Source organism: Physeter macrocephalus, chromosome 9 (assembly GCF_002837175.3).
Source record: "Physeter macrocephalus isolate SW-GA chromosome 9, ASM283717v5, whole genome shotgun sequence".
In the NCBI taxonomy this organism is placed as follows: Eukaryota; Metazoa; Chordata; class Mammalia; order Artiodactyla; family Physeteridae; genus Physeter; species Physeter macrocephalus.
This window is the reverse complement of record NC_041222.1, coordinates 76,322,039-76,379,470: the sequence shown is the minus strand read 5'-3', so window position 1 is coordinate 76,379,470 and position 57,432 is coordinate 76,322,039. Positions and strand designations below refer to the sequence as shown.

The following is a 57,432-nucleotide window of genomic DNA, read 5'->3' as shown; positions in this document are numbered from 1 at the left end:
TGCTGGGAAAACTGGACAGGTACATGTAAAAGTATGAAATTAGAACACTCCCTAACACCATACACAAAAATAAACTCAAAATGGATTAAAGACCTAAATGTAAGGCTAGACACTATCAAACTCTTAGAAGAAAACATAGGGAGAACACTCTATGACATAAATCACAGCAAGATCCTTTTTGACCCACCTCCTAGAGAAATGGAATTAAAAACAAAAATAAACAATGGGACCTAATGAAACGTAAAAGCTTTTGTACATCAAAGGAAACCATAAACAAGACCAAAAGACAACCCTCAGAATGGGAGAAAACATTTGCAAACCAAGCAACTGACAAAGGATTAATCTCCAAAACAAAATGGCCCCATGACCCAGTTCTGGCCAATAAGACGTAAGGGCATGGTGCTGCGTCTCAGTTTCTACTCTTGTAAGCTCAAATTGCTCAGTGGGCCAATTGCTTAAACAAAGAGAAGGGACTGGAAAATCAACCCCACTTAGAAATGCTCCATTATCTTCCTCCAAGTCTGGGCCATGGACCAGCAGCATCGGCTCCATCTAAGAGATCATCAGAAATGCAGAATCTCAGGCCCCGACCTGGACCTGCAGAATCAGCAAGATCCCCGGGTGATTCCTATACACACTGAAGCTTGAGAAGTGGAGGTCTGTAAGAGGCCGAGTTTTCTTCCTGGAGCAGCTTCGTAATGCCCCTGTCCCTTCTGCTGCCGTGGAAGACGGGCTTGCCACAGAGGGAAGGCCGCCAAGAGTCTAGGCACACTCATCACGTGAGAATTCAAACATCCATTTTCACACTGCAGTGTAACTGTTGTGACATGTTCTAGTGGAAGGTCGCTACCTAGATGCCATCATGTCGAGCCACTAGCTAGTTTTAGGTTTTCTGGACAGGCCAAAGATTCTGCTACCCAAATGACTCCAAAAAGCGTGAGGCTGATACGTTTTAGATTTTCTTGTAACCCCGGCTTTTCAAAAAATATCTTGGGGACGGGAATAAAGACGCAGACCTACTAGAGAATGGACTTGAGGACGCGGGGAGGGGGAAGGGTAAGCTGGGACAAAGTGAGAGAGTGGCATGGACATAGATACACTACCAAATGTGAAATAGATAGCTAGTGGGAAGCAGCCGCATAGTACAGGGGGATCAGCTAGGTGCTCTGTGACCACCTAGAGGGGTGGGATAGGGAGGGTGGGAGGGAGGGAGACGCAAGAGGGAAGAGATATCGGAACATATGTATATGTATAACTGATTCACTTTGTTATAAAGCAGAAACTACCACACCATTGTAAAGCAATTATACTCCAATAAAGATGTTAAAAAAAAAAAAAGATTGACAATCATTGAACTAGGAAAAGAACTGTTTTTTGATCAAAATTGTAGGTCAGTCATAGTCCAGGTTGAAGCAGGTTGTATTTGACCCATATTAGAAGCCTGAGTTGTTTGATTTCAAAGCTCTGATTCTCATAACACACAACTTTTAAACGAAATTAAGGCAGTAGATGGGAACCCAGCTGATTTCATGCAAGAGGTTGTTTTGCTGCCCAAACATATTCCCTGTGGGGTTTCTTCAAGTAGGCAGCTCAAAGCTTTGCATTGAAATCACAATTCCATTTAGCCTAAACATTTATAATACATGCAATCTCAGCAAACTATTATGTGAAGCTATTGGTACACCTTTCATTTGTGTAGCACGTTAAAAGAAAAATGGCTTGCTTTTGCAAATCACTCCCATATCTGAGTTGAGGACAATTTCACCACCCCAGGGATGGATTAAATTCATCCTGTCCAGCTGGCAAGACTAGAAGGCCAGCTGGGTAAGTAACTCAGCATCCCTAACACCAAGCACTAAACCAGCTAAAAGCGAGTGTGGTTAACACTTGCTATGACCAAATCCAATTCTTTTATCATGTGGACCATTGAAGTGCTGGGACACCTCCAAACAACTCCCTTAAACCTTTCCGAGTTGTTAGGGGAAATTCTGCTTGTTAGAAATACAGAATCTCAACCCTTACTCCCAACCTACTAAATTATGTGAGATGAACTAAAATTGTCAGTGGATGAAAAACAGAAATGGATACAAGACAAATTAAGGAGGTAGAATTCGCAAGATTTGCTTTTGATGGGATGTGGGAAAAGGTGACGTCAAAGATGATGCCTGGGTTTCTGGCTTGGATGACGAGGTAACGGTCACTAAGACTGAGGACACTAGAGGGGGAACAGAGCTTCTCAAGAGTTCCTCTTCTGTCTCCACCTACTTTTTCCATCCCTTAAATGCGTTGATCCCTGGAATTCCTTTTTGACCTGCATTGCTTCTCTTTTGACACACCTGCTCTCAAAGGCTTCATCCCTCCCCCACACACACATCAACAGCCTGCTCAAGGTCCCAAAGGCACATCAAACTCCGTTTATGATCTTTCTCTCAAAACCTACTCTACCTCAGTTTTCCAGTTAATAGAATCCAACTTATCTACCTGTTGACTAAGAGGAAAGACCTGGAGGTCACCAAAAAGTTTAGCCTCTCTCTTGAGACTCCACATGAAATCAATCACCAAGTCCTACTTTTCCACTGTCTAATATCTGCCCCCTTCTCCCACACCTCTCTGCTCCTATGTTAGTTCATTATTGCTCGCCTGAGCTGTCGACCTGAGTCCTTATGTTTTCCCCTATCACCACTCCTGTTAATCTACCTCTGACTGCCCCCACCATGCCCTACTACTACTACATTTAAAGAGCTATTTTTAAAACACAAATCTGGTCATGTCTTTCCCTGGTTTAATGTTCTTCAGTGGCTCCTTGGCATGCCAGGCAAGGCCTTCCATGGCGTCATCCCTGCCCACCTTTCCAACCTCACGTCCTGAGGTTTGCTCAACATATTTTGCATTCTTGTCACATGCCAACTTTGCCACTCTGAATAAGAATATGGACTAAACCGTAATGTCAGGCATCCTATAATGCTTTTAATTCATTAGGGAGTGAATTTGTCTACAAATTCAAAGTCTCTTTTTGGGTCCTCAATGTATTCACCATTGAAGGGATGAAATTCTTCATCAGCAAAGGTTTGTGGAGTGCCTTTTCTTTGCACAGTGTTCTCTAGATGCTCTGGGCAGTTTACAAAATAAGATAAAGTTTTCTTATTTGAAGGCCCAGGAAGCACCCTTAACTTCTTATTCCTTAAACTCTCCTAGTCCACAGGTAGAAAGGACCGTTGAATCCTATATTAGGAGCAATGTTTATCCATATGGTGTTAAGTAGTTCCTACTAAAGGCTCAGAAATAGCTACCATTTATTGAGTACCTGCCAGCTCGTTTCATCCTCACCTAATTCCCACAAGTTTGGTATTATTATCCCTTTTTTTTAACATCTTTATTGGAGTATAATTGCTTTACATTGTTGTGTTAGTTTCTGCTGTATAACAAAGTGAATCAGCTATATGTGTACTTATATCCCCATATCTCCTTCCTCTTGCATCTCCCTCCCACCCTCCCCATCCCACCCCTCTACGTGGTCACAAAACACCGAGCTGATCTCCCTGTGCTTTGCGACTGCTTCCCAATAGCTATCTATTTTACATTTGGTAGTGTATATATGTCAATGCCACTCTCTCACTTCTTCCCAGCTTACCCTTCCACCTCCCTGTGTCCTTAAGTCCATTCTCTACATCTGCGTCTATATTCCTGTCCTGCCCCTATGTTCTTCAGAGCCTTTTTTTTTTTTAGATTCCATATGTATGTGTTAGCATACAGTATTTGTTTTTCTCTTTCTGACTTAGTAGACATAACAGACTGAATATGTCAGCTATACCTCCTTTAAAAAAATCCTTATATATTACAAGACAAAAAGAAAACCCTCAGAATGGGAGAAAATATTTGCAAATGAAGCAACTGACAAAGGATTAATCTCCAAAATATACAAGCAGCTCATGCAGCTCAATATCAAAAAAACAAACAACCCAATCCAAAAATGGGCAGAAGACCTAAATAGACATTTCTCCAAAGAAGATATACAGATGGCCAACAAACACATGAAAGGATGCTCAACATCACTAATCATTAGAGAAATGCAAATCAAAACTACAATGAGGTATCACCTCACACCGGTGAGAATGGCCATCATCAAAAAATCTACAAACAGTAAATGCTGGAGAGGGTGTGGAGAAAAGGGAACCCTCCCACATTGTTGGTGGGAATGTAAATTGATACAACCACTATGGAGAACAGTATGGAGGTTCCTTATAAAACTAAAAATAGTATCCCTTTTGACAGATAAGGAACAAGGGTTGCATTCATTTGATTTACACCCACTAGGGGCAACTGTAGACTCCATGAGGTCAACAAACATTATGCATTTAGTTTATTCCTGGAACAAGGTGCTCAAACAAGTGTGTCTTAGATGAGCAAGTGAAGGAATGAAGCAAAGAGCTAGTGAGTGGTAGAACTGGTATCAAGACCCAGATGATCTGACCACAGAGGGGCTGCTCTATCCTTGTTACAGTAAACCCAGCACAGGAGAACATCCAGCTGATGAGAGGCCTGACCAAGCTCCTTTAGATCCACTCTTTCTGGCCTTTCTGTACGTGGTTTGAAAAGAGTAGGGGAAAAAATACCTGACCAATCTCATAATGGTTCTGAGAAGAGAATTTAAGAAACATTTTATGAAACCTTGTAACTAACACTATAAAATAATTAAGTAAATATGATTCCTAATATCAGCATTTAAGGTTCATTGTTTCTTTATGGATGTTGAATATACATTCTTTTCTAGGATTAAGGGAACAAATGAGTGAAATCCCTTCTTCATTTTGCATCATTCTTATTGTCTCATGTCGCCCTTACCATCAGGGTTGAAATGGAGATGTAAATGATTCTTTTTTTTTTTTTTTTTTTTGCAGTACGCGGGCCTCTCACTTGTTGTGGCCTCTCCCGTTGCGGAGCACAGGCTCCGGACGCGCAGGCTCAGTGGCCATGGCTCACGGGCCCAGCTGCTCCACGGCATGTGGGATCTTCCCAGACCGGGGCACGAACCCGTGTCCCCTGCATCAGCAGGCGGACTCTCAACCACTGTGCCACCAGGGAAGTCCTATGTAAATGATTCTTATGTAACCTCCAGAGGGGTTTTTATGAGGTCACACAAATCCATACGTGTCTGATAGATTTATATCAAACACTCCTTGTAGAAAAAATACATTAAAATGAGGTGTAGGGGCTTCCCTGGTGGCGCAGTGGTTGCGTGTCCTCCTGCCGATGCAGGGGAACCGGGGGTGTATTTGGTCCAGGTTTAGACATTGCCTGTTAAACACAATCTATTACACTGTCAAGGACACTAAATCGTTTAATTCAACATTTTAAATGTGAGAAGTTAATGTTGGTGGGAGAGTTAAGCACATTATATGTGTATCATCCTAAAGACAGAGACATGAAAACGTCTAAACCATTAGCCACATAAAGTTTCAAATGCTTTATTCTGGTAACCTTCAATCAGTTAAATTATGAGATGACAATTTAGAATAATTATCCCTTCAGTAGTCAAGTAGATGCAGAAACCCGAAGAAGTAGACAGCTTGACTCAGTAATATATCAGTTTACAGCCTGAGTCTGTCTGAACAGTGACGGACTCACCAGTTTTACATCCCTCTAATAACGTTTCATAAAATATCAAGGAAGACGGGACTTCCCTGGTGGCACAGTGGTTAAGAATCCACCTGCCAATGCAGGGGACACACGTCCGAGCCCTGGTCCAGGAAGGTCCCACATGCCGCAGGGCAACTAAGCCTGTGCACCACAACTACTGAGCCTGCGCTCTAGAGCCCGTGTGCCACAACTACTGAAGCCCACGCGCCTAGAGCCCGTGCCCCGCAACAAGAGAAGCCACAGCAATGAGAAGCCCGCGCACCGCAAGGAAGAGTAGCCCCTGCTCACGGAAACTAGAGAAAGCCCGCGCCCAGCAATGAAGACCCAACACAGACAAAAATAAATAAATAAAAATTAAAAATATATATGTCAAAGAAGAGTTTGTGGCAATGAGCAAAGAAAGATTTCAAGATCCTAATCCAAATCTATGCCCATCTAAAACAGGAAGTGAAAATACTCCAGAAATGATTTTTTCTTGTTTAAATTCACACAGACGACATTAAATTCTTCATTTATTAAGTCATCCATTTACAAAACTATTCTGTAAACCCTAGCTTTAAAAAGATTTTGCAACTATTAAATATAGAACGGATAAACAAGGTCCTACCAAGTGGAGAAAGTGGGGCAGTGGGGACGGTGGTGGTGGGATGAATTGGGGGATTGGGATTGACATGTATACACTAATATGTATAAAATAGATAGCTAATAAGAACCTGCTGTATAAAATATGAATTAAATTTAATTTAAAAATAAATAAATAAATAATAAATTTTTAAAAAATGAAAGATCATTGCCAAAAATATTTATCTTACAAATGATTGCAGATAAACCATTATGGATTTTTTCATTAATAAAAAAAAAAGGTCCTACTGACAGCACAGGGAACTATATTCAATATCCTGTGATAAACGATAACGGAAAAGAATATGAAAAAGAATGTGTATATATATATAAAACTGAATCACTTTTCTGTACAGCAGAAATTAACACAACATTGTAAATCAACTATATTTCAATAAAATAAATTTTAAAAATAGAAAAAGACCTTGCATCTGTCAATTTCAAAAAGATTTTTGAATTGTATTTTTAAGTATTTTTATGTTGATCAAAACTAGCTGATTCCTAATATATATGTCTTTGGATCATTACTTCCAAAGCTCTCCCTTCAAGGTCTGTCATGTTTATCCTTCTTTTTTTTCCATAATGACCACTCCAGGTCATATCCAAATAGTGACCACTCAGTAAATGTTTGTTGAATGAATGGATACATGAATGAACAAATGAAAGACTGGCAGGCCTCACAAAGATATGTGAACGAGATCTCAGCAGTTTTACCAACTTTCCAGTCTTCCTCTGTTCTTGTTCATCCCATAGACTTGCCAAGTTAACCTTGTCCCAAACATCATTTTCTATGCATCAGCTTCTTGCCCAAGGACTACCACCTCTATGGTAACTGGTTTAAGGATGAGACCCTGCCTCACTTAGTTCCAGCTGACTGGACTTGGCCCCTTTGCTCTCATTGGTCCCCTTCCTGGGAACGAGCTGTCTGCTCAGTTTCTGAGAGATCACAGGGCTTCCCAACATGTCAGAGAACAAATGCAGCCTTGGGGGCCCCCAATACACCAGGCCTCTCAGTCCAAAGGCCAACAGTGAGATGCTGAAACAAACAGCTAGAAACATGCTGACACTGGGTTAATGCAGCTGCGTTGAAGTGCTCTCAGGTTTTGTTAGTAATAAACCTGAATCCAAGTTCTCCAATTTTAATAGTCATAAGAATCACCTGGAGGTCTGAGAGCCTGCATTTCTAACAAACTCCCAGGTGACATTGATGCTGCTGGTCCGTGGACTACACTTTGAGTACCAGGGCTCCGGGGCAGGGGTTGTCAGACTTGGCAGCACACTGCAATTTTCTGGAGCGTCTTAACAAATGCTAATGCCTGAGCCAAGCCCAAAGTTTCTGATTTGAATCGTCTGGGGTGCAGCCTAGACATCAAGATTTTTAAAGCCTCTCCAATTATTCTAGTGTGCAACCAAGGTCGAGAACTTTAGACCTTTTTTCTCAAACCGTCTTTTGCATTATTTCCCCCTGAAGGAGACTTTTTAGACATTTTTTCCCTAAATCTCCCTCATGAAAGTTTAATATCACAGGTATGTCATATAGCAGTTTATGTATTCTCTGCATACCTGTGCTTTATACATAAGAAGAAGATTTTTCCATTCCCCAAGAAGCAATTTCATGCCTTTAGGGGTGAAATCACCCCCATCGAGAAGGCATGCTTTGGACTATGCCTAAAGACCTGGTTTTGTCCAAGCATCTGCATGTCACTCTCCAAGACAAATCTCTCCAAACGGAAGCTCTCCATCTCAGGCACAAAGGGCCAGGCTGGAGAGAGACGAGCAGAAGGCAATCAGATCAAGGTGCCCACACCCCTGCACCCTAAGCCATGGCGGGCTGCATGGCCTGAAATTCCCATGTGCTTTCTACCACCTCTTTATCCTGCAGCCACAAAGGACAATATATGTCCTGCCCAGTTAAAATAAGTAAGTTACAGTGCTTGCCTATGTCTCCCTACTCCTGTTCACAAGCCAAGCCTCCTTTTATATTGCCAAATAGCAACCAAAACATCTGCTTGGAAACAAACAGGCTCTCCATCACCATGTAAAGCAAAATGTCTTCAGGAGACTTTTTAATGCGTGTGCTAATTCCTACCACCAGGTCAAGTTACACCATAACTTGTGAAAATCACGTAGGAGGGGTGGGTCACAGCTATCAGGAAAACAGCAGTGCATTCTAAAGACAGAGGAAGCTAGACTCCAATTCAGGTGTAAAGCCCTGGCTGTAGGGAAGGCAGAAGGAAATGTGGTAACAGAAGGGGGAAGGGATGGATTAAAAGAAAGGGAAGGAAAAGAAACTAACATTATTTCATGCCTACTTTGTGCCAGGTGGTGGATAAACATTATTTCTTTGAATGTTCCCTCATGAGCCTAGGAGGTGGGTATCATCCTCCCATTCTACCTACAGACAAGAGTCCAGGGATTGTGAAACTGCCCAAGGTCTACTGCTAGTAATTGGGGGAGCCAGCATTCAAATCCTTATCTGTCTGGCTCCAAATCCAGTGTTCTTTCTAGTCTACCATGCTGCTCTCCCAGCCCCATGACAATAACACGAAAATGAACCACTGTCATCACTAAAGACAGCCCTCCCTATTTTAAACCAGGAAGATCAGGAGGACCTTGACATGACAGCAGGGACTCTTGAGTCCTGCAGCAGCTTCAGAGTATAAAGTCCAAGGCTAAAATGGATATTCAAAATTGGCAAGGGTGCATCTGCAATCAGGACCCTCACAAAGCATGGGTTCAAGGGTCTGAACCCCACTGAGGCACCTGAGGTCCTGAAGACCAAGCATAGAAGGAAGGGAGAAGCAGTGATGGGACAGAGCCAGTCTACAGCTAACCTTAAGTAGGGCGGAAAATGAGGGTCTTGCGTTTCCTAAGGACACAAAGACACCAGAAACTATGGGGGAAAGAGGGGAGGGGTGGTGATGGTGGTAAGAATTCCAGGAAGTGGGGAAAGGACTAGAATATGGATGGCCCCAGAGCAGAACCAACTTACTTGCCCTGCAAAGACGGGGCCCTGAGCCAACAGCCCTCTGCTCTACCTGGGCCGCTCCAACCTCAATGCAGAGAAGACAGGAAGGAAAACAGAGTTGAGCAAACCCTCAGCAGTCTAAAAATGAGATCTGCTCCTCCAAGAAAGAAGAGTGATCTTCCCCATTCTCCACCCAGACCCAAATCATGGCCTCACATGCACACAAGGACACAGAACCAGTGATAAAGCTGACCATTAACATCTGCTTTCATCCAGGAGAGAATCTCTTGTCCGCTCATTGGTTCCCTCTCTCTGTCTACACGGTGCAGCCTGAAACCCATGCAGCGCCATGACAGGCCACCCCTGAATTACAGGGCTGGCCTGCACATCTCTCCACTGGAGTTGCAGAGGAAATCCTGGGGGTGAACCATCTGTCTTACCACCACCAACTGTGCTACTGACCACAGCCCTCTCCCTTCCCAGCAACACCGAAGTATAAGGTCCGCTGTGAGGGAGACCACTTCCTGTGGACATCCACATCATGTGTTATACTTTTCAGAATAACACATTTGTGGAAAAAGGGACAACTCCTGAATAATATAATACATTGAAAGCCAAAAGTCCCCCCAAAATTTCCACTCATAACCACCCAGAGCTGGAAATCACCAGGGATGTAAGAGCTGCTTCAGGAAGGGAAGAGACACAGGCATCCACGTCTCACAGCCATTACAATCTTAACATGCCTGAAAGGCTAAGAATGCTTAGGAGGCCTATTGGAGGCCCTCACCATGGGAGGAAAACTAAAGAACCACCACATAAAAGTTACGTCCTCCAAGGAACTTGTTCAGATTATTGTCACAATATTTTTAAATGGCCGGACAGACTAAGAGCAGATTTATCTCCAATGCCCCCCAGAGTCAGGGGTCTGGCACGTTCATATCAGGTGAAACCTGTCCGTAGGGCAGAGAGAAGGGATCTAGTCCCCATTTACAGGAACGAGGGAGACATCTTGTGCCCCCTTCCTCATCTTGTTACATGTTCCTAAATGTGTTTAGTTCCACAGACTAACCAGTTGGTTTCTACTCAACATGTTTATTAAAATATTGACTAAGAATTGGCAGTGCTGGGTAATGCTGGCCTGGCAGGAGAATCCCCACATGGTGTTTTGACAAGAGCAGTTCAAAGGGCCCCTCTGAACTGGCATCACAAAGCTTTGCATTCCCAGGAGTAGTGAAGCAGAAATAGTTTGTTTAACTCCCAGAGGCATACTTTACTTTGAATCTCTCACTAAAGCTGACAAGAGGGTATCTGAACATTCTGATGGAAGACAACCTGCCAGCAGAGACCCGTCTCTGTTTGGCATAAGCAGTGTTGTGCAGTGAGATCAAATTTGGGGGAGTTGCTCAGTGAGAGCCTTATGTCTTAGCAACAAAGGTCAAGATCAACAACGTCTGGGCAGACCAAGAGAGTAGCAAATACCTGGAGTATGTACCGACGCCGAAATAAAAAAAAAAACAGGGAGGGAGGGAGAGAGAAAGAAGGAAAATGGAAGGAAAGGAGGGAGGAAGGGAGAGAAAGAGGAAAAAAATAAAAGAAAGAAGAAAGAAGTCCAATACATTCTTACTAGTCTGAACTCGTAGGGATTCCTCAGATTCACTGCTCAGTAAATTCACTGAGTAATTGTGCAAATTCCCTGGATAGCTGTCAAATACTCTTCTTCTCCTCCTCCCATCCCCCATAGAAAGGTTCATTAAGTTAAAAGTGCAGTATTGGACACCATCATTTTTTGTAAAACAGCTGGACATAAGAATTTATAGTGTTTGCTTGTATTTTTATGGACACCGCCCCCCTTGCACCCAACCTGGAAATACAAACAAGTAACTGCAACAGTGGTTACCCTAGGGTGGGATGCAGGGCAACTGGGGGTGGGGTGGCGGTGAGACAAGGGTGGAAGGGAGATTCTTCCGTGGATACCTTTTTACGCTTTTTGATATTTGAACCATGTGAACGTGTTGCCCATATAAAAATTAAATGAAAGGATGGGAATATTAAAAAAACAAATTATTTCAATAGCAGCCAGCAGAAGCCCCATGATAACATCAGATTAGGAAGAGGAGGAAAAGGGAAATACTCAACTAGCATTCCCTCTTTCCCTTCACTCCCACCCTCTGCCTTTCCCCATTCCTCCCAGTCACACCTGGGGTTTGATCCTGCAAGTCACTGGGACATCTCAGGGCTCAGCAGAAGCTGAGACTGTGACAGCTGCCTGGTGCTTGGAGCAATAATAGGAAAGCCCCAAACTTGCCCTGAAACCTAAAGCAAGCAAAGAAAGTCTAACTCAATCAAGACTAGGGATAGAAGCACGTGGCAGGGAGAGGTGCCCGAGGATCTGTGAAGAGCAGCAGTTAGGAGCATGTGCTCTGTGGTCAGAAACTTCAGGGCGATGCTTATCCTCGAGCCTCGGTTTCCTCTTCTGTGAAGCTGGCGTGGTGAAGATCCAAAGACAGGATGCGTGCGCAGCCCCGCAGCCTTGGGCCCGGAGGAGCGCGGAGCTCAGGGTGTAGCAGTCACTGTTCCGCTTAACCACACCCTGAGAGCGCTGCTCGTAGCAGCCTTCAGTCCTGAGCGTGGAGCAAAAGAGTGTTCGGCACAAGATCAGCAAACTCTCTAAGTGCTCACTGGACAATCAGAGATGATGAGTTTCTGCTCTTCAGAAGGAGCACAGTGGAGAGGCTTTGAAACCAGAAAGAAAGGCTTCACTCCCAACCGCTTCTACATAGTAACCATGAGCCTTCACACAAATTGCTTATCCCTCCCCTCCCCAGTTTCTTCATCCGCTAAATAGGATGACCCCAGGATCTACCTTACGAGGATTGTACGTGTGTGATACAGCGCCTAGCACAGACTTGGCACCCTCAAAAAGGGAACTGTTCATTGAAGCGGGAAGGCGGGGGTGACAGGGACAGACCAGGATCCAAATGAATGAGTAACTTCTTCCACCCAAAATCTTGTTAGTGTTACTGTTATTAATTTTGCATTTAGTTCTCCGCCTTAACACAGAAGCTATGATTTCTTGTTTTCGTTGCTTGTACTTTTTGTTGTTCATTTGTTTGTTTTAGACATAATATTTGGAATAATGCTGAAAAGAATGCCACAGGGCCAATGTTGAAGGAATCTTACTCACTTCGCCACGGCAAAAACACCATTAACCATCAGCATTATTACTCCAAATCTGCAGGGACCTTGAGACACCTCTTCCAGAGGGCCTATTATATTTGACACTTGGAGCAGACCACTTTTTTAACACCTGCTTCTCCTCAACCAAATTATTTTCGGTTATACTCATGTCATATGAGTAATAACCATTAGGTTTTGATGTGTTTGTTCTTTAGCTATAAAACAATTACAATTTTAAAAGAAGAAATTTCTATTTTAAGGATGTTATTCAAAATTTAGTAAAGTATTTCATTTATGAACTAATATTTGCACTTACCAAATAAAGATGTTACACTTTGCAATTACTGTTTTAAATTTTAAACACAAAATCTCCAGGTGGTCACACAGGTGACAGAAAGAAAATAACTCAGGCCCTGGTCTTTGTCTTTATATTCACTGGGATATCATGGTTTATTTCAAATCTGCTATTTAAACACAGAATCTGCAGTATCATGGGGTTTGGAGGAGTGTACTCTGCCCAAAGCAAGCTTGAACAATTCTAGACCATTACACATTTTCTCTCAAAACTCAGAGGTCTGCTATATAACAGGGAGTTCACCGAGTTAACCTGCATGTAGAATACAGTCTTTATTAAAGAATAAGGAAATTTAATTTGAGGCTGACATATGTATTATTAGGTTCTCAACAGCAATTTTAATAATTGTTTAGAATATAGGCAACAAAAAGATTTTTGGGCGTAGGAGTATCTTATCACTGACATGGTTTAGAATTGCCCACACATGGTGATAATAAAAAGCAAACCAACTTTTAGTCGGTTTTATTGTTTTTAATCTGTTTACAGACATTGCTTCCACCCAGGGCAGACACTTCCACCCATAAGCAGACATTGCTTCCACCCAGGGCAGGCCCCCCTGCATGGGGGCCTCTCATCAATCCAGCTGCCATGGTTCCAACTCCCAACCTTAGCACATTTAAAGTGGAGGTTCATGGTAATCAAAAACACATCCGTTGACATAGCTACTCCTGTAGTCCTCTTTTCATAATTCTTTTGTATGTCAGGCCATTTGGCCTTGAGATGGATTCATCTGTGGTCTAAGACATTTTTGTTGAAATTTGAAAACAAGAGGGTGTTGCCAGGGGAAAGCTGGCTGGTTGGCTGGCAGCTGATGCATTAGGAGGCAGGAGGCATTAGGTTGGTGAGTTTACCATGACTCAAGTTTGTTCCACAGCCTTGCTGGTCTGGAAACTGGGCTTTTCCACTATTCCCAGATGCTCCAGGCTTGAAACCAATGAATAATACAGACTAGTTAGTGTATTCATTGACAATGGGGAACACAGCATTCCCATGACTAGGGGCCTAATTCCTCCATCTGGCTCATCCCTGTGGTGGACCTCTGTCACTGTTTCTGTTTTGGGGGACCTTTCCCCACATGAGTGGTGTCTCCCAAGGAAGAGTCAGAGAGCATGATTTCCTGACTCCCTTGAAGCTAAGGGAAGCCATGTGACCTAGATTTTTCCAATCAGACAAACCCACCTGAGATTTTGACCTAGCATTGTGCAAAATCAGAATTTTTTGAGGATGGTGTTGGAGGTGCTTTTAAGGCAGCAGTGGCCAATGAGTGGGTATCGGCTTTCCAACACATCTTTGACCAGTGGTGGTGGCAGCAGTGAGATTGTCCCTGGAGCCATCCCACTGTGAGGTCTGCTTTAGGCCACAGAGCATCCAAGCATAACCCTCCAGCCCTCCCAGAGAGGATGTGAGCTGTCCAAAATCCTGTAATAAACTTCATTCCTGCTTCATTTAGATGGAATGGGTTTTGTTATTTCCAGTATCCCAGGAAGCCACATTAGTAATTAGAAAGTTATATGGAGACCATGTAGTGTAGATAGATATAACAAGGGATTTTTTTATGCAAGCCAATAACATTATAGGAGAGCACATTTCCAGTATTTCACCCTGTCCCCCTAATAGGTATCCTACCCCTATAGTGATGGGCATGCATTGGCAGAATTTGCTTCTCTTAAATCCACTTTGTATGCTATAATAAATATGTTCTTTCTTGTACTGTATTAACATCACTGGTTAAATTACAAGTCTGAGAGCTATTCCCACAGGCTGACACAGCCCATTTCATTTTATTTAAGTGGTCTAATTTATTTCTACTTAATTTGGCAAGCTTATTTCTAGACTCCCATGAGCCAGCTCCTCGCATTTAATTATATTTAATTAGTCTAACTTATTTCCATTTAATTAATCCACCTTATTTCTAGGTTATTGGTGGGCATCTCACTGATACCCTCATATCTACCTACAGTTGACATAGTTCTTAGAGTTTTTTTTTTCTCAAGATTGCTAAAGATAAACTCATTGCAGTGTGAATTAAGGACCCCACTCAAAGCAATCAAGTTCTTCATACTCACTTTCTACTGAACTTCACCACAAGCTGTTCAGTATTATAGAAATTTCACTTTAAAGGCTGCCATTGTGTTTCAAAATAGCAGAACAAACCACAGATCAAATGTAAGGCTCAGTGACACCAGGTAAAAATTACTCATCCATTTCCAAAGTTGATGTGACATATACCTAAACATTAACTGATGAGAGGTTCTGCTGAGAAAGAAAAGCTCACAACTGGTCAATCAGCTCCTATAACTCCTGGGTGATTTTCAGGCAGCCCCAGCAAAGGCAAGGGATGAACATTTGCCCCTTGATTTCCACAGATTCTAAAATTCTAGAATTCTATAAGATCAGACTACTACGGGACCTCTAGAAGCCTGGATGTATTTAAATCATGTTTGCTATCTTATGACAAGTTATTGCCAGGTAAGGTAACTGTTGGCACTGTAGAATACTGATTTTCCAATATAGCTTTTCTGCCAATATTGTTTTGTTTGTTGTATTGTCTTTGTTCTATTTTAGCTTCAGAAGGTGAACTAAAGTTTACCTAGAAAGATGCTTTTGATAAGTTCACTGAATTTAGAAGATTTGTCAGCTGTCAAAAGTTTTCCCTGGTCTTTCAAACATCCTGCTTTACTTATTTTTTTTTTAGCTGATATGTGTATTTTACTTCAGGGTTTACAAGGTGCAAAGTGTTTTCACATTCTTTTTTTTTTTTAACATCATTATTGGAGTATAATTGCTTTACTTGCATCTCCCTCCCACCCTCCCTACCCCACCCCTCTAGGTGGTCACAAAGCACCGAGCTGATCTCCCTGTGCTATGCGGCTACTTCCCACTAGCTATCTATTTTATATTTGGTAGTATATATAAGTCCTGCTTTACTTTTGACAAGAAAATGTTCACTAAGCCGTTTAAATCATACACCAAAAGTAAGCCAGAAGTTTTAAAGGGAATATTCTATACTGGGCCAGGATGAAACTTCCTTTAAAAAGAGAAAAATAATATACTTAGGCTGGAAATGAGGGTTTTTTTACTCACTCCCAAGAAGGAAATTTTGAATGAAAATTAAATGTTCATTCAGTTGTGACATGGCAGAATGTTAAAAAATGAAGTCCTCTAGACGTTATTTTTTCCTATCCCAGATCTCAAAAGATACTGATTTAAAATTTCAAACTCTTGAAATTGCAAACTAATGGCCCAGGAACCTTGCAGAAGATGGTGGTGTCCATCAGTTGATATCCTCATAGAAGCATATTGTAGCCAAAAATGTCCCCAGGGCCGTTATCTTGTTCAGTGTCACACAAACTTCAGTTCTTCAGCTACCACTTCAGGACTTCTGGCATAGCGCACACCATCTGCGTTAGTATTTACTTTTTCTTTTACAATATCTTTCTTTAAACCAACACTTTGTATATTAATGTAAACTTAACTTTGCTTTAAGCATTAATATCCATGAAGTAAAGGATTTGATGTGTGTGATAAAGTCTAGTTAGATGCTCACCAAGTTAATTTTCTCTTCTGGGTGACACAGGAAGACAACCCTTCCCAGCTGCCCTGCATTAGGTTGGCACCATGTAACTGGAGTCTGGCCAATGCAATCAGGGCGGAAGTAATACAAGTCTGGTCTCTAAAACATCCTGCAATTCTTCCTTGCCCTCATTCTGCCATCTGAATGACTAGAAACAATGAACTCTGAAACGGCAACAACCAGTTGCCTAACTACTCAGAGGAGTGTTAGTCAGAAAATCATCCAGCTCTCCACCAGACTTTACATGAATAGCAAAAAAACTTTTGTTAAGCTGTCAAGATTTTGTAGTTGCGTTGAAGGGTCCTCAAGATCACCCTTGGATTCAGTGATCCTCTAGGACTCACAAAAGCTATTACACTCACAATTACCATTTGTTACAGTGAAGGATAGAGATTTAAATCAGCAAGGGAAAAGGCAAATAGGGCAAGGTCCAGGAGAGACCAGGCACCAGCATCCACTTGTCCTCTCCCAGTGGAATCCTGTGAACAGTACTTAATTCTCCTGCAATGACATGTGACAACATGCATGAAGTATTGCCATCCAAGGAGTTCACCCAAATCTGGTATCCAGGGTTTTTATTAGGGGGAGAGGGGTCAATCACATAGGCATGGCTGAACTTAATTCCACCCCCTGCAGAAATCAAACTGGTACTATGTGGCCCAAGACCCCCACCGTGAATCACACTGTTAAACTTTCTGAAGTGACCCAAGGCCTCAGGTAAATAAAGACACTCTTAACAGGCAGATTGTTCCAAGGGCTTAGAGGTTATCTCCCAGGAGCTGGGCAAGGGCCAAACTTTTTTTGGAATGTTTAGGGTTTGGACCTCTCAGACTTGCTAAGTCAGTCTTTTACTGTGCAATATCCTATTTGTTACACAGCATGGCCTAACCTATCCTGACTAATAGAATGTATAAATTACAGATTTGTCTAATACATGTGAAAATACCCAAATGACAAAGAAATGTTTATCTATGTACTTTCTACATGTACTACACATACTATACTTTGAGAAACATTGATCTGGTCCAACCTCTCACTTTAAAATGTGTGAAGAACCCCACTCTGCTGTTGCACTTTCTTCAGAGGGAGGGACATTGGTTGGGAGAGAGCATCGTTGGACAGAGTGGGGTCTGAGGCAGCAACTGTGTAAGGTAAGTTCTGTAGCAGTTTCTCTAGGCAGGACATCCAAAGACTACGATAGGATGTTTCCAGGAACTGTCCACTCCTTGCTCCCACCAATCCCTGGTCTCCAGATTGTTTAGATAAACTTGACTCACCCTTTCCTGAAAGATTTATTACAAGGGTTGTGATGGTTAATTTTATGTGTCAACTTGACTAGGCCTCGGGTGCCCAGATATTTGGCTAAACATTACTTATGGGTGTGTCTGGGAAGGTGTTTCTGAGATGAGATTAACATTTGAATCTGTAGGCTGAGTGACGCAGACTGCCCTCCCCAGTGTGCATAGGCCTCATCCAATCTATTGAAGGCCTGAAGAGAATGAAAAGCTGAGTAAGAAAGTATTCTTTTTCTCCATGTAACTGTATTTGAGCTGAGGCAGCCACCTTCTCCTGCCTTTGGACTCATCCTCCAAATGTAACTTACACCATCAGCTCTCTTAGTTCACAGGCCTTTGGACTCAGACTAGAGCTACAGCATTGGCTCTCCTGGGTGTCCAGCTCTCCAGTTTACTGACTGCAGATCTTGGACATTTCAGCCTCCATAATTACATGAGCCAATTCCTTCCAGTTCATATATATATTATATTACATATTAAATATATATCTATCTCCTGTTGGTTCTTTTTCCTGGAGAACCCAGACTAACAGAAGGATATCAGTAAACCAAGTCCTGACCAGGCCTCAACACTCAATCTTTCTCTCTTTTCCTCTATTTCTCTCACCCTCTCTCTTCCTCTCTCTCTCCCTCTCCACTTGTTTCTAGAATCTATTAATACTTCATTACGATCTCTTCTATGAGGACCAGCTCACAGCATGACAGGGTGCAGAGAATGCGAGGGCAGGGTCCTGAGGCCATGACTCTGGCCAAACTCAAAGTGAGCTTGCAAACACAGACTCCTTAACCTCCCGATTTATTCCATTTCTGTGTCTTATAATTAAAATCCAAGAGAGAGGGCTTCCCTGCTGGCACAGTGGTTAAGAATCCACCTGCCAATGCAGGGGACATGGGTTCGAGCCCTGGTCCGGGAAGATCCCACATGCCGCGGAGCAACTAAGCCCATGTGCCACAACTACTGAGCCTGCGCTCTAGAGCCTGCGAGCCACAACTTCTGAAGCCCGCGCGCCTAGAGTCCGTGCTCCGCAACAAGAGAAGACACCGCAATGAGAAGCCCGCACTCCCTGCAACTAGAGAAAGCCCACGTGCAGCAACAAAAACCCAGGCAGCCAAAAAAAAATAAAATAAATTTTTAAAAAATAAAATAAATCCAAGAGAGTTTGGTCCAGCTTGACCCAACTGGCTGTGACTACAGGATTGGCAGGGAAGGTGGTCAAATGACACGAACAAAGAGATGCTGCTCCTGGGAGAGGGGCGATGTGGAAAAGTGAATCCAGTACAATAGAGAACCATGAAATAATAGAACCAGTGATAAAACCCACCTTCCAAGAAAACTACAGATGTTCCTGGATGAGAATCTGGCCCTGCACTTGGAAACATCATTTTATCTGAACTAAGCTTTTCTTCAAAGTGTCAATCCAATTACTTGGGACAAATACCAGTAGCTCTCTGATACACCCATCAATCCTTGGAGGAGATATCTGAAAGGGGGTCCAGGGTCTGAAAAGAGAAGCAGAGTCTGTCTCATGGGAGGTTGAGATGGCTGTTCTGCGTGGATCGCAGTTTAGAATTATAGTTCAATGGCTCCTGGATGATAATAGTTCAAAAAGACCAGTGGGAGATCCCTGGTCTTCCCACTTTTCTGTATTTGAGAGGCCTGTGAAGGACTATTATGGTTCTGCTACCAATTTTCCTTAAAGCCATTTTCATTTCTTAAATGCCAAGTGTGTATAAATTTAGCAAGGACCAATAGCATCAGGTATTCTTTTTGTTTTATAACTCTAACTTGTTCCATTTCAAAGTTCCCTGAGAAAGAGAACAAATTTGTGCAAACTCTCTCCCGGAAGCCAGTATGATACAGGTCCACAATTCCTTATCCAAAATTATGAAATCCCAAAGCTCTGTAAATCAGAAATTTCATAAGATAGCTACAAAATCATTTGGCAGCCAAAAAATGAGGCTATTTGTACTTTTATGTATCCTATTTCGTTTCAATGTTGATATGTTTCACTGCTAAAATATTAATGGGTTTGATGGGGCGCTACTCTAGACCCCACTGGGAGTATTAAGTGCTATATGGGATATGCATCTTATCCCCATTCTCTACCCTACTGAATTTCAAAACACATCTGGCTCCAAACATTTTCGATAAGGAATGGTGGACTTGTTCAATAGAAAAATCAAGACTTTTGGCTCAGACAGACAGACCTGAATCTGAATCCCCTCTCTAGTTGTGTAGCTAGTGACTGAACTTCTCTGAACATCAGTTTCTTCCTCTGTAGAGTACAGGTAACAATGGGAACTACCTCATGGAGGGTTGGGATGGGGGATAGTTAGGATTCAATGAGACAAGTTGCATAAGGAGTTTGACACCGTCCCTGGTACTGGTCCTTGCACAAAAGGTTCTTTTCTTCTCCTCATAAAACCCCCTACCTTTCCATAGAATCCAGGCACAGTGTTATGAAAATCAAAACACAGAAAGTAGAGAAAAGAAAAAAAATCACTCTCAATACAAGGAGGACACAAAAGCAAAGACTGACAGGATAATTTGTCAGAAATGTCATCCTGCTAATAAAAAGTCAGGTGCTCAAATGGCGCTGTGAATGAAGACCAATAATAACAAAGATCTACCCTCGTATGAAGCTCTTTATGCTTCTCTGAGATTGATTTTTTTATGGCCTGTTAACTGATTCTAGCAATTGGTGCAATTATGTGGGCAGGTGGGTAATTTCCTTTCTCCATTCCTTCTGTCATCCTGGTAAGTGATTGGTTGTAAACAATGCCAGCGTTATTGACCATATCGACTTCCAGATCCCACACTTTATTATTTGCTCCCCTTTTGAGATGTATTCTTTATTTAAAGACTTCACCACTCTGCAATCAACTGCAAAGACCATAAGGCATCAAGATATATTTTTCTTCATGTGAATGCAATGCACATGAAAAGCACAGGAACATGTATATGGGTTCAAAGAACTTTGCTTAAACCTTAGAAGAAAGTCAGGAAGCAGTAGTATACAAAATTTTGACTTCTATTTTAACAATATTTTTAATAAACTGAAGTTGCAAGAAAGAGTATTTATGCTTTTAGTCCTCTCGAGTACAAACTATGATTGATTGCTACTTTCTATTTGTAGTTCAAACACAGTATGAGGGAGCCTCTCCAGCCCCAGAAAGAGAGATAGGATCTGTTAGCCACACCTTCCATGGGCCCAGAATTGGGAAATGGCAGCACATATGCCCCAGTTTTGCAAATCCCACTTCATATTTTCCAAGGTTTTCTCTCCATCCATCCACCCATGCCTTTTCTCTGTCAAGCAGTGAACTAACCTGCAGTTACACAGCTGAATAAGACAATCCCCAGTGGGTGAGACTGATGTGTTTATCCTTTAAGAGTTCGTAATTAACTAAAATAATGTTTTCTTTTTATATTAAAAACCTCATCAGCATCACAGGAGCTCAAACCCTATCCTCTGAGCAGGGTGAGATCTGGTCCCTGGAGGTCCTTTTTTTACTGAGAGAGTTAAGATAGGTGTGGTCTGCAGGGTTAGATGTAGAAGGTGGGACACAATGAACTCTCTGTAATAAAGAGATGGAAAGCATGAGGCTTCCCAGAGAAACTGGAGAATATGGAGACCAGCAAAACTGAGCTCTGAATGGAGGGAAATGCTGAGAACTGGAATAGCTAATGGCTGTGTGGGAAAGAGGAGTTTCCAGGGAGGGAGTCATGGCATCGAGAGTCAGAAAATGTCTCATGGGGAAAGTGGGCCTTTGACAATGGTTTAAAGAGGCTCCAGTTACTATTGTTGCATAATAAGGCATCCTAAAACTGAGTTGCTTAAAGCAACAATTGTTTTATTATTGCACACAGTTTGTGTGTGTCAGAAGTTCAGGAAGAACTTGGACAGAGGTTTTGGCTCAGGATCAGATGATGGTTGGAGCTGGAAGAGTGCAGGTTGGGGGTGGGGGAGGGGCTGGGAGCAGCTGGAAAATGGCCCAGCATCTCTCTCTCTCTCTTCAGGTAGTCTTGGGGCTTCTGCATGTGGTCTCTCCACGTGGGCTAGTTTGAGCTTCCTCACAACGTGGCAGCTACAGGGCAGTTGGACTACTTATAAGGAAGGTAGCTCCAGGCTCCAGAGCAAGTCCACTGTTCCAGTGCACGATATGTAAGCAGCATTGCTTTTCATTACCTAACCTTGAAGTCATGCCACATCACTTTCACCACATTCCATTGTCATAAGCTTGCCTGGATTCAAGGGGAGTGGAATTAGACCTCACTGTGTGATGGGGGAGTAGCAGAGATCCAAAGAGCAAAAGGGATGGGAGCTATAGTTGTGGCCACCTTTGAAAAGCAATCTGTTCACAGTGATAGAGGTAGGGGGCTGAGAAATCTGTCCCCACCTGAATCCCTAAGGGCTAACTGCTCCTACAACCAGCCAAAAAGTCCTCCTCTAATCCTACTAAATGAGAAATCGGAGAGAACCAATTAGCCACCACTTTCATTGGGTACCTGGTGCCACCTCAACACACTGTCTCACCTTCCAGCACCTCTGAGTCTTCACTGCCCACCTGTAGTCCAAGTTCTGCTCACCTTCCCCCTCTGCCCTGAGGCTAAAGTTGATGGCTCTTTGCTTACTGTCCTAGTTTCCTAGGCTGCCATACCAAAACTGCAAATTGAGTGGCTTATAGCAATAAAAATTTATTCTCTCACATTCCTGGAGGCCAGAGGTCTGAAATCCAGGTGGTAGGGAGGACCATACGCCCCCTGAAGCTTCCAGGGAAGAATCCCTCCGTGCCTCTTCCTAGTTTCTGGTGGTTGTTGGAAATCCTTGACATTCTTGGCTTGTAGCAGCCTCATTCCAGTCTCTGCCTCCGTCACTACATGTTCCTCTTCGCTTTTTTGTGTAAGGACATGAGTCACTAAATTAGAGGCCACATTTATCCAGTATGATCTCATCTTTACTTGATTCAACTGCAAAGACCCTATTTCTAAATAAGGTCACATTCACAGGTACCGAGGGTTAGGACTTGCACATAGCTTTTGGAGGGGACACCATTCGATCTACAACACGCCACTAGGCCGTTAAAGTTCTCCAGTCACCTCAAGGCTTCAGGACTGTTTCTCCTTCCCAGCCTCAGCCCCCCTCATGCCTTTGAAGCAAAGCCACCATGTCCCCTCCCAGAGCACATCTTTTAGTCTTTTTAATGGAACTCTTAGTCACACAGTTTGGCAGGAATTCATCGATCTCTCTGCCGCTATCTCTACTCTCTTCCAACCCCCTCTTGCAGCACTAGTGTGTGGCTTCACCCACGGACACACACACGCAACAAAGCCGCATGACTCCTGACTGCAGAGAAGGGTGTTCACACACGGGATTATTGATTGTCTCTTCTCTCGGCTTTTCATTAGTGCCCACAATTTCTTTTGTCCTCACAGCTTCCTTTACCTCACTTTCTTTAGAATGAGATTTGTTAGCAGAATGATCTCACTGTCTTTCTTTGGCGCTCATGGAATAAAACAGAGCCCTCTGGAACCCCAGATCATCTTACATCTTCTTTAGGACTATCAGTCCAGAGGGCCTTTAAGAGTCCAGAAATGTGCTATACAGACCTCTTCCCAACAGGCTTCTTCAATTTCAATAAGAGGTAGAACTCTGCAGCTGAAAGACTTAACCCGCATTTTGCAGGTTCCACCTGAGAAGGAAATGGGAACCCAGTGTGTAAGTTCTTGTGTGAATGAACGTGCGGTTCACTACATTGTGAGAGACTAGGCTTTAAAGAGCCACATTCTGACCCTTTTATCTGGGGGACTCTGCCTGTCCCTTATCCTCTTCCCCTCTGAGACATGGATAAAATTAAAAAATCATCCACGTGTCAACTTGTTCCCAATCATGATCAAACCACATGGCTCCATCAGAAGGGACTCAGCAATTCTTCTTACACATGTAGTGTGTTTTGTGTGTATGTGTGTGTGTTTATATTCATACACACATTATGGCTGATATCTTGAAATAAATCCATTACAGCACATTTTTTCTGCAGATGAAATGACTATATCATCCAAAATAGGTAAAAAGTAGTCTTCTTTGTGTGTGGAGAATTTTCTGCTTGCCTAGATACTCCTACATGGAGTAAAGAGTAAGGAGCCCTCCTTCCCTAACTTGGAAATTGAATTCAAATCATAATTGATCTAAATAGAAGTATATTTTTTTTAAAAAACCACTGTCAGAACAGAACACAGTCATAACAACAGGCCCCAACACCTCGGATGAAAAGAAAAGAGTGAGGCAGGAGGGGGTAGGAGGGTTGGTCAGTAATGAAATCTTAGAAATAGGAGTGGTACTGTAACCTCACCCACCCCAGTTCAGTTCTGTGCTGCGTTTTAGTTTATAGGTGGGCTTATCGCTATTACGGGCTCTGAAGCCTGAAGCCACATGCCTCTGAGGCGTATTCCTGCAGAACTTTGCCCTAGTCCATGTCCTCCCACGACCTTCAGAGAGTCTGGCTTCTAAATTCACACAGAGGGAGAGAATACATGGGGCCTGCTAAAATAGATTTATCAGGCTTTTTTTTGGGGGGGGGTCTGTCTATTTTGTTTTTAGGCAAAGCCACTGGGGCTTTCGAAGCTCCTAAATGGAGATAATAAATATAATCCTACCCAAGTGGGAACTATTTCAAGCCCCCTTTCAAAGTCATCAAACCCAAATTACCTTCAAATGTGTTTTAATATTTAATTCATTGTATATGCTGTCAAGGAAAACAAGAGACCTACAATTCTGATCAGCTTCTCTCTAGGTTGCTGATATGTCACCTGATTTTTAAAAGGATTTCAATGGTTCTCCAGTTTTGAATGAGGCTCTTGAAGGTCTTATGAGCATGTTTTTGCCCATATGGACTGTAACATACGTATTCAATTACATACTGAGAAGTTGGACAAGCTTATGTTTAAGAGCTCAAGCCATGGAATCAGCCAGAATTGAATTCGAATTTCCATTCTGCCTCTTCATAGCTGTGTGACTTTTGGTGAATTTAACCTCTGTAAGATCAATTTCCTCAGTGGTAAGCAGGAATAAAAATGACTGCCTCCTATGGACAGTGTAAAAATTGAATGAGGTAAAGTGTGTCACTCATATTAGTCAGCTGTGTAACAAGCAACTCTAAAATATTAGTGACCTACAGCCCCGAAGGTGGAGTCCTGCCTCGTGCCCCATACCCAGCTCAGCTTGGAGGGAGGGTGCCAGTCCATGCCGTCCTCACCCAAGTACCACGCTGACCAAGCTGCCATCGCCTGGAGCCTCACTCCTCAGCCCCGCTGGGAGAAGGGAGTCGTAAAATAGCACACTAGCTCTGAGAATCTTCCAGGAAGAAGTGACACACACAGCCCTCTGCTCACATTTCACTGGCCAAGCCCAGGTCTGTGGCCACACCTATCTTCAGGGGAGGGAGGAAGTACAATCCCACCACGTTCAGGGAAGGAAAAAAATCAGAGAGGCACTGATGTCAGCCACACACAGAGTGCGTGTACTGGTGATGCAGGATGTTTGCATCTTGTTGCTTTTCTCCGACAATTTTGACTCATCAGGTATCCTGACCCTGGAATCTGATCCAGGGAAAATGTTGGCTGGTGTTAATGGCCGCAAACATGTTAATGCAGAATTTGTCTAAACCAATATTAGGTGAGCCTTCTGCATGCCAAGCTCTCTTGGAAATACTGCAGACAAAGCCGTGAACCAAAGCCTTTGGAGCTGACATTCTGTTCAAGGAAGTAGGCAAATAAATAGATATAATAATGTCAGGAAATAATAATTACTATGAGAAAACAGAAAGCAATGTAAAGAGGTGGAGAATGAGTGGAGTGACATTAGAGTAGCAGCCATCATGAAGTGACAGAGTGAGCTAGGTGATATCTGTGGGAAGAACATTTCAGGCAGAGGAAATAACAAGGCCCAAGGCCCGAGGAGCACATGCTTGGCACGTGGGAGGAACGACAAGGCCATTGTGGCTGGAACACAGGGTGCTGGAGCTGGGTGGAGGAGATGAGGGCAGAAGGGCCAAGGGCCAGGCCACAGGGGTCAAGGCCAAGGCAAGGACTGGGGACTCAAGCTGATGCCAGACACCACTGGAACCTGCTGTACAGCAGGGAGGCCTGAATCACACCAACATTCATACCTTTTCATAAAGAGGTAGTTTCAGGAGTAAATTCCACTAAGTCAATTTAATTCCTTAATTAGTTAAATGATACCCAATCATTTTTTTTTCCATTTTCATTTCTGTTTTAATATATTTTCCAGGACTTCCCTGGTGGCACAGTGGTTAAGAATCCACCTGCCAATGCAGGGGACACAGGTCCAAGCCCTGGTCTGGGAAGATCCCACATGCCACGGAGCAGCTAAGCCCGCGAGCCACAACTACTGAGCCCGTGTGTCATAACTACTGAAGCCCACGCGCCTAGAGCCAATGCTCCACAACAAGGGAAGCCAGCGCAATGACAGGCCTGCTGACTGCAACAAAGAGTAGCCCCCACTCGCCGCAACTAGAGAAAGCCCACGCGCAGCAACAAAGACCCAATGCAGCCAAAAATAAATAAATAAGTAAATAAACATATTTTCCAGAAACAGACTCACAGACATAGAAAACAAAATTATGGTTACCAAAGGGAAGAGGCCTGGGGAGGGACAAATTAGGAGTATAAGATTAACAGGTACAAAAGACTACACACAAAATAGATAAGCAACAAGTATTTACTGTATAGCACAGAGAATTATACCCAATATCTTGTAATAAGCTATAATGATATATAATCCACAAAAACAACTGAATTACTATGCTATACCCCTGAAACTAACACAATATTTTAAATCAACCACACTTCAATTTTTACAGATAAATAAATAAATAAACTTGTCGCCATTGGGATTAATTCTTTTCCTTGTAAAATTTATAGCATAAATTGTTCATTGATTCGTTTTATGGCCATATCAAATTTTACAAAATCTAGCACCTGCCACTGCCAGGTGTTTGTCATTGTTTTTTCTTATCTTTCTGAGACCAACATTTTTGCCAAATACAATTTTTCTAGCCCAGGCTTTTCAGATCTAAATTTTTTTCACAAATATTTGATTTTTCCATCATAAATTTCAATCAAAAAATTCTGTGCAATTTTAACTATTGCCTTGTTTATTTTGTGTTTATTATTTCTAATTTCTATCCAGGCAAATTTTCCCCAGGTCCCTTTTTTGCAGTTTTTTTTGTTTTTTTTGTGGTACGTGGGCCTCTCACTGCTGTGGCCTCTCCCGTTGCGGAGCACAGGCTCCGGTTGCGCAGGCTCAGCAGCCATGGCTCACGGGCCCAGCTGCTCCGCGGCATGTGGGATCCTCCCGGACTGGGGCACGAACCCGTGTCCCCTGCATCGGCAGGCGGACTCTCAACCACTGCGCCACCAGGGAAGCCCTACAGTTTTCTATGTATCTACCATGATGTAATTCTTCAGTCAGGGTTTTGTTAGGTGATTTGTTTTGTTTTGTTTTGTTTTGCATTGCTTATATCTACCAGTAATATTATAAATTGGATAAAAAAGAAAGAAAAAAAAAACAGTTTGTACTGGTTTCTGTTTAAATCTTCTCAGGCTGCTATGACAAAATACCACAGACAGGGTGTTTTATAAACAACAGAAATTTATACCTCACAGCTCTGGCTGGACTTCTGGCTGGAAGTCCAAGATCAGGGTGGCAGCATGGTCAGGTTCTGGTGAGAGCCCTCTCCTGGGTTGCAGACTGCCAACTTCTCACTATGCCCTCACATGGTGGAAGGGGCTAGGGAGCCCTCTGGAGCCTCTTTCATAAGGGCACCAATCCTATTCATGAGGGCTCCACCATCATGACCTAATCACCTTCCAAACCTACCTCCAAATACCTTTGGGGGTTAGGATTTCAACATATGAATTTTAGAGGAAACAAACATTCGGATCATAGCAGTTTCTTAGAGCAGAGAGTGAAGTGTAAAATCTGGGTGCACCAAAAGATCAAAACAACAGAGCCAAAGCTTCCTGCTCTTACCACATACAAACTTCTCAGAAAGCAGTAGTCCTTATGTCCCCTGTTACAGATGAAGACTACATACCTGAATTCCCATTTATGCACTCCCAAGTGAAGATTTATATTTATATTTTTATTGCAAAAGACAGGCATTATTAGCTCAAGTAGGATTCCATGCCTTCATTTTATACATCAATACAAAAAAAAGTATCTCTGAAAAGCAAGATTTAAATAACAAATTTACCTGTAGAACTTATTTGTACTCACAGATACAAATTATTTCACTTTGGGTTGATAGAAAACAGATAGCCTTATCAACCATAGCCCTAATTAAATTGCCCAGCATTCTTTCTTGATACAAGGTACAAGATTCTATCTCTATCCTGTGACCATCACACGGCTCTTCAAAGATGCCAAGAGATTTCTGAATCTATAGAGCTAGAAGCTGACTGACTGTGCTTCTTTTCCAGAAGTACAGGGGAGGAAAAACTAAAATTATTTAGCATTTGTCCAGGTGCTTTGTGTGTGTCAAATCTTCTACTCTTCAAAACATCCTTATGAGGCAAGAATTTCCTCCCCATTTTAAAGACAAAAAAACTGATGTTCTGAGAGATTAAATAACTTGCCCAAGGTCACACGACTGGTACATAAATGGCAGAGCCAAAAATAAAATCCAGAGGTCAACCTGCCTCTAGATTTTAATCCCATATAGCCCAGCTTCATGAAGATCTGTATTCCACAGCACTGGTGTTTTCAAGCACCAGAGGGTACCTTTTCCTCAGAGACTCTATAAGCATTTCCTCTTGCACACTTTCGACCCCTACATCTCTCTCCCAACGTCAGGAAGAATTATTATGAAGAGACAATGCCCAGTTTTGAGCTAATGCAGGATACTCATGATCAACGATAGAAATTTGAGGTATGTCTCTCACAGTACTGTCCCCAGGCAATGTAACATTTACAAGAGTGTTCCAGACACACTATGGTACTTTGCAGTGTGCAACTCTGAGTGTTGTATCCTGAGCCACCCTATTCCGCATTTGCATTTCAGAAAAATAAATCCTAATTTCTCTGGCTCTGTGACATATGTACCACATCACACAAAGCCTCCTGTATCATCTGGCCTGTTATATACGTTACAACTCAAGTACACTCGCTTTGTCAAAGTAAGTCATTCCTTGGAAATGAAAAGCAATAATTTTTAAAGTATATATAACAGGGAACCATTTTTTTTCATGACTCCTTATCCAACCAAAGATATCTATTTTAAATAGCCACTCAAAAACGTATTAATAATAAAGGCCAACAAATGTGCTTTCTCTGGCTCTATGATCTGAAGAGCCCCCAGTTAATGGCAGTCACTGCTTTTCAGCCTTCCTCTCTGGTAGACAGTGCAACTGACCATAAAGGGCTGGACCTGACCCGTCTGATTTATTGTTACCATTGTATGCTGTCAGTTACTCATAAACACTGCAAATGCTGAAACATTATGTGAATGGGAGCACTATACTAAATTATAGATGGCCAGTGTGAATAAGTGTAATACATGAGGTCCCATCAGCACAACGTAGAGAGCAACACTTCAAATAAAAGTCTCTGCTTTAATGAGCACCAAAGGCCCATCCACATTAAGCATATGAACTCGAGAAAAATAAATCAGAGGATCACCATTTATAATCCAAAAGGGGTGCATCAAGTTCGGGAAGAGACTAATTGCTGAGTTAAGGAAGCAAAGCAGTTCAGCAAGTTAATAGCACAAAACACCATGTAATACCTATCTAAACATCCTCAAGAAGGCTTTAGACCCATCTAAAAGCCCAATTCCAAGGGTATACTAGGAATGAGTAAGCTAAAGAATAGTGTCTTGGGTGGATTCCCTAAGGCACAAAGCTAAATTATTTCTCCAACCTGGAGTGGAATGAGTGAGGGGTGGGAAAGTGAAACGATTGGGAAAGCAATTCTGGGACCTCTTTGCACTGTGTGTATAAATCATTAAACAGCAGACAAATTATTTAACACTAACCCAAACAAGGGTTGCCAGAGAATTAAATTTCCCTTCCCACAAATGAGTCAGAATAAAAGTGAATTGGACACATCATCCTCTTACCAAATGCCAGGAAATATGGTGCCAGTATAAAATACACCTTGTGGGGATTGATATGATTGTATTTGAAACCATCCATGGTCCCGTGAATTCCTCCATCCATGCAGGATCTATCCTAAGCAAATGAATGAAGTCAGTTCTCATCTAACACACACATGGAGTCCCCAAAGGCCAGTCCCACAACCTGGGGCTCACCATGAAGCTATTTAAAACATAGCAGAAGCAAAGGTGGAAGATACCAACTGAGCTTTCTTAGGAAGGAGTGTTCTTTATTCTGAGATCATGCCCTTCCCGATAACTGGCATAAAAATTCTTTTTCTTGGGGCTTCCCTGGTGGCGCAGTGGTTGCGCGTCCGCCTGCCGATGCAGGGGAACCGGGTTCGCGCCCCGGTCCGGGAGGATCCCACATGCCGCAGAGCGGCTGGGCCCGTGAGCCATGGCCGCTGGGCCTGCGCGTCCGGAGCCTGTGCTCCGCAACGGGAGAGGCCGCAGCAGAGGGAGGCCTGCATACCACAAAAAAAAATTCTTTTTCTTTTTAAAAAGATGACAATCATTTTGTAGTTATCAAGGTCCTTTTAGTCTAATGTCCTTAATCTGGCAAAGAGAAAAATTTTAAACTCTATGTTGAACCCAGTTTCTTTTATTTACCAGTCCATAAAATCTAAAAATCATCATCTTATATTCTCAGGTAGCCCAACTTTATAAATCAACATATCCAGATAAAAGTCAAGGAATTCCTGGGACTTCCCTGGCAGTCCAGTGATTAAGACTCTGCACTTCCACTGCAGGGGAAAGGGTTCGATCCCTGGTCAGGGAACTAAGATGCCACATGCTGCATGGTGCAGCCAAAAAACAAAAGTCAAGGAATTCCTATTCTGCTTGTCTTGCTGCTTGAATGTGATTGGAGGGGAGAACCATAGAGTATAACCTAACTCAAGGGGCTGGTCCTGGCTTCCAGAACAATGAATCATGTAAATGATCGTCTCTCAAGTGTTCACACTAAACCAAAGTTTGATCATCTGGAATTCTGTGGTGGCGTATGCTCGGTTTCCACATGGCCTTGATGTCTCATACAGCTGAGGATTCTTCCCAAACTCTGGACTGACAGTTTCTTGACCTTCTTAAATTAAATTCTCTTCCACATCAGCTACCAATAATCAATGAACCTCATTTTCTCTTGTATGATGGAATTGCCCTTTCCTTTGATCTTACAGCAGGGTGAGGGAAACCCAATAACTGAGAAGTGATGATTGAGCATGGCACCTCCCAAGGCTTGGTCAACAGAAGAGGCTTTGAAGTGAACCTCACATTCCAGAAGAATTTCTGATGGGTTTCTTGCATAATGTGGAGCCGGGGTTATGCTAGTAGGGGACATGAGTCTCTCAAGCTCAGATCTACTGCATGGTGAGATAGCTGATTATTTTTAGAAACTTAAGGACGATCAAAGGAAAAAATTAAAAACAAACACAAAGATGAAAAAAAAGTAATCTTCAAAACAGGAGCACAACCCATGCTAGGGGTCAAGGGGGCTTCAAAGTCACAAGAAGAGCCTGCCATTGAGAATGTACCTGTCTTTACTCAGGTCATTCCTCTGCCTGGATGCCCTCCCTCCCCCACCCCATTCTCTAAGTTCAAACCCTCTCCATTCTCTAACACTCAAGTCAGGAATCTAACTGAGTTTCTTACAATAAGCCTTGCTGCCCCTTGGTGATAAATTCTCTCTCCTTTCTCAGTGCGACCACAGCACTGAACTAGACCCCTCTTGTGAGAGTCATGCCTATCATTTCCTACTTTGTATTATTGCTTTTAAGCTAAGAGCACTATTTCTCTGACTATTTTGAAAGAATCTGAAGAGCAAATCCATGTTTGATTCATCTTTATATACAGTTGATATTTAATAATTACTTGCTGTACAGAAAAACAAACCAATGAATGAACATAAAATGGCATTTATTCACTTTAGACTTCCCGCAATTCCACAGAGGGCTCTCTGCCACCCTAGATCAAATAAGTCAGTAAGACCTCAGGGAGAAGGGAAGCAGTCTCTAGACACGGTGAGGTGTTTGGCCATGACTTTCAGTATTTTTAATTCTCTGCTGCTTTGTATTTCCTTACTTGGCACCGGTGGGTATCTGTGCCATGGCAGGGAAGACAAACACAACTCTCCAAGTTGTTGATGATGCTGGTAAGTGACAGTCACAAGAATTCTACTTTTGGTTCCTATAGTTACTTCTGAGTTTTCGAAAAAAAATCATCTCATTTGATTCTTACTAAGACCCTGTCGTGGGAGAAACAGAAGCAACACAGGAATATCTTCCTCATGGAGTTGCTGGAAAAACTGAGATTCTCAGAGACGTGGCAACTCATCCAAAGTCACAGAGCTGCCCAGTGCCAAAGCAAGTTTCAAATTTGGTTCAGTCCTTTGCCAGAAAAAACACACCTGGAGACACTCACCTGGTGGGGTCCACAAGATGAAGGAAGCAAAGTTGGAAAATGACCTTTGAGAGAAGAAGTTAATCCACATGAAATAAACAAGAGCGGATAGTGTACATTCTCCCAAGGAAACACCAAACCTCGCTAACAGGCCGGTCACTGTAAGGAACCCAGGTGGTGCTTTTGAAGACTGTCAGCATGTCCTTACAGGTATTGATCCATAGGCTCAAGGCACTCGAAGTAGATGAAGCCAAACTTCAGTGTTATGGTTCATTCATTTATTCAACAAGCATGATTTGAGGGCTTATTCTACAAGGGGTTGAGATAAGTTTTGTTTCTGATTTCAAGGACTGCAAACTCTGGTAGAGAGACTTTAGCGACTTATAAGAGAAGGAAACAGAGGTTTCGAAAATCAAACCTCTCAAGTCTACATAGTGGAGCCAGGATTGGAATATACATTTTCTGACCCTTAAGTCCTTGGTTTGCTCTCTGCTCTTACAGGAAGGGGGGGAACTGAATCACGGTGAGGTTGACTTAAATCTCACTTTGGGTCACTGGAAGAGAAGAGCTAAGATTTATGAGAGCTAAATCCCACATTTATGTTTTAGCCATTAGACAAGTCTCCCTCCGAGTGAAAGTGACAGCATTACTTCCCTTCCCTTTCCACCAAAAAGGCCAAAAGTTCAAAGTCTCGGCCTCTGGAGCGCCCTGTAACGGAGCAGCCCCCCTCGGCTGTCAGCAGGGCTCTCCTGGGGCTGGCCTATGCATCTGCATAGCAGATCTCTCCAAACCAGAATCATACAAGTTCTTACCAACAGAGAGTTGCTTATTTACCTCAAATTCAAATGACTAATTGTCTTTGATCACATGTTTTATGGTAGGAAAATGAATTTTGCCAAAGGTATGGTCATTAGAAAATAGCAAGACAACAGGTGCCCAGTTCACAAATAATAACCTGTTTTTCACTCTGGATCTGAAAGCTCTCCACCTGACTCTAGCTTGTAATGTACAATTTTTCTGCTCTCTGTGTTTCCCTGTAAGGGGGTGAGAATGGCATGTGTCTTGCTCACCATTGCATCCCTCACATAGTGGCTGGCATGTAGCAGAAGTCCAATCAGTATTTGTTGGATATTTTATGTGCACACATGTGCATGAAAAAAAGGCTGCTATGTAACCTGCCACCCTTGCAATACTTACTCCTCATGGAACGATTCATCTGATTTCCAGGGAGATCCCCTAGGCTTGGGGTTGGGGGGGTGCAGAAGGTGGAGGCTGCTGGCTTCTCCATTCTCCCAGCAGTTCCAGTGATGATGCACCTGGACGTTAAATACCTACGAGGACCTAAATATGCCCACCCACACGGAGGAGCACGTTTGTATGCAACTGCTGCCTTTAAGAGGCATTTGGGCAATTGAGTCAATTGTAGCAGCCACACACAGGCTGATCTTGGGATACCTGGACACTGGGCAGCTTGCAGAAATCTGCTGCTTCAAGTCACCATGCTGGAAAAGTAGCAAATGGTTCTGCAAAGCCACCAAGACTGTCTGGCCCAGTGCTGTGACAGGGAACAGTGACAGGGAAGAAGGGGCACAGAGTCACCAACTACTGAGCATGTCACTGATTGTTTTACATACATTGTCTCATTGTTATTCTCACATCCGAACTGTGAAAACAGCCTTCCAAGGTCAGGTAGCTTGCCCAAGCTTACTCAGCTCTCAAGGAGCAAACCTGGGAGGCAAACTCAGGTTTGTTTGAAGACAAACCCCATGTTCTCTCCACCCCTCCACTTGGTTTGCTGAAGGGCCAGTAGATTCCATGTACAATTCTGTTCTTCCGTTTCTGAGAGCAGCATTTTGCCCATACTTGAGCATGTGCACTCCTGTTCCAAATGACAGCTCATTCGTCAGGTGAGTTTCGAGTAAAATAGGTCCCACGGAAGGCAGGCTCTCCCTTCAGTGTGAACATTTGCTCTCCCACTTTTCCCCTTCTTAATCTCTTTATCTTCCCTCTGACTTCCTGTCCTTTCTGCCTATATCTTGGGCTTGCAATGACAGCCCTGTGACCCTCAAAGCTAAAACATATGCCAAGCCCTGGCGCTAAATAGTTTAATTTAATTAGGTCCTGGGATGGCCAAGTTCACTGCTGACATCATTTCTCAGAATCCAGCAGGGCATAGCCCTTTTGCCTAAGGACACAGTGTCAGGGTCCAGAACCAGGAGCTGACCTTGCCCTCTAGAGAGCGAGGCTCCAGTGGGGCGGGCCCTCCACAGGTGCTAGAAGTCTTCTCCAGAAAGCTAAGTGTGCTATCTGGGTGCAAAGCTTCAGAGATGTGATAAAGCAGGAGGCATCATGTAGTTCTAACCAAGGGAAAAGGTGTCCTATTGATGTGAACAGAGGACAATGGTTGGTTAGTGGGCAGAACTTAAAGAGCAACCGGGAGGGGACTTCCCTGGTGGCGCAGTGGTTAAGAATCCGCCTGCTAGAGTCCTGCCTCTCTTCCTAGAGCTGCTGCTGCTTCCAGACCACTCCAGATAATGGCGACAGCCAAGGTACTGAAGATTGGTAAAAAACTCTATGAGGGTAAAACAAAAGAAGTCTATGAACTGCTGGATAGTCCAGGAAAAGTCCTCCTGCAGTCCAAGGACCAGATTACAGCAGGAAATGCAGCCAGAAAGAATCACCTTGAAGGAAAAGCTGCAATCTCAAATAAAATTACCAGTTGTATTTTTCAGCTGTTACAGGAAGCAGGTATCAAAACTGCTTTCACCAGAAAATGTGAAGAGACAGCTTTCATTGCACCTAAGTGTGAAATGATTCCAATTGAATGGGTTTGTAGAAGAATAGCAACTGGTTCTTTTCTCAAAAGAAATCCTGGTGTCAAGGAAGGATATAAGTTCTACCCACCTAAAGTAGAGATGTTTTTCAAGGATGATGCTAATATTGATCCACAGTGGTCTGAGGAACAGCTAATTGCTGCAAATTTTTGCTTTGCTGGACTTGTTATAGGCCAAACTGAAGTGGATATCATGAGTCATGCTACACAGGCTATTTTTGAAATACTGGAGAAATCCTGGTTGCCCCAGAACTGTACACTGGTTGATATGAAGATTGAATTTGGTGTTAGGTAACCACCAAAGAAATTGTTCTTGCTGATGTTATTGATAATGATTGCTGGAGACTCTGGCCATCAGGAGATCGAAGCCAACAAAAAGACAAAACAGTCGTATCGTGACCTCAAGGAAGTAACTCCTGAAGGACTGCAGATGGTAAAGAAAAATTTTGAGTGGCTGCAGAAAGAGTAGAGTTGCTTCTGAAACCAGAAAGTCAGTGCAGGGTTGTAGTACTGATGGGCTCAACCTCTGATCTTAGTCACTGTGAAAAAATTAAGAAGGCTTGTGGAAATTTTGGCATTCCCTGTGATCTTAGGGTAACACCCGCCCATAAAGGACCAGATGAAACTCTGAGGATTAAAGCTGAGTATGAAGGGGATGGCATTCCTACTGTATTTGTGGCAGTGGCAGGCAGAAGCAATGGTTTAGGACCAGTGATGTCTGGTAACACAGCATATCCAGTTATCAGCTGTCCTCCCCTCACTCCAGACTGGGGAGCTCAGGATGTGTGGTCTTCCATTCAATTACCCAGTGGTCTTGGCTGTTCAACCATACTTTCTCCAGAAGGATCAGCTCAGTTTGTGGCTCAGATATTTGGATTAAACAACCATATGATTTGGGCCAAACTGCGAGCAAGTATATTGAACACCTGGATTTCCTTGAAGTATGCTGACAAGAAAATCAGAGAGGGCAATTTATAAGAAGGAACATCATTGCATTTTTTAGGAGAAAAACTATAAATTTCTAGCTTAGCTGCAGAAAAAAAAATCAAGCAAGATGAAAAGATTTTAAATCAATCAAAGAAAACAAAATTTATAAGTGAATAAATGCCTCTCTAGATTCATGAATTAGTAGAATAAATGTACATATTTATTAGTAAAAAAAAAAAAAAAAAAAAAAAAGAATCCGCCTGCCAACGCAGGGGACACGGGTTCGAGCCCTGGTCCCGGAAGATCCCACATGCCACGGAGCAACTAAGCCCACGTGCCACAACTACCAAGCCTGTGTTCTAGAGCCCATGAGCCACAACTACTGAAGCCTGTGCGCTGCAACTACAGGAGCCCGCGTGCTGCAACAAGAGCTCTAGCCCATGCGCAGCAAGAGAAGGCACTGAAATGAGAAGCCTGCGCGCCTCAATGAAGAGTAGCCCCCGCTCGCCACAACTAGAGAAAGCCCGCGCGCGGCAACGAAGACCCAACACAGCCAAAAATTAATTAATTAATTAATTTTTTTTTAAAAAAAGAGACCAACCAGGAAGCTGCCTCAGGGACATCTGTCATTAGGCAGCAGGGACCCAGCCACTGGCCTGATGGTGAAAGCCAAGATCCCAGGTCCAAAAGGCTTGGCAGGAGCAAAGCAGAAGCCCAGGTGTGCAAGGGTTGGCATCTGGGCAAGTTAACAAAACCTGGACTTGGGCAAGAGGTTCAGGCATCAGAACTAGAGCTCAGGGTGGAGACCACATCTAGGGATAGAAGCTGATTGGGACACATCAACTAATTCTCCAATTCCCTGACACCAACTCAGTGTCCTACAATTCAATTCAATTGGAGTCAGAGTCAAACTCCACAGGTTAAGGTTTCAGTCCCAAAAAACTGCCCTCGCATTGAAAACCAGTCACAAGTATTGGGTCCCCAAGTAACCTGCACTTCTGTCTGACTTAGGTACAAAGTCAGGGGCTCCCACTATCTCCTCCCCCTCAGTTCTGATAATTTACTAGATGACTCACAGAACTCAAGAAAATGCTGTACTTACTATTACAGTTTATTACAAAAGTACAAATGAACAGCCAGATAAAGAGGTACTAGGGTGAGGTCCAGAAGAGTCCGGAGCACAGGAGCCTCTGTCCCTGTGGAGGTGGGTGCGCCACCCTCCCAGCAGATGGATATGTTCACCAACTCCAAAGTTCCTTGAACCCTATCATTAAAGGGTTTCTTGGAGGTTTCATTAGACAGCAGTGCTGCTGCTGGTGACTAACTCAATCCCGGAGGCTGGGAAGCAGCGCTGAAAGTTTGAAGCTTCTAATCGCGGCTGGCTTCTCTGGCAATCAGCCCCCATACTGAAGTGAGCTGCCCCTCAACCAAGAGTCATCTCGTTATCACTCTTATCACTCAAGAATATTCCAAGGACTTTAGGAGTGGTGTGTCAGAAACAGGGAACAAAGACCAAATTTTTTAACAATACCACAGAAGCAAGTGTCCAGCTATCAGAATACAGGCCAGAGCCACACCGTTGGCAAGGATGACTTACAGCGAACCCCGCATATTGAGCAGAGCCTCAGAAATCCCTCCTGCTGAGAGTCAGAACCAGCTCTACGGAAAAGGACAGAGGTGAGCCTATAAACGTGAGACTCCAGACGATGTGGAAAAGAAAGATGCAGGAGTTTGACCAGAGATGAGAGACGAGGAAGATGAATCTGGAAAAGTCCTCTGCTGCTTATATTACATTCTGAGCTCCTGCAAAGGCTTGATAATCACCAAGGCTTCTCTGCTTTCCCCAGATACATCTTAAATATCAACTGAAGAAAAAAGATTAACTCATAGAAACAGAGAGTAGAAAAGTGTTTGGCAAGGGCTGAGAGGGTGGGGAAAATAGAGAGAGGTTAGTAAAAGGGTACAAACATTCAGCTATAAGATGAATTAGGTCTGAGGATCTAATGTATAACATAGTGACTATATTGATAACATGGTATTGTGTAATTGAAATTTACAAGAGAGTAGAACTTAAATGTTCCCACCAGGAGAGAAGGAAAGAGAGAGAGAGAGAGAAGGAAGGAAGGAAGGAAGGAAGGGAGGAGGGAAGGAAGGAGGGAGGGAGGAAAGAGAGAGAGAGAAAGAAAAAGGTAAATATGTGAAGTGATAAATGTGTTAAGTAGACGGGAGGAATCTTTTCACAATGTATATGTATAACAAATCAACACGTACACTTTAAATATCTTACAATTATATTTGTCAATTACACCTCTGTAAAGCTGGAAAAAAGTCAACAATAATTACTGAGCTCCTTTAACTATGCACTGGAGTCATAGAGGATTAACAAGTAGTCCTTGCCTTTGAAGTTTTTTATTCTAGTGAAAGACAGGAAACTAACATACATGAAGTAAAGAATCTTAGCATTTGTATGTTTCCTCTTGCGGCAGTAATAAATTGCCACAAAGTGGCTAAGACAACGCAAATGTATTATCTTGCAGTTCTGGAGGTCAGAAGTCTGAAATGGTTCTTAATGGGCTAAAACCAAGGTGTCGGCACAGCTGCCTTTCTTCTGGAGGCTCTAGAGGGGAATCCATTTCTTGGCCTTTTCCAGCTCCAAGAAGCCACCTGCCTTCTTTGGCTCGAAGCTTCTTTCTCCATTTTCAAAGGGCATCACTTGGACTTCTGCTTCCACAATCACATCTCCTACTTTTGACGTTGATCCTCCTGCTTCCTCTTGTAAGAGCACTGTGATGACACTGGGCCCACCCACATAATCCAGGGCAATGTCTTCGCAGGATTCTTTTTTTTTTTTTTTTTTTTTTTTTTTGCGGTATGCGGGCCTCTCACTGTTGTGGCCTCTCCCGCTGCGGAGCACAGGCTCCGGACGTGCAGGCTCAGCGGCCATGGCTCACGGGCCCAGCCGCTCCGCAGCACACGGGATCCTCCCGGACCAGGGCACGAACCCACGTCCCCTGCATTGGCGGGCGGGCTCTCAACCACTGCGCCACCAGGGAAGCCCTGGACTCAGACTTTTATAAATACTATAAAAAATAAATTCCTCCCCCCCAAAATTTTAAAAAGGCACAAATCCAAACAAAATGAAAGGTCAACTATTTTATTACTAGATTCAACAAACATAAGATTGTTCTGTCAAATTATCAGAGTCTCTAAACACTCATTCTCAATTTCAGTGCTTGTGCCATCAGGGACTAGTAATAAACAACTCACCAACTGGCATAAGTCTGTGAACCACACTAAGGGTAGTGCTGAGCTAGACAGCTGTCAGCTTTTGTTTGATGATATAAAAACAAGAGCTGCCAGGCTTGGAGCAACTACTGTCCTCTAAGCTCTGCAGTCAGCACTTCACTTCTGCTACCTTCATTCTTTTGAAGTTATTCTCCCCATAAGGGAACCAAAGCCAGTGAGGCTACAGACTTGCTCTAGACTACAAAGAAAGTGTCAGTGACCAAGGTGGGCTTTTGTTGATGGCCTGGTCCGTAGGGCTTGAATAAAGGTGGCTAAGGATATAAGCATATACAGTATTCTCCACTGTCTAAGACTCAAATAAGGGTAGGAGGTGCCAGGAAGGCTTCCGAAATACCTGAGTATGAATTGCCTTTGACATTGGCTCCTCTTTGTAGCTGCCATTTTTTCCTCCCTCTAAATGCATAGACTTGGAGTTTTGCCAGATTCATTACAATAATCATCTCGGCTCAGAAGCCATTCTGCTCTTTCTGTTTAACGTGGTTTTGCCCCACAAATGCACGCAAATCCCTCTGGTGCCCTCGAGTCTTAGGTCTTCTGGCTGGAATTGACTTTGAACCAGGTGGGGTTAGACATAAAGCCATCATATTAGGGCTTCATCCCAGCTGTGACAGGCTCCTGACACTGAGCTTTAAGTTTAGTGGAGGTATTTTTGCTGTGTTGGTTGTGTTTTCATTTGTCTCCTCAGCTGAATATGAGTGAGTTGGGCCTGATCAATTGCCTCACCCCGTCTACAGACTCGAGCTCTAGGATGCAGGGGAAGCATGCAGGCGTGGGCTGGGCCTTGGACTTCCCCAACCAGAACTGAGGACAGCAGAGCCCTCCCTGTCAGTCTGCCCTCTGGAGCGATCACAGCAGAAGGGGCTCTTGGCACCAAGCCACAGAGGATAGTTTCCAGGGCTAGAGCCCAACACAAGATGAAGAAAAGGGAGGTTGGAATCACAGTTGGTGATTATATGGGTTGAGATGGACAAGAGAAGAGATGAGGCCATATCCTCTATGAGGCTTTCCATGACCCTCCATGCCAAGTGGACCCTCCCTCCTTTGTGTTACTACCACAGCCTCAGAGTACATCGCATATTCTTCTCATAGTGCAAGGCAATTATGTGTTTACATATTCAGCTCCCACATGAGGCTTTCATGTCCAGGCACTCTCACTCATTTGTGTATCTAGTACGATGCCTGGCAAGCTATTGGCGTTCAATAAGCGGGCCAAGGCAAACCAGTGCCAGTTGAGTCTTACAAACATTAACCAGGGAAGTCCTCTGGGCAAGATGAGCAAGAGTGCTGTGAAAATCCAAATTCCCTTTTAAGACCTGAAAGTAGAAATTAAGAGTTTAGAAAGCCTCTAAACTCTACACGTCAAAACAATCTTGTCCCAGGAGTTCTTTTACAAGTTCAACAAAATAAACCAAAATCATGAATTAAAAAAAAAAAGAGCCCCTGTCAATGTCATTGTCAAGGATCAAGCTTTCTTCCAAATGAAAAATGGGAGCTGGAAATTCCCAGGAGCACCAAGCCAGCCGGTCTAAATACAAATCAGGCTGCTTTCAAGAGCCATGTCATCCCTTCATTCAATTTAAAACACTTTTTTAAATTCTTGGCCCACAAAGACTGAATTCAGATATAAACACAAAATCTCACCACTCCTGGCAAGATTTAAAATTTAAGGAAGGAAAATTATTTTCAGATAAAGATATCCACATAGGCAAGGAAAAACAAATGCTTTCAAAAATCTTAAGGGGTTTCAGTCTGGGATGGGCCATCCACTTAGCCTGTGACTTTCTGCCCAGTAACTCCACCATGCCTGAGCCAGAGCCTAGAGCTTCTGTGATGAAGAAACAAAGGAGAAATCTGGAAGCCCCAGCACCATCAGGAGCTGTGCCCAATGTCACTTCAACCACATGTAAAATAGATAGCTAGTGGGAAGCAGCTGCATAGCACAGGGAGATCAGCTCGGTGCTTTGTGACCACCTAGAGGGGTGGGATAGGGAGGGTGGGAGGGAGACACAAAAGGGAGGGGATATGTGGATATATGTATATGTATAGCTGATTCACTTTGTTATAAAGCAGAAACTAACACACCACTGTAAAGCAATTATACTCCAATAAAGATGTTAAAAACAAAAAAAAAAAGAAGAAGCAATAGGCCAATAGATACACTGGTCAGCTTTATACTTGCTGTAGTGGGAGGGTGGATTGAGTGCATGGACAGCTCTTGTGAACCAGCGTGAACAACTCTGGGGGTATCTACTCAGCACTAGCCTATCTCTGCCCTGCTGAGAATTAACCCTCTTGCGAGTGGACCCCATGACCATGTTAGGACTGTGTGTCTCTACAACCCAGCCACAGTGAATGGGCTCAGGGCTGGGTACCTGGTCCAAGCTGGGTCTCTCCCAGGAATCTGGACCTGGAATCCAGTGCCGGTCAGTAAACCCCTTTTTCTGCTTAAGTTGATTTGAAGGGGGTCTCTGTTACTTTCAACCAAAGGAAACTTGACCCAGTTCATCAACATATCTGCGGGGGTGTTCAATGGGCAAAAAGCAAAAAGGCTCTCTGTAAGTGGAAGTGACTTCAAATTGTTTTGGCGAAGGAAGTGATCCTAACATCTGGAATTTTTAGCAGAGACTTCTTTCCCCATTACTCCAAAAGGACTGAGTTAACAGAATTACAAAGACAACTCCCTCCAACAAGAGTCTTACAAAAGCAATTAGTCTAGAAAAGTATAGGTTAAAATGCAAATTATATATATCTAAATAGATCTGAAGTGCCTAAAATAGGTATCAGATTTTTTTAACCTAACACTAAAGTCATATGAGCAATCATTAATTGGACTTACTGAAATGTATTGTTTGGAATTTTTTACGCTCTTACCATTTCTTTTATTGTGATGCAGGAAACTTCACACCTACCTAAAATTCTAGTTTATCTCATATATAATGAGAAAAGGCCAACATAACTTGAGCATCAGTATGTATTAATATTTCATTATCATTTTGCTTTAGTTTAGCTGGGGAAGAGATGGGTCTTGATAGTATCTATATATATGGTTGATTATGTAACCTGAAATTTATATCTTAGCATTTAAAAATGCTAAGTGTCTTTTTAGATCTCAATCTGCTTTTGGTTTTTGTTGTTGTGTCCTTTCCTGGACATTGGTCTTTCAGCTGGGATAGATTTGATTAGATGCTTCCTCCCATCTTTTGCTCACATGCTTTCCTCTGAGTAATGGCCACTCTGACCTCTTTAAAAGTCAAGATGAGCTCAATCTTTCTCAGGGGCCTCAGCTAAAAGTATGGATCTCTTATGTCAGCAAAAATTCACTCTCCCCCAAACGCCATATGGCTCTGCCCCGTTAAGCCATCATTAGGCCAACTAGAGGTTGTATTCTTAACATCCTTAAGGATAATGTACACGTGAAAAGTAAGGAGAGGGAATTGATATTGATATTGATTCTTGCTATTCTATTTTATAAAACATTCCTTGGGTTGCAAAAACGCAGGCAGAAACTGGTTTCTGTTCTAAAGATCACCAAATATACTCTTAATCCTCAAAATTTAACATTACACTGTAAGTATTATCTTTGTGTAGAGCTGCTACCAACCTGTGCTAAGTGCAAATTAGAAAAACTGTACAAATTAGAAAAGGTGTCACTGTAGGCAGACACCACCCTTAGGTACTGAGCTTGGCCAGTAGCCCAGGGCCGGATTCCATGCCCCGCACACCCTCTCAGCCACTTTATGGGGTAGATCAACAGTACAGTCACAGACACTCACCTGCCTTTGTGGTTGAGAAGATGTCTTTACCTATTTTTCCAGCTATGCATTTGAGAGAGGTGGTATAATAAAAGTGTACAATTTCTACTAACCTATGAACTTTTGAAAATGAAAAAGTTATGGAAAGTTATGGAAAACTTTAAGATCAACTTTAAAGTTCTTTTCCAACAGACACCTGGGCATAAACATGGAAGAGAAATAAGCAAGAAGCTGTATTATTAGAAGTTCTGTTTTCGGGGGGAAGCTGGATATACACACAGTGAAGTGAATAAAGTATATTAATCCTAAACCTATACCTTGATGATTTTCTACTGGTCCAGACACTCAATAACAATAGCTCAGTTCAAAATCTAGAACATTTCTAGCACCCCATAAGATTTCCTCTTGCCATTTCCCAGGAAATCGCTCCTGCCCACAGCAATCCCTTTCTGACCTCCATCAACTCCATTCACGTTGACTGTCCTTGGACTTGGTATAAATGTAATTACACAGTACATACTATCTTATGTCTGGCCTCTTCCACTCAGCACCACATCTGAGGGGTCCTTCCATGCTGTAGCATGTATCAGTAGTGTGGTCTTTTTTGTTGCTGTGTAAAATTCTGTCATATGATGGTACCATAATTTATTAACTCTCCTCTTGATGGATATTTGGGTTGTTTCTAATTTGGACCTATTATTAATATAAATTTAGTAGTTCCCTTTAATCTAAGGACTAGAAGTTCATATTTTTACTCAATGTTATTCCACAAAGAAGCTTACACAATGAAATAATAGTAAAATAGAGAAACGCAGAAAACTAAAATAAGGATAAAATATCAATGCCTTGGGGAGATAAGCCCAGTATGCAATCTGTCAGGTCTCTAGAGTTTCAGTAATTGCATTTCAGGTTAAACTCTGAGCTTCCTGGAAGCCTAAACAAAGAGGGAAATGTGGTGAATTACATAACATTTGTAATAGAAAAAAAGAATTAGTCAGGAGGAGCAAAACTTCTGTTGCCTCTAAGTTCCAAAGAAAGACCTTCACATGGAGCTTCATGGTAGGAATTATTGAGACATGTAAAGACTAATGTCCTCAAGGTGACTCTATAAGAAATGTATGAACAGATTTTTAGATGACTATTTCTTTTTTTTTAATTAATTTTTATTGGAGTATAGTTGATTTACAATGTTGTGTTAGTTTCTGCTGTACAGCAAAGTGTCAGTTATACATATACATATAACCACTCTTTTTTAGATTATTTTCCCATATTGGTCATTACAGAACATTGAGTAGCACTCCCTGTGCTATACAGTAGGTTCTTATTAGTTATCTATTTTATATATAGTAGTGTGTATATGTCAACCCCAATCTAGATCACTTTCTTTTAGTGCACATAAGACATGATCACAACTCAGCAGATCATTCAACAATATCATAGTACAGTGGCATTGTTCATGGGTGTGTATTTTTAAAGAGAGAAAAGTATATTAGAACATCATATACCCTAAGTCAGGGGTCAGCAAACACCAGCCCCCTGACCAAATGTGACTTGCCACTTGTCTTTGTAAATAGTTTTATTTATTCATTTACATACTCTCTGTGGCAACTTGCCTGAATAGTAGAATGGTTGCAACAAAGGCCATTTGACCTACGAAGCCTAAAATATTTACCATCTATCTCTTTACAGAAAATATTTGCCAACTCCTGCTGTGAATTAGCAATAGGATAGAATACCAGGTATTGTTTTCTTCTTGGTTATTGTTCATGCCTTTATATAGTCTCCACCCCTTTGGTATGGGCAGGACCTGTGACTGGCTTCTAACCAATAAAATATGGCAAAAATGAAGGAATTTTGCCAAATTGGTAGATTTTTATTTCATCAAAAGAAAGATTATCCTGGATGAGCCTGACTTAATCAAGTGAAAGTGCGAAAAAGAAGGACTGGTCTACCATCAGAGACTTCTCTTCTGTGCTGGCTTGAAGAAGCAGCCTGCATGCTGTGAGGGGGCCTCTGGAGAGGGCCATGTGTCAGGGAGCTTTGGATGGCCTCTAGGAGCAGAGGGCCTCAGTCCTGCAACCCCAAGGAACTGAATTCTTCCAACAACCAGATGACCTTAAAAGAGGACCCTGAGCACAGGGTAAGACCACAGCACTAGCCAACACCTTGACTAAAGCCTGGTAAGACCCTGAAGCAGAGGATCCATCTCAACCATGCCTGAATTCGACCTATGGAAATGGTGAGCTAACAAATACATGGTGTTTTAACCCACTACGTTTGTAGTAAGTTGCTACACAGCAATAGAAAGCTAATACACTTACCTAGTCTCCCCAGTTTTTTCTACAGTGCACATATGGTTTAAACATGAGAGACAACCACAATTTTTATAAAGAGTTCTTATCATTTAGAAGTACACACTGAATTATCTAAGGATAAAATGATATGATGTCTGAGATTTGCTTAAAAAAATGGAGAGGGGACAACAGAATGATACAGATGAGATGAGACTGGCCATGTGTTCATAATTCTTGAAGCTAATTGATGGATTCATGGGGATTAATTACAATACTCCTTCCACTTTTGTGTATGTTTGAAATTTTCCATAATAAAAAAGTTTTTAAAAATTAGATTCATGCATACAGAATTAGCTTAAAGGATGTTTATAGTTTCTGATACAGGAAAACTAAACAATTTAAATGTCTACACAGGGAACTGGTTAAATTAATCACTGTAGATGTACAGTCTGTTTATATGTATCTTTAAAATTGATTGCATAGAATAATGATGCTGTTAACATTTTTCTGTGGTCTTAGAATTTGATATAAAATAAAATATTTGTAAGTAACAAAACAAAAACCACAAAGCTTACGTATTTTTAAAAAATCCATCTGAGAAAATTCTGCTCTGTCAGGCAGGGACTGAATTCAGTCTAAGTTCCCTGGTGGCTCCCCTTAGTGGAAGGATCATAGTGGGGGTGCCTGGAGGAGGGGGGATCCTTGGAGCCACTCAGTGACCCCCCCGACCCATCACCAATCCCTCAGTCCTCTGCTGGATCACAGGCAACTTTAGGTGGCATGTTTGGCTGAGGGTCTCCAGTCCCGATATGAACAGATGGGGAAGGCAAGGAAGAGGCTGGAGCCAAACAGCTAATTCAAAATCTCAGTACATCTTGAATAAACACAATCACGATTCTCAAGAAAGGTTTGAACTATGACCACCTTTAGGGACTTCCAATTTTTACTTCAGCCCATATGGCTTCTGATTCGTATTGTCACCAAGAGGTTTCTCCATTTTCCTAAAAACCCTAAGTTCCTCAGTTCTGCCACGTCCTATTTCCCCCAGGTGCCTTGGTCAATAAGATTAAGGGACAAGTTATACCCACACTACAATGACTCTTGGGTTCATTTTTTACAATCACTATTCCAGATCACTTTAGGGCGAAATTTCAAAAGACAATGAGAATATGGTAAATGTTCTGCCAAAATATGTGCAATCACAAAATGCCAGAGATGAAAGTGCCCTTATAAATCATTTAAAGTATCTTTATTTTGCTAACCAAAAAAAAAAAAAAAAAAAGGAGAGAGAAAGACGCAAGACATAATGCAACATAATGCAACAACCAAGAAAGCTGATCCCAGATATGTGCTTTCCCACCAGTGCTGGGTTGCCCTCTTCGAGTCAGTCCTTTTCGAGGTTAATGAGTAGCCCAAGTTCAGACATATGTAGCCTTACAGAGCAGTAGCGCAAACCTGAAATATGGGTGGCCAGGGAGTATAGAAGGCAAGGAGACAGGGAAGAAGGGAGAGAGGAAGAACAGAAAAAGAGAGAAATCTAAATGGGCAATAGACAAATTGAAAGGTGTTCAAGGTTGTTAATCATCAGGTAACCGCAAATCAAAATCACAGTAAGTTACCATCACCCAACATATCAGGGAAGTTAAAATCAAAAAGATTGACTGTACCAAATGCGGCAACTGGAACTCTCAGACATTTCCTGTAGGGGTACAAGTGTGGTACATCATATGGTGAAACCACTTTGGAAAATTGTTTAGCAGTCTACTGAAATTAAATATACACATACCTGGTGAGAAAGCAATTCCACTCCAAGGTGTTTTCCCAACAGAAACGCATATATATGTTCACCAAAAGAGATATACTAACATGTTCATAGCAGCACTATTCTTAATAGGCAAAACTAGAAACTACCAAAATATCTAACAACAGCAGATGTATAAATAATGTTTTTCATCATTCATATGCAGAAATATGAATGAAGCACTGCCATAGGCAACAACATAGATGAATCTCACAAAAAAATGTTGAGTGAAAGAAGCCAGTCACAAAACAATATATTTCAATGTATATAAGTTGCAGAAGCAGGCAAAGCTAATTAATGGGTGTGAGAAGTCAGGTTCATGATTATTTAGGGGGAGAAGAAAGTGGAAGTAATTGGAAGAGGTCATGAAGGCATTTTTGGAGGTGCTGGTAGAGATCTATCTTTATCTTAGTGGTAATTTTATCAGAATTATTCACATTGTGAACATTTATTGTTCTATATACTTGTAGTTTGTGCACTTTTCTGAATATATACTAATTTTCAATAAAATAGTTTGTTTTATACACATTAAAATAAAGAAAGCGGAAGGAGCTGGTTTGGTAGAATTCTTCTAAGGATCTCAAGACTCTTGATCAATGCAACTTTCTTGAACTTCCTAACACCACTGAAGGACATTTTTTCATTGTGATCTCAAATATCAGCTCCATTTCATAGCTATAAAAGGAGATGTCTAGTAGGTGGTAATACCAAGTAAAGATCATAGACATCATATTAGATCACTAATAATCTCAAAACAGCAGAAGGGAAAAAGGAACTAACATAATTAAACAACAGATATGCTACCAGTGATGTTCTCTATACTTGGTATGAGTTACCTCTAGAATTCTCTCAGTAACTCTTTGTTATAAGTATTATTATTAATTCCATTTTATAAAAGGAGGAACTAAGACTCAATGCACTTAAGCAATTTGCCCAAGGTTGCAAACCTCCTAAAGAGCAGAACCTAGATTCAAATCCAGAATTGGATTTGCTTGCTTGCTCCAAAATCCCAGAGTTGTTCCATCACAACCCACATGGCCCTGGGCTATTAGTGCCCTTGACTTTTACCAATAAAACAACTTCATAATACTTGTGTCCTTATAAATATCTCATATAAACAAAATAGCCTGAGGTGATTTCCTAGGAATATTATTGCATTGTGGTTTGTTGCCATTTACAACCCAGAAAATGTCCCTTTACTCCTAATAAGAAAAAGAAAAAGGAGGTACAGTTTCCCTGACTCCCAAATAATATTTAACTGCCCAGGATGTAGCCAGAGTACAGCCAAACCACTCCCACCACAGGGCCCCAGAAGCCCTTCTGCAAAAGGGTGGGAAGGGGGCTACCAAGACCAAGGTACTCTTTTAAAGCTTTTCTTATTGTAGCTGTTTTATCATTCATATACTTTTTTTTTTTTTTGTGGTACGAGGGCCTCTCCCTGTTGTGGCCCCTCCCGTTGCGGAGCACAGGCTCTGGACGCGCAGGCTCAGCGGCCATGGCTCACGGGCCCAGCCGCTCCGCGGCATGTGGGATCCTCCCGGACCGGGGCACGAACCTGTGTCCCCTGCATCGGCAGGCGGACTCTCAACCACTGCGCCACCAGGGAAGCCCTCATATACTTTTAATAGCATCTCAATGACTGTTTTATAGGCCTACTATAGCTTAAGGTAATACTAAAGACATTACGAGTAGCTCCCTTTTAAATTTTTAACCAGAATAAAAGTTTACAAAAATCACATATGCTCCTGAAACCGTCAGATCCTGTATCCAAACAGAAACCTGGACAGTTTTACAAGGCAGCTTACGGATTTTATGAGGCCCCCACCAGTACTTGATGTCCATTACAAATACAAAAACTAAAGTCTTGGTGACTATCTATAGCCAAGTATGTGATGTTTTCTGACTTAAAGGTCATTTTCAAGAAGGATTACAGAAGAAGATGAAGAAAGAAGACGTTCTATTTTTCTCCTTTTCATTAGACAAGAAAACCAAATGTTTCCACATTTGGGGAGAAGAGGAACTGAGCAGGACACTAAAAGTTTCAACATTATGCAACCACCGAAGCATCCATTTAAACTACCCAACTTGATAACGCTTACTTTAGAAGAGGTTAATGGCTGTCTTTTATTGAAGAGGAATGAGCTTTGTTAAATGTATCGATAGTGCACATATTAATAATTGAAGCACAAATCTTTCCCACTGTCCCATTAGACTTCCTGTATCATATACACGATGATGAATTTAATGCTTCTGCTTTTATATATAGGAGCCAATAGCAGAATCCCTCCCAAATCTAGATGGCTGGGTCCCTGAAAAGTCTTCCTGGCAGGAGAATTCCCAGCTGTAACAGTAACCTGACAAGAAAATCAGGGCTGAAGGAATAGGTGAAGGGAATCTTTAATAAATATTTTGGTATTTAATAACAAACAGTGATAAAGCCAGCACATTGCAGTCGATAATGACATTTTTACACACCTTAAATTAGTAATAACGGCCTCTATACAGTTACCCTTCATTGCCTTTCTCTTGATTCCATTAAGATATTCATTAAGATCTCCTTTCCTCAAGTTTCAAAGGGATGCTAGTGAATCCACTTTATCTTTACAGGTACACTACAAGCTAAGACGCAGCTTTTCCTGTCTTTCGTTTTCCAGCGAAATGCCTTTCAACCATTCAGATTTCACAATTCAGAGCTGTGGCTGCCACCATCCCTCACCCCACCCAAATGACTTCCTGCCTTGGTCCCCCAGATGCAGGGATTCGTTTTCAGTAGAAAACATCTTATAATACCCGAATTGACTTGTGCGTCCCAGAATTATGGCCCTGATGTCAGTATACTCCTTCCTCCTCCTGCCTCCTTGCCATACCAGAATAGTCCACCTTGAGACCTAGCTTTCCTTTCCCTCAGTTACCTTCTGCCTCACTGCAAACACTCCAGCTTTACTTCCTGTGATGGTTAGTTTTACATGGCAACTTGGCTGGGCTATGGTACCCAGTTACTCATTTAAACACCAATCTAGGTGTTGCTGTGAAGGTGATTTTGTAGACATCTGTAATCAGTAGACTTAAGTAAAAAAAGACCACCCACAGTAATGTGGGTGGGCCTCATCCAATCAGTTGAAGGCCTTGAGAGTGAAAACTAAGGTTTCCCAGGGAAGAAGACATTACCGTCAGCTTCTGCCTGATTTTCCAGGCTGCCGGCCCGGACTGCAGATTTCAGATTTCAAACTTACCAGTCCTTATCCCACAACTGCATGAGCCAATTTGAGAAGGCTCCCAGAGGAGAGACATAGACAAAGACGGAGACAGAGAGACAGAGAAAGAGCAAACCGGTTCTATGTCTCTGGAAAGCCCTGACTAATACACACCCCCTTCCTACCTTCTCTATTCCTACTACTGTTAATTATCTCAAAACAAAAGACTCACAAGCCACTCATCTTAGAAGTGGATCTCACAGTCATTCCATGGTAAATTTTACACACTAGTATTTCATAGAAGAGGAACTTAGAGTTGTGTGAAGACGGCTATAATTTTCAAGGCAGCTTCTGAAAAAGATTCTTCACTTGGCCAAACTTTAGTCAGGCTCCTGAACCTTCTCCTGGGTCCGTATGTGCACCTCCTTGTAAAAATCTAGTTTTAGAAAGAACCCTGCTAAAGAGTTTACCCAGGACCTCCCCCCACCCTCAATATCTGATGCCCCTCCACCATCCTCCAGGTGACGTCTGCTCACCCTGGCCTGTCTCCAGCAAAGATCCTGTTAGGTCAGTTTAGCCAGAATTCCCCTTACCCTTAATGTTTCCTCTTAGTATTCCATGCACTGACTTCCACCCTGCTCCTTAGCTATGAATTCCCACTTGTCCAGACTGTATTCAGAGTTGAGCCTAACGTCTCTCCCCAACTGTGAAATCCCATTGCAGTGGTCCCTGTACCTATTGCGATGGTCCGGAAGTAAGTCTGCCTTAACATCTTTAATGAGCATCATTATTTTTTTCTTTAATATTTCCGGTTAGAAAAAAATTGCCCTGTCACTTGATTGCAAGCCAACATGGACTTGTGTCACTCAGTTTAGAAAGGGTGGCATTTCAGCCAGAAACTTGTTTTCTCCCTCCAAAGCCGAGCACATCTGGGGAACCCAAATCAGCTTCCTCAATCCAAAGAATCGTGGGAAACCCAGGCGCAGCTCCAGGACACACTGGGACAGGCCTGACTGCACCAGCTCTGAGCTGGTGCTTCTGGAACTTCACCCCACACTCTTACATTTGCAACAGAACTACTCGGGACTCCTAAGGACCTTCTGCTAGATGTCAGCCTAGGACCAGGTCAGACATGTGGGGCTACTTCCCACGAGAATGACCAGTTGCCAAGCACATCTCCAACTTGCTCTCAGAAATCTGCATAACATGTGGCTGAATTTTCTCCCCTTCGAAGGGGAAAAAAAATTAAGATTTTTGAAATCTAAAACCCTACTCAGAAGTTAACATATATCCTGTAGGGAAGAAAGAAAATAACTCAGAAATCTCACACTGCTTGAGATTCAAGCATTTATCAAACAGTTATTTTTCTATTTCTAAGAAAGTCTTTTCTGAAAGAATTTTCAAAATTCTTAAGGCTGCTAATTGGAAGAAAAAGGATAACATAAAGCTTAGCTTATTTCCAACAGAAGAATGTCTACAAATAATCATTATTACTGGGATGGGTGGTTATTGATTTGAAAACTCACCAATAAGAAATATAATGAGAACACTCCACTTTCCACATCACTTTTCAGGACTTATGACCAGAAACTGTCATTAGTGTCCTTCATGGGAAGAACCACTGGCCAACCCCAGTTGACTAAAGGATCCTCTGTAGATCTGGACAAACTAAATCCTAGAGCCAGTGATCAATGAATAATGAAGGAAGATTTTTTTTTTTAAGTTCCTCAGGCCATTGGTGAGAACAAAATATCACAGAGAAACAGAGGTATCCTGTAACCTCTCAGTCCCCTGAGGAAAAGACCATCTACCCCAGTTACCAGCTGCCCCTTTACCAGGGTCCCGAAAGCACCCAAAACTCCAACACCATCCCACTTGAGGTCACTGACCTCTGCAGGCCTGGACAAATGGCGTTTCCTGCCCAGTGCTGATGTCATCTCTGGTGGGTGGGGAGGGCAGATCTTTACCCCACATCCTGTGACTACTGTGGTACTATAGGAAAAGGAGACACAAGATTCCAACAGACACTGTCCTGCAGAGTGCTAAGCCTCAGGTCTCATGCTCCGCTTACCTCCTGATTTGTCAGCAGCTGGAAGAATCTCAATTAGAAACAGCTGAAGAATCAAACTGTCTTGCATGAGGTTGAAGAAACCACCATGCAGGGATAAATGCAATCTCATGTTTGCAAAGCCCCGGGGTTTTGGCAACGCGTGTAGAATGATTTATTTGAATAATTACTATGAGTGAAACATTATACTTTATTAGATAAACATGAATGAGTCAAGGTCCCCAACCTCAGGGGGCTTATATCTGATGGGGAAGGCTGGCAAGTTCAGAGCTAAAAAGTGGTGGGTGACATTTGCTTAACTGAGGAAGACAATCCTACAGAAACCCACAGGCAGAAACAATGAATTGCAACTAGGAAAATTGAAATAGGCTGTCTAATAAATTAACAGGAATTTGGGTGGTTTCCCCTAGAAGCTCAAAGGAAATTTAGGGGATACTTGGAATTAAGGGAAGAAAAAATATGGAGAGAAGTGACACAAAAGGGAGAATGACCCCCAGCAACATGGCAGCAGGCATGAAGAAAAGACTTGTTCTGGGTTTATAGACTGAGCTGTCTTCCCCGTCTATTTTTCTTAAGCCTTCAATATAAGTCTGTAACACACAAGAGTCCTCTATAGAGTGCTTGGGGACAAAAAAAAGAAAGGGACTGGGTCAATGCTTGGGATCAGCGAGACAAACAGAGCCCTTTTTCCTCCAAGATATATAAATGTTGGAAACTGTATTTGGAGGATTGTGCTTGAATATTAAAGAAACAGAGACCAGAGGACTTGGCAATATTTGGGTTTCACACATAAAAATGGTAAAGCAATAAATTTTAAAATGACAGCGGGAGTGTAAAGGAAGGAAATGACTTTCACATTCTATGACCCTGAGCTAGTCCAGTCAGTATTCATGCTTTCTCTCACTGTCCTGCTGTTAACTCATTCTGGTCCCTCAGACTAAAACATCTTCTTAAGGTGCATCCAAATGCTACGTCCTTCAGGAAGTCTCCCTGCCTCTTCCAGGCAGACTTAGGCACTCCTCCTAAGCTCCCATGCACTTCCCTCAATTAATCCCATTCTCACTGGCTAAAAAATGCTTAGTCACTGGAAGGTCTCCCAATTAAACAGAAAACTAGACTCAAGAATAGGACTTCCGTGGTGGCGCAGTGGTTGAGAATCCGCCTTCCAACGCAGGGGACACGGGTTCGAGCCCTGGTCCGGCAGGATCCCACATGCCGCGGAGCAACTGAGCCCGTGTGCCACAACTACTGAAGCCCACGCGCCTGGAGCCCATGTTCCGCAACAAGAGAAGCCACCGCAATGAGAAGCCCGCACACTGCAATGAAGAGCAGCCCCCGTTCACCACAACTAGAGAAAGCCCCGCGTGCAGCAATGAAGACCCAACGCAGCCAGAAATAAATAAATAAATTAAAAAAAAAAAAAAAGAATAGGAGCTGGGGCTTCCCTGGTGGCGCAGTGGTTAAGAATCTGCCTGCCAATGCAGGGGATATGGGTTTGAGCCCTGGTCCGGGAAGATCCACAGACCGCAGAGCAACTAAGCCCATGCACCACAACTACTGAGACTGCACTCTAGAGCCCGGGAGCCACAACTACTGAGCCCACGTGCCACAACTACTGAAGCCCAGGCGCCTAGAGCCCTTGCTCAGCAGCAAGAGAAGCCACCGCAATGAGAAGCCCATGCACTGCAACAAAGAGTAGCCCCCACTCGCCACAGATAGACAAAGCCAGCGCACAGCAACGAAGACCCAACTCAGCCAAAAATAAATAAATTAAATAAATAAATAATTTTTTTTAATTAAAAAAGGGATAAACCACGCACTGCAACAAAGAGTAGCCCCCACTCGCCACAGATAGACAAAGCCAGCGCACAGCAACGAAGACCCAACTCAGCCAAAAATAAATAAATTAAATAAATAAATAATTTTTTTTAATTAAAAAAGGGAATAGGCGCTGCATGTCTCTATCTGTGTGACCTCAATGTCCAACACAGCAGGTGGCCCATGTTTGGTGCTTAATCAAAGTTTCTGAAAAAAGGAGACGAAAGAGGAAGATTTCAACTGGAATGTAAAGGACGGTTATGATGTGATTAAAAGGAAGGAGGGACATAAGAGGAATGACCTGGTTAAATATGGTGGCCTGAATAAATGCATTTACCTCTGCTCTCTTCTGAAATGCCACTGAAATGCAAAAAGTTTAAGGAATTCGAGGACTCTTTTTCACTATCAAGTCACAAGACCAATATTTTTGGGAAATGGGAAGTAGAGGAGGAGTTAATGTAGCTGTAAAGGATGAAGACCAAGTGCCTAGAGAGGGAGACTTCAAAAGCCGTAGAAATGCATGCCTGGGAGAGACTGGATACAGGCCCAACGAATCATGGGTCTGAAAACAGGGAAGTGGGTCAAACCTGAACACGAAGCTTCCAGAGCTACCATGCAACTCCATCAGGGTACCACCATCTCCCTCACTGGCAGGCCACTAGGGGATTGTTCTCTGGAGATTTTGAAAGAGATTCTCTAGACCTTCAGTGGACGTGCTATATCCTTCTTTGATATACTACATATTAAATATATGTGTACCGTATCCTTCCAGCTCCCTTATGCCAGGCCTGTAAACAACTCTTACCCCAGATCTTGAGGTTCCACCAGTGGAAAAGTCCAGTTTAGGGCCTGATAACCAGTATTGGTAAGTTGACTCTGCACACAGAACTTTTAATAAACTTTCTAGTGACTCATTATTAAATATAAAGTTTTAAAAGCCATTACTCTCACTTTATTTCCCCTTTAAATACAATCTAATTTATTTATACCCTGCAGGTGCCCAGTGTTAGTTTTAAAATGTAAAGACTACAGCCAAACAGGGAAAATGTCTAGAGGAAACCAGAGAAGCCAAATCCGAAACAATTTAGTGTGGGTCAAGCCCCCGCAGAGAGAAGCACAGAACTAGAGACCCAATTAGAGCAGAAGGGAGTCAGGTTTGCAATAGAGAGGCTATCGTAATTAAAAATCAGAGTTTACTTTCTAAAGAAGCTCAGATAACCCTTACAGATGTCAGAATGAGGCTGCATCAAAGATCTGTCCTCCTCTAATTCTTAATAAAATATAATAGAAAAAATTAATAAAATAAAATAATTGTTTAATAAAAAAAAATTTTACCCAAATTCTAATCAAGGAAAGGTGATATAACTTTTTGTCCTAAATTTCAAAAGTGGCAGCAATGGGCTTCCCTGGTGGAGCAGTGGTTGAGAGTCCGCCTGCCGATGCAGGGGACGCGGGTTCGTGCCCCGGCCCGGGAGGATCCCACATGCCGCGGAGCGGCTGGGCCCGTGAGCCGTGGCCGCTGAGCCTGTGCGTCCGGAGCCTGTGCTCCGTTGAAAAAACAGTGGCAGCAAATGAAAGAAATGGGAGATTCTCAATAGACTTGGAGGGGGCGGTCTCTTGGATAGATTGGAAAAAAAATTCCCAGTTCTCTACTTCCTCCCATTTATAGACTTTTCCATCCTTGTCCTTTGCCATGTGATGCTGCTGACTGCCCACTGGGGTTAGATTTGGCCAATAGGCTATGTTAGCAGTCATGATGCAAACAGAGGCTTTCAATGTGCTTGTGTGACTCGACTTAGCTTTTTAGGCTGTGATCCCACCAGGTAGCAGCCTCGTTCCATCTTGCTCCCCAGAGTGAAGACACAGAGCATCTCTGAAGCAGACAGGGAGCATGGAGTCCAGTCAATGCAGCCAAACCCAGCCTAGATCAGACAAACCAGAGCTTACTGGCAGACTCCTGAGCATGAAAATAAGCATTGTTTTGTAAGGCGCTGAGATTTTGCAGTTGTTTATTGCACAAGAAAAAACTATTATAGGCTCCTAACTTAATCCCCCTCTCTTATAAACAATCCTAAGGGATGAAGATGCATAGACAAAATCCTCCAATGTGTACTGTATACACACTAATTTGGAGAGAAGCATATTGAGTAGATGTACAGGCAGCCCAGGAAAATGCAGGGAGGAAATCTTCCAGAGGAGAAGGATTTACCTCCCATTACAAGACGTCAGGATCTCAGAAGAGGCAAGAAAATCACCAGGGCTAAATTAAAGGAACTCTAAAGCCTGGGGCTTCCATGTTCCTTGGGAGTAGAATAGACGTAGGCAGAGTAGATCCTGGTGTAGGACAAGCCCAGGGCTCCAAGAAAGGACTCACTGCCCCAGCAGAACATTCCTCCACAGCCCCAGCCATACACCTGTGGACAAAGAATGCCACCTGCCACATCAGCAAACAACCGATGTTGCAGCCATCAAGTCATCAGCTACTACAGCTGCCCAGTTGGTGATCCCGGAGGGAACTCAGGATGGAGACAAATAGGCTACTCACCACCAGGCCATCAGCCACTGTAGTTGCCCCCACGTGTACACCCCGAGGGGATTCAGGATGGGAAAGCACAGGATACTGGCCTTAGACAGTTAAGGTGCATATCAAAGGAATGATGTCAATGAGCCCAGACTCTTTCATCTCCCCATACACAGAAAAGCACTAAATTCATTAACTTGAGATGTCTGGTTTTCTTTAATTAACAGTAATCTTTTGATGTTCCGACTACCTGGGTTTTGTTGCAAAAACTCCTGTGTATCCTGGTTCCTCCCTTACCTCCTCAGAGCATCCCTCAGAGCTGAGAGGCTGCCTGCCACTCACCTCCCCTCCCCAGGTTGAAGTCCTCAGAAAGTCCACAAATAAAACGTAATTCTCAACTTTTAGGTTGTGCCTTTTTTTTTTCAGTTGACACACCTCCAACTTCACATGTCCTGGTAATGTCAAAGTAACAAGAGTACCTGGAAAACAATATTCAGTCTTCAGACTGCAAGTCAGAAGGACAAATAGGTCTTAGATAAATAGAGAGTTGGGGAGAATTCATGTATAATACATTATATGGAACAGAAAGTGGGTAGAGCTGTGCAAGCTGGATCAAGATCAAAAGAAATGGTATAGCAGCCAAGCAAACACTAAAGCACAAGAAAAAACAAAGAAATAAAAAGAAAGGGAGAGGGCTTCCCTGGTGGCGCAGTGGTTGCGC

General features: G+C 42.7%; 1 protein-coding gene across 1 annotated transcript; it reads left to right on the top strand.

The window, feature by feature from the left end:
* Positions 1-34,692: 34,692 nt before the first annotated feature.
* LOC102974361 (bifunctional phosphoribosylaminoimidazole carboxylase/phosphoribosylaminoimidazole succinocarboxamide synthetase-like) lies at positions 34,693-36,044 on the top strand. The gene is given in 4 exon segments (XM_055086942.1): positions 34,693-35,317; positions 35,320-35,411; positions 35,413-35,482; positions 35,485-36,044. Coding segments are annotated over 4 exon segments (1,272 nt in total). The 5' UTR covers positions 34,693-34,731; the 3' UTR covers positions 36,009-36,044.
* The last annotated feature ends 21,388 nt before the right edge of the window (positions 36,045-57,432 follow it).